Source organism: Hesperophylax consimilis, chromosome 17, assembly GCF_061612785.1.
Source record: "Hesperophylax consimilis isolate HC1 chromosome 17, BYU_Hcon_1.0, whole genome shotgun sequence".
Classification (NCBI taxonomy): domain Eukaryota; kingdom Metazoa; phylum Arthropoda; class Insecta; order Trichoptera; family Limnephilidae; genus Hesperophylax; species Hesperophylax consimilis.
Window position 1 is genome coordinate 20,008,045 of NC_142852.1, and position 60,948 is coordinate 20,068,992.

The 60,948-nt window shown below is 35.6% G+C and overlaps 2 protein-coding genes across 2 annotated transcripts; one reads left to right on the forward strand and one right to left on the reverse strand.

Annotated features, from left to right (window-relative positions):
* Positions 1-27,198: 27,198 nt before the first annotated feature.
* LOC149416171 (uncharacterized) lies at positions 27,199-36,099 on the reverse strand. The gene is made up of 5 exons (XM_089642066.1): positions 35,878-36,099; positions 32,240-32,373; positions 30,819-30,930; positions 28,665-29,220; positions 27,199-27,650 (listed from the first exon to the last, which is right to left on the reverse strand). The coding sequence occupies exons 4-5, from the start codon at positions 29,188-29,190 to the stop codon at positions 27,640-27,642; spliced, it is 537 nt and encodes a 178-aa protein (XP_089498192.1). The 5' UTR covers positions 29,191-29,220; positions 30,819-30,930; positions 32,240-32,373; positions 35,878-36,099; the 3' UTR covers positions 27,199-27,639.
* Positions 36,100-49,659: 13,560 nt separating this feature from the next.
* Positions 49,660-59,536, forward strand: LOC149416172 (uncharacterized). The gene is made up of 4 exons (XM_089642069.1): positions 49,660-50,056; positions 50,843-51,023; positions 52,980-53,210; positions 58,205-59,536. The coding sequence occupies exons 2-4, from the start codon at positions 50,875-50,877 to the stop codon at positions 58,386-58,388; spliced, it is 564 nt and encodes a 187-aa protein (XP_089498195.1). The 5' UTR covers positions 49,660-50,056; positions 50,843-50,874; the 3' UTR covers positions 58,389-59,536.
* Positions 59,537-60,948: the final 1,412 nt, after the last annotated feature.

Sequence of the window (60,948 nt, forward strand, 5' to 3'; positions counted from 1 at the left end):
ATATCAGCAACCAAAGGAGATATCGGAGACCCCATCGCTAGTCCCGTATTTTGTTGATAGATAGTGTCGTTGAATTTAAAATAATTTTGGTTTAGACATACATTAAACAGACGAGAGAGATCATTAGTAAAATCTCGTGGCAATTTGGAATTATTAAGTAAATTACTAATTAGAGATTTGCTTTCAGTTATTGGGATATTCGGGAACAAGTTGACCACATCAAAAGAAACTAATTTACTGTTACTCGGTATTACTAGGTCTTTTAACTCATTAATTAGCTCTAATGAGTTTTTAATAGTGTATTTGGGGGAAAACACTTTGGAATTATTAAACACATTAGTGATAAAAGAAGCTAATTTAAAATTTGGTGACTCACAACATGCAACAATTGGTCTAATGGGGGTGTCCGTTTTATGTATTTTTAGAACTCCATATAACTTAGGGACTTGAGGGTTTTTTGTCAAAAATTTTACTTTATTATATGAGTCATCTATAAAAATTGGGGTTTTACATAAATTTAAGGCATTTTTAACACTCTCGAGGTATTTAATTGTTGGATCTTGTGGTAAGATCTTAAAATTATCACTATTGATGAAATCATTCATTTTTGAAAGATAATCACATTTATGCATTATAATAACGGTATTGCCAAACACTTTAAGTTAATCTCTGGTACAATACACAATCCGCCTATGCTGAAAGAGGTTTACTTTTATGTCCCTAACAATTATACTCGAGGGAGATCCCATGCACTCTTATATGCTCTGAAAGCGAGGACTTCTGCCTATCAGAACGCGCCAATAAACAGAGCGACTCAACTGCTTAACGATTCTGCATTAGCCATCGACATTTTCAATGTCACCTAAAGACAATTCAGTAACTATCTTTATACACATGTCACAAAATAGTAAAACTGCCTCTGTAAACTTTTTACTTTGTAATCTTCTCCATGATATATTGGTGTATAACCGTTTTATGGAGAACACGAAAAAATAAATAAATATGCATATTTCAATCAAGTAGTTTAAATGTGAATATACGAGGCTATAATATAGACATTTTTTGAATTTTATTTGGTAACAGATATTATATACGGCTAAATACGCTAATTAAAGGGTTTATTTTATCATTAATATCTTGAATATGCTGTTTAAAAGTTAGGTGTTTATCAATGCACAGCCCAAGATATTTCTCCCGTATCTGGATTTGCAGGTTGTTATATTCAATTTTTAAGGGTACGTAAGGAGGAATGATTTAACTAGTTAAACTAAAAATCATGCATCCTGTTTTAATTTAACTTGTAAATTTTATCATTTTATTTTATTTTAACAATGTTCTGTTTCAGATATATTTTTTGGGGTTAAACCAATAACCAAACTTTACCAAAGCTGAACATGGATCTACTGAAGCCAGATACTACATCCATCAAGACGGAACCAGGGCTCCAGGAAGAAGATGGAGGTGAAATTGCATTTTCTGATTTAGATTTCGACCACCCAGCTGTAAAAAAAGAATGCTCGCAATATGCGGAGAGTACTCAGACAGCCAGTTTGTTGTATTGCACACGTGTAAAATATAGAACTTTAAATTCCGATGTCCGGAATCAATGTCTCTTTTGAAATGTCGTGCAAACAGGACAAACACTTGTGCACAACATCCTCTTTTATACAACATGAGGTGTATTGGGTATTTACCTTAATATGCGTCCTTGCCGGTTCCTCGATTTTCACCTAATTTTATTTGAGATATGATGTGAATTACACGTATTATACGTTAAAAAAAACAAATATTGATTGGAGAAATAATATCCCATTGACTGAAAACAACCAAACTCTCTTCTACAGGTGCTCTAGAGAAATGTTTTTCCTTCTTGAAGAATCGGTCCCTGAAGCGAACATCTGAGGTCATTTTTTTATCTTAATTTGACCTTGTTGATAAATGATATTTATTTGTAAAAGAATATTTTATTGTTTTTCCACTAAAAAAATTCTCGTTAATTTCAATTTGACGAAGATACAGGGCTGGCCCTATGCGGGCGCAATTGGTGCAGTTCGCTCCGGGCGTCGAATACTTAACCTAACACATCGCCCTTGATATTATTTTTGATAAATATCGCTCTACAAATAACACAAATCATCATTTTAATGATTACAGTGATATCCTGCCTCGGCGTGTACTAATTTAGACTGTTATGGCAGCCCAAATTAAACTCGCGCCTGGCGCCGTTTGGTTCGGGGCTGGCCATGCAAAGATTCATTCTATTAACTGTTATTTTTTATTCCAGAAAACATTAAAGTAAAGACAGTCACCATAAACGCGGATCTTGGACCCCGAAAAGAAGGTGAAGTGGCGCTTACTTATATGAAAATTGACATAGACCTGCCGGATGTAAAAGAGGAATGCTTAGAACGCTTTGGAAGAATTACCAAGGAAGCAGGTAAAACCAATTTTTCACTGTAAACTTGAACGATTCGGACTCTCCTATTTTTTTTAACCTTTCTACGAACTTACTTCGCTTATTAACAGGAAATAAGTTTAACTGAGTCTTTTTCACCCATGTTATTTTTCAAATTTGTCGACAGATCTTCAGACGCATTTTGTGGAAAACGGATTGACTCCTCCCCATCACAACTACTCCTCCTGTCCTAAGTCAAATTTTGCAATAAACGTACGCAACCATGTAAGAGAAAAAACTTTTTCTTGTTCCAAGTGCAACTATTCAAATGCTCAAGAAAGAAAGTTAAAGAGGCATATACTAACCCACGGTGGAAAAAAACCCTTTTCATGTTCCTTGTGCAACTATGCATGTAATCATAAGGGTCATTTAAAGAGCCACATGCTGACTCACAGTGGAAAAAAACTGTTTCCATGTTCCGTGTGCAACTATGCGTGTTGTCGAAAGGATCAGCTGAAGGGGCACATGCTGATTCACAGTGGAGAAAAACCTTTTTCATGTTCGGAGTGCAACTATGCAACTTATCGACAGGGTAACCTGAAGACACACTTGCTGACTCACAGTGGAGAAAAACCTTTTTCATGTTCCATGTGCAACTATACGTGTTGTCGAAAGGGCGACCTAACGAGCCACATGCCGACTCACAGTGGAAAAAAACCTTTTTCATGTTCGGAGTGCAACTATGCAAGTTATCAACAGGGTAACCTGAAGACACACTTGCTGACTCACAGTGGAGAAAAACCTTTTTCATGTTCCGTGTGCAACTATGTGTGTCGTCGAAAGGGTCAGCTGAAGAGGCACATGCTGTTTCACAGTGAAGAAAAACCTTTTTCATGTTATGTGTGCAACTATGCATGTAATCATAAGAGTTATTTAAAGAGCCACATGCTGACTCACAGTGGAAAAAAACTGTTTTCATGTTCCGTGTGCAACTATGCGTGTTGTCGAAAGAGTCAGCTGAAGGCGCACATGCTGATTCACAGTGGAGAAAAACCTTTAACATGTTCTGTGTGCAACTATGCATGTAATCATAAGAGTTATTTAAAGAGCCACATGCAGACTCACAGTGGAAAAAAACTGTTTTCATGTTCCGTGTGCAACTATGCGTGTTTTCGAAAGAGTCAGCTGAAGGCGCACATGCTGACTCACAGTGGAGAAAAACCTTTTTCATGTTCCATGTGCAACTATACGTTTTGTCGAAAGGGTCAGCTGAAGAGGCACATTCTGATTCACAGTGGAAAAAAACTGTTTTCATGTTCCGTGTGCAACTATGCGTGTTGTCGAAAGGGTCAACTGAAGGGGCACATGCTGATTCACAGTGGAGAAAAACCTTTTTCATGTTCCGTGTGCAACTATGTGTGTTGTCGAAAGGGTCAGCTGAAGAGGCACATGCTGATTCACAGTGGAGAAAAAACTTTTTCATGTTCTGTGTGCAACTATGCATGTAATCATAAGAGTTATTTAAAGAGCCACATGCTGACTCACAGTGGAAAAAAACCTTTTTCATGTTCCATGTGCAACTATGCGTGTTGTCGAAAGGGTCAGCTGAAAACTCACATGCTGATTCACAGTGGACAAAACCTTTTTCATGTTTGGAGTGCAACTATGCATGTTATCAAAAAAGCGAACTAAACGGACGCATGCGGATTAACAGTAAAGAAAAACCCTTTTTTATGTTCCGTGTGCACCTATGCATGTTATCGAAAAAAGCGACCTAACGAGCCACATGCTGACTCACAGTGGAGAAAAACCTTTTTCATGTCACCTGTACAACTATGCATGTAATCGAAGGGGTCAACTGATTAGCCACATGCTGATTCACACTGGAGAAAAACCTTTTCATCTTCCGAGTGTAACTATTTATGTAGTCAAAAAAGCCGTTTCACTACCCACATGCTGATTCACATTGGAGAAAAACTTTTTTCAAGTTCTGAGTGCAATTATTCATTTTCTCAAAAGAGCAATTTAAAGAGCCACATGCTGACTCACAGTGAAAAAAAACATTTTTCTTGTACCTCTCAGTGCAATTATTCATGTTCTCAAAAGTGCTATTTAAAGAGCCACATGCTGACTCACACTGGAGAAAAACCTTTTTCATGTTCTGAGTGCAATTATTCATTTTCTCAAAAAAGCAATTTAAAGAACCACATGCTGACTCACACAGGAAAAAACCCTTTACATGTATATAGAAGAAAAATTATGTCAATCCATAAAAGATTTCAATTTATCCTGCCCTGAAAAAGGATTAAGCCTATTTCATGTAAACATTAGAAGCATAGAAAAAAACATAGATGAATTCATAATATCATTAAAAGATTTAAATTATTTTCCGAGATGCATAGTCTTAACAGAAACGCATTCAGCCGGGGAATTGAATTATACTATTCCGGGGTATTCATATTATACAACTATAACAAAATTAAACAAAAACTCTGGTGTCGGAATATTCATATCCAACCAGTACAGTGTACTCAATATTAGAGAGGTTAGATTAGATTAGATTACAGTGTTAGATTTGTTAACATTTTGAATATTGAATTTAAGGACATAAATAAACATTATTGCTATTTATCGTACGCATATGTCGATAATATCACAATTTATAAACGAATTAAAAAATATTTTATTCAATTTTAGAAACAAAAATAATGTTATTGTTGGGGATATCAATTTAGATATCGCAAACGACTACAGGTAGCAAAACAGGTAGCCTTCGGAGGAAGCAAGACACCAAATCTCGTAGCCAACTTTGATTGGCTTTTTCCTAATGTACATCTTGCAATAATGCCGACCGAAATATGGCACCATTTGCTCGTCGATGGAAATTTTGTGTACAAAAACACCAAATTGAAGATATTTCACGTTTAGCATGTTAAACAATGGACGAACCTATAAATAAAGATGGAACGTTAGTCGAAGAATACTAAATTTAAAAAGGTTATGTTATGGCTATTATACCTTAGCCATTCTGTCGGTTATATCTAGATTGTTGTTATCGCAAAAATGTATCTAGCGCTTTATAAGCTCGAAATGTGGACGTTGGTTCCTTTTTTGTTGAGGCTTACACCCAAGGTCGGGTCAGACGAATAATAATCTGTGGTAGATGGCAATGTGTTGTAGCCGGTCAACAGAGAAACCAAGAAAACGCTTCAATTCGTATATATCTTACTGGAATTTGGTATTGGTTTTAAATCGAGCGTATTTGATCATACTATGGCAGCAATGTGTGGAGTCACCAGTGTGGCGGTGATGTGTGTATTTATGTAATTTACGGTGGCTGCCTGTACCGTAAATCAGTGTTCAAGGAGTTTGGATGATTGAAAAATAAAGGTCTGCGGTACTAGTTGAATTTATTCGGAGAATGAATTTACAATTTATACGAACGCGGAGACAGTGGTAGTGGAGAGTGGTGGTCTGGTCGAAAGTTGGAACTAGAATGAACGAAGACTTCTTCTCTCTTCCCGCTCCCGCCTAGCTCATCCGGGGCGTCAGGCGACGGATTAATTTTAAAAGTGTTACCACATGTGGGATAGGATAAAATAGTCCCACAATACTTTCAAGAATAAAATGAATCACTTCGTCATCAAAGAATAATGAAAACACTTGGAAAGCATTATAAGACTTCAGCTTTTCGTACATATCTTTATGCACCACATTCAGCGGTTCAGGAATGCAACAGTTTACTGTAGTTTTGATATTTGGCTGGTGGTGCATTTGAAATAGATATTCGCAAGGTATTACGACTCGCACCAGAGGATGTCGAAGGCTGATTCCAGTCAAGTCGTGATATGCCATCAAATTATCGTCAATCAGCTCTTCGTCCGTCTGTTCATCAACATTATCTGTTTAAAAATATCCGAAAACTGTAGACTAACTATTATTTTTTATAAAAATCACCCATAAAAACACGTATTATTTGAAGGCAAGCTAACCAAAAACATATGAAAACACTGTCACAGCTAACCTCCAAAGTTTGCGCACAGGTATCACCTGATTTCAGTGACATCCAGCGGTCATCTTATGCATATAATACTTTGTTGAAACAGTGTTGTCGACTATTTCATCTTTTGATAACAAAATGTGATTCACACATGTTTTATTTTTTTCCGTTTAAATTTTTTTTTTAAATGGGTCTATTTGCAGGGCTTTAGTAAAAAAATTAATAAAAATAGAATAATCAATAAAATTTATTAAATTATGTTAATTATAGAAAGCTAACATACCAATCTGTAAATGCTGCATAACAATTTGGTGGGATTTAGCTTTATTCACAGTGAAAAAAAATAATACTTTTCATCTATTTTTTTGATGCCTATAGACATCGTCATGGAGGTAATGGGTGGTATCTGTACGACATAAGCAAGCTCTATACAAATTAACTACTCAACAACCAATTAATAAAAATTTACTCAATCATTTTAAAGCATATAAAAACAAACTTTCTTATATTATAAAAGATACAAAAGAAAGTTATTATACACATAAGTTGAATCAGGCTGAAAATGATAGTAAAAGAGTATGAACGGTGATAAATGAAATAATTAACAAAAAAAATACAGGAATAATGAAATCAGTGCTATTAATCATGATAACTCAAAAACATGTTGTAAAGAAAACCCATCAAAAGCTGCAAATATATTTAACACCTATTTTGCAAACGTAGGGAAAAATCTAGCCAATCTTATACATATTGACCCAAATATAACATCTCCAGACTGTAATATTGATGCTGATAAAAAATGGCAACATTTGAAATCACCACAGAGGACGAAATAGTTTCTATTATAACTGGTATGAAAGCAGTGGCGGATCCAGGGGGGGGGTCACGGTGGTCATGACTACCTATACTCGGTCCAACATTAGAACAACCCGTGGACGCGCATGTCTCCGCTCCTTCGCCCCACTCCTAAAAGGACGAGCGTTAACACATTTAGACCCACTTTATTAACAAATTAATTATTTAATTTATTTTCCTACCGATAAATAAAATAAAAAATTAAAACATTTTAATACATTCAAATAATGATGATGATAGTATTACAATACATATTGTACTTTATTAGGCCTCAGATTTATCAAATCGGCTAAGAAATCAATCCAAAGTTGAAAATAAAAAAATGCCATTAAAAAAAAAAATATTCATCAGATGATTTATTTGAAATTTCAAAAGCTAACGAATTATCATTATTGTCCTCGAGTTCATCAACAATGTGATCGATATTCCAAATTTTTTTTTGATAAAACAATATGTCGAACAAAGTAACTTCAATGTTCCGGTGTAACTTTTTCCATACCTTCTTGAATGAGTCGTCTTACGTCACTTATTTTGAAGGAGGTATTGTTAACTTTGACCGGTTCTTGTATACCGCAATAACGTATATTTGATGGTGTGTAGCCCAATACCCGTTTGCTCAGAAATTAAGTGAATGGCACATGTTTGTGAGATATCAGGGTCACCAGATAAAATATTTTCATACATATTTATTATCATTGTCCGTTGAGGTTTGTGCACCACCTATAAACATAAAAAAACCGATCAACACCAGCATTCACAAATTTTATACATATATTACCTATCTATATCCTTGAATTATAAAAATGCATTGTTGTAAATCGAATAGTCATACAAATAACACATAAATAATCTTTACCTGTCCTTTTTTGTTTTTCGTAATTGGTGATAATGAATTCGGACATATCGGCTGAACATCCATTTTATAGCAGGGTCTGAATGGGTTAATTTCTCTAAGCGCGGGCACTAACGACTAACGAATTGTCAGCGAAGATTGCCGGAGATAGCCGAGCGATGGTGAAGGAAAGGAGCGGGGGGGTGGTATGCGCATATATATACATATTATATTTCACTTAATCAAGTTTCTTTTTATTAATATATGTAGCTGGGAGCAGTTCCTTGATAATGTCTAATACTGATATTTGTTTGCCGGGTTTGAACCCGCGATCTCCGGATCGCTAGCTGGCAGCCTTTCCCCTCTACCATGGAGGCCGTCGAAATTTTACTTTTTGTTTTAAAATAATATATATTGTATTCGTTTTAATTATGCTCTTTTTGGAATAAATTCAGCATAGGTAGATGCAAGTTATTTATTTTCACCGTTTTTTTTTAAGTCTATGTATCCATAAATTGATGTATCTAATGTAGAATATTTTCATTTGAGAAATTTTAGGTTGACGAATATAATGCTTAAATTCAGTATTGGTAGATCAGAGTTAATATTTTATAAGAATAATTTTTAAATATATGTAGCTGTGAGCTGTTCCTTGAAAATGTCTAATGCTGAGATTTGTTTACCGGGGTTCGAACCCGCGATATCTATTGTATTTGTTTTAATTATGCTCTTTTAGGATAAATTCAGAATAGCTAGATGCAAGTTATTTATTTTAACCTTTTTTTTAAGTGTATGTATCCATAAATTGATGCATCTATTGTAGAATATATTTAAACCTAGCTGTGAGTTGTTCCATCATCATTTCTAATATTGAGATTGGTTTGTTGATTTGTTTCCAAAAAAATTATTTGTAAATAAATTTTACAAAAATTTTAGATGTGGAAATTTGATAAAGTGTATGTAAATTTGATAAAAGTACATATACCTAGTTTTGTAAAAGAACGTATTAGTTACATTTTGTTAATATATATAAATATTATGTTTAACTTATTCATGTTTCTTTTTATTAATATTTATATGTACCTATTAATAATTCACTTTCAGAATATTTTTGTTTGGATTGTAAATAAATAAAATCAATTCAAATTTTATAAATATTTACTTTTATTAGCGTTCCCCATAGTTTGAGGATTGTCGATAATATTGACTACGCTGCCGGCTCGGCCGCTGCTGGCAAAATAGAATGGACGGTATTCATCCACCAGGTAACAAGGTATTAACAAGCGTATGGAAGCATCGGCGAACGGAGATCTCGCTGGGCGCTTCTTACGTATTGCAAGCACCGCGTCATGGCAACAATATTTATTTCAAATTACTTGCCTCGTGCAAATCAGGCCAAAATATGACGGTGCAAGGCGCTCGGTTTTAAAATTTATAAAGCACAAGAATCGAAATATTTCCAGCGTTTATATTCCTCTTAAATATGGAAGTACAGTACTTACATTTATTAATAACATTTGCTGCACACGATTGGTCCTAAAGGAGTTCAAATTTTTAATTCATTCGGCCTCACTATTGAGAAGAGCACGCTGGAAGGCATTATTCTACTCTTCGATAGACTGGATAGACACTTCATACCTACAGTGAATATTACAGTGGAACGATTCAAATTTTTTACCAGGAAGCAAAGAAATAACGGTCAACAAGCTGTTATTATTTGTCTATTTTGTCGTGACAAGCAAAGTGTTACAATAATAATGTCGAGTCAAATTCTGCAAATGCAGAATGCTACGGATATGGTTGGCGAGTGGAAACGTTTTAAGCAATCATTTCGTTTATATATGATGGCGAATAACTACAACGAGGAAAAGGAAATTCAAAAAGTTGCAAGATTCCTACACACAATACTATGTTGAAGACACACCTGACACCATGTTATATTGTGGTGAAATAAGAACACGATTAATAATTGTAATCTGTACTGTATTGGTTGACAATTGACATTACACGAGCCTACGCCGCCCGGGCTTGCGGAGCAAAAGACAATCTTAATGATATACCTAGTGTTACCATATCCAACAATACCTACTTTTTACTTGTATATATTATTATCAAAATTAAATTATAACTTCTTGTAACTGTAACTGACCGGACCTAAGTCCTCCATCACAACACAAGCAAGCATTTTCGGCTTTCTGTGGTGGTGGTAGGAGTTATTGTTGGGTTATTCGTAACCCGGGAATGTTTGTCTTTCTTTAAAAAAAAAAAAAAAAAACTTGACCACGACTACGTGACCCCCCCCCCTGGCGCCAAAGCTGGATCCGCCCTTGTCCCGTCTGGAGCCAGTGAGACTATGACATCCCCAGTTGGGGGATGTTGTGAGGCTGAAGGTAAGTGGGGAAGGGAAAGAGGAAGGTGGGGAGGTACCTGGCTATTCAGATCTAGTCACTAAACACGGCTAAAGCCATTTGGAGCAACGTTTCAATTCTGAATGGTGGTCTTACACCAGGGCGATACTGGTAGTATCTTCCACTCAGTGTTTGTCTTTAATAGTTATAGTCTGTTTTGGAGCATGCGTGTCATATAAGTTCAAAACATATGCATTGAAATGTGTAACCATACTATCAACGTCATCCGAAGCGTTTATGAGTTGCCATGGCCCATTAGCCAGATCTGAGTTTAACTCATTCATGTCTATATCTTTAATATTTTTATATGTTATTGTTTTGGGGATATATTTTGGTTTGGGAAATTTTAAGACGCATACAACCAAACCATGGTCGCTGATAGATTTATAATGGTAAATTTGAGTATGTTCAACTACTTCAGGTTTATTAGTGAATACCACATCTATAAGTGTCGAGGAAGTAACTGTTACTCTTGTTGGTTCGTTTACAGTTGGCGACATATTAAATACTTGCAGTGCGTCTATTAACTTCTTGGCGTCTGGTTCTTCTTTATTATTTATGTTTATATTGAAATCACCAAGCAAAAAAACCGTTTCACACTTATATATGAGGTCAGATAAGTTATCACTTATACAATCTATTGTATCATTTACGCTGTTTTTACTAGTTCTGTACGCTGTACCTAAACAAATATTAATATTCGGGGCCTTAATTTTAAGCCACATTGTTCTAAGTATTTGTTTTCGTGTGGCAGTATAGTGCTAGACAGTTCACGACGTACGTAGAAGCCTACACCACCACCTCGTTTGGGGCGAGGGGAAAGATGTAAGGTATAGCCCGGAATTGCTCTATCTGTAGTACCTCTGCTCGCATCAATCCAAGTTTCGTTTAAGGCTAATACATCAATTTCATGTTTTCTAATATAGATGCATAAATCATCAAACCCTGTACCAAGTGACTGTGCATTTAAAAAACCAACAGTCAGTCTACGTTTTTTATTATTATGTGGAGACATTGTGGAAGTTATTACAAGCCATAATCAGTCATGCTAACTTGCATATCAATTGCGGCTTTTTGTGAAGGGCAGACTCTATCTCCCGTGGCATGGTTTGCTGGTTTCTTGAAGCGAGTGCAGGTCGCGCATGTGGCAGCTTGTGTTTTCTTGGGGCAATCCATAAAATCATGTCCGGTCAGAGCGCAATGGCGACAAGTTTGTAATTCCTGTGTGCAGAATTTTCTGGTGTGGCCGTACTGGTGGCACTTGAAACAACGTGTGGCTCCTATGTAATCGCGGGCGCGGCAGGCATTCCACCCAAGGAAGCATAAGCCGCTATCTATTATTACCTTCCTTGCTTCTGGATGACACGTAATTATCATATTCATCGAGCCGGAGTCTTTTTTGCCGAATAGGGATACTCTCCTCATTGTATGTATGTGATCTTCTTTGGATAGGTCGCATTTCCCATTTATATTATTGTCGAAAATTTCTTCAAATAGTGCAGAATCACTCGAGGGTTCGCCTTTCGGTACATCATATAGTACTATTTTAGGGAGTTTTCCCATTGGGTTTATCATTTTGATCCCTTTGGCGTTCAATTTTTCTTTCACCTTTTTGATATTTTCCACCCCTCCGGAATTAGTTGTTTGAATTGCAATTCCTGCGCCCTTTATTTTTCGGGTCCTTACCACCTGAAATCCATCTGCTTTTGGGTTCAGAATTGAGGTTAGGTTCCTCTGGACTTCCTCAGATGTGTTCCCTTCTGGTGTATTTGGGTAAAAAAGAATGGTTGGTCTTAAGGAAGGGAGTTCTTTCTCATAACCATTCATTGAGATCGATTTTGAAGCAGAAACTACTGACTTAAATGCAGGTGCACCAGCAGTTGCTCCAGAAGTTGCTCCAGCATAAGTATTTCTATTAGGTTTTTGCTCAAATGTAGGAATGTTTGATAGATTGGCTGTTTTTTCTATGAGCTTGTCCAATTTTTCTTCAATTCCCTTTTGGACCTCCGAGAAAGTTTGGGCTCTAGCGCTCGCCGCAGTATTATCCATCGCATTTATTATAACCATTTTCCTTATGTTTTCTAGAGCACTGTTGATGGCAGATCGATCCTCTTTGTTAATTTTGTTTTTTCCCTCATTAATTATTAGCTTGACGTTGTCTATCTGAAGCAGTATAGGATCCAGAACATTCATAGCATTAGAATGGTTTGTCTCCATTTCAGTTTCAATCCTAACATTGGTAGGGTTTAAACTAACTTCAGATTGGTTTGTGGGACTCGGTGCAGGCCTGACACTTGAAAGGTTTTCCATCTCCTGCGCATTGGTGACACTTATTAGCATGTGGTTAACGAGGACACTTATTAGCACGTGGTTAACGAGGATCTCATTCAGCCCAACAGTTAATTTTGTAGGCTTAAGTTCTGATATTTGCCGTTCCACGTAAGCGAATTCTTCTCTCGTGGTCTCTGTAGTTTCATGAGTAAATCGGAATCTTACAGGCCGGCAAAATTTTGTGGAGGATGATCGTGGGTTTTGCCACAGCACAGTTTTATTTCCAGTGGAAATTTCTTCGATATGTAATTGAAGAGGAACCACGGGTGTCATCAAAATATCGGCGTCAGAGCACTTGTCCGCCCCATCTTCGTAAAATTTTTGTTTATATAAACTATGACCACCACTTCCATCACTCCCCCACTTATAAGTAATTTTTAAACCGTGAAAATTCATGTCGAATTTCTCTGATAACTCTTGCCTTAAAACTTCGTTAGCTTGAGCGAGACGCTTTGTCGTGTGATCAAGAACTTCTGTCGATGTTTCTGTAACCACAACTTTATTGGGATAGCATATTTTTTCAATGATTATTTTATAGTACGGAGGATACAACGTATTATTTCTACCTTTAGCACCCTTCTGAAGTTGAACATACTGGTGCATGGTTAGGTTTAGATCCGCTATAAGTGCAAGTGCTTCCTCCGGTGTGTACGATTTAATTGTTTTTGTGATTTTAAATTGAAAGCACTTCTCAGTCGCTTTATTGTCTTTGGTGTGCTCGTTATCGCTTGTTTAACCACTTGAGCCAGAGTCCGTCTTCCTGACGAATTCAAACTCATTGATGCTGCATAAGACAGCTGCTGTGCACCAAACTTACGCACTAATGGTTTCACTCTTCTTTGTTTATGTCTTGTCGTGATGGAGGCGAACGGCTTAGGTGATGGGGTTCTTAATGATTCTTCTGATTCATTAGAATCTGGAGTGTGGAAATCCGCGTCAAGCCAATCGGAAAATTTGATTAATAAGAGTTTCGCAACATAATGACTCAATTTCCACCGCGTCGATAAATCATGGCAAAGACATTAATTATTTTAAAGAAAACTTCACGTACCTACATCACATTCACAGAAAATTCCCACTTTTTCACAAACGTACTTATTTAATAGTGTAATCATTGCTTGAGATGGTCTTGCAATAGAGAACCCCTCCTCCCGGATGATGTCAAACAGTTCCCTTCGTGAGATAGCGCGGCTCTCTGAAAACATAAATAAATCTAATTGAGGTTGATCGTCTTTGATATTGTTTTCAATAATTAACATTTTTTTCCATTATATATTCGGTCAAAACTATTTTTATTATGACTTCTAAAACCGATGAAACAGTTAAAAAGTCTTAAAGGTTTACCGAATGAAATATAAACTGCATTAAAAATATGACTTTATAACTTTGAGCAAGTATTTAAATATTAAAAATAATATACATTGTAAATAACTTACCTTGAAGAACATTATCGGAAAAAATTCGGTTTATGGGTGAAATTCCTAAAAATTAAAACTAGTTATTTTTATACTAACTTTGGGCCGGGGAATCCGAATCTGGAAGAATTAGGTGGCGGCAAGCAATATTAACTGAATTACACGACTTTAAAATTTCGACGCACAAACAATTTAACCGGCCATTTTGAACGCTTTCTGACAATAAAACTAGTTATCTTTATACATCTTTATACTAACTTTGGGCCGGGGAATCCGAATCCGAAAGAATTAGGTTGGGGCAAGCAATATAAACTGAAATACACGACTTAAAAATTTTAGATGCAAACAATATACAACTTCATTGTCGATGCGTTTTTTTGACAATAAATCCATAGAAAAATAACCAAAGATATTACATACAGTGTTATCAACTCTCAAAAATATTTATCATACATAACAGCAGAAAAACATACCTTATAAATCGAACAAGTCTTCTTCGTCCGTTGTATCCTTGTCAGACTCACACGTCTCCAAGGGTTCCTGATGAATACGCGGGTCATATAAGAGCCCAGCTAAACGGTAGAACTCCAGAGTAGGATCATTCAGGCGTTCTTTGCAACTTTTCAGAAACATGTATCGAGCAAGGTTGCCGGGTATGTGCGCTTTAACTCTACCAGATGACGACATGGAAGACTTGGCTGCCCGCCAAGAGGACTCGATGGAATTTGTATGAGCTCCAGAATCAGGGTCCTTGAAATGTAGTGAATGATTCACCGTCTGGTGTACATACCCTAAGTCTGACAGGCAGTCATATGCCTTCCAACAGTCACTGATAATAGTTGTGCCCTTTTCGATCCATTTTTCGATTATGGGCATTAAAGTTTCGGAACTCCGAGACTCGACGGCTACCATAAACACACGGCCGGAACCACGTTCGTAGCCGCCGAAAACCCATTGTCCTTCAACATAATGCCCACGATGATATTTTCTTTTACCAAACTTGGATTCGTCAATTTCAACGATTTTACCAGGGCCGCCGATTTTTTCTAAGCGACACAAGTAAGAATCGAGTATAACTTCCCGACAAAAAGAGGACCAGTCTACTAATGCTTCCATCGCCAACTCTAACTGTAAGCCAATAAGCCGTAACGACGCACCTTGCACCCAAAAATTGACGAATCCAAGAATTTTCCAAATTGGCAAATGAGACCTTGCAAAAAACGTCCCTGTTCGAAATGCCACTCTGTTGTCGCACCGCTTAGCCTTCTTCTTGGCCCGCGTTAATTTGCCATAGCAATTCCATCGAAACCCATCGGTACTAAAAAAAACCTTTCTTTAACACACTTTATACAATAGAATATTCTCAGGTAAAAAAATGCATAACAATAAAAAAATAACCTCACCGATTTTCTTCCGACCTTAATTCCAGCGCTCGCCCACAATCCGGACAATTATACGTCCCACTTTGAGGAATGAGGCCCCATTCTACTAACTTGGCCAACATTTCTTTTTTTTCAGCACAAATCTGCAGTATCTTCATCAAATTCAACATTTTGAGATGGAGAATAATTCAAATTGGATAAACGTATTATTCCGGAAACGAATGTGCCTAAAAACGTGCTGGCAGTGTTACAAACTCTCAAAAATATTTATCCCTAAAACTAAATTTAAAAACTAAAGAAAAGAAAGTGCCCCCTTCGTAGCGCCTACTCGCGTCAAGGCAGGAAAACATCCCAGTTTTCAAGTAGTTTAGCGGCTACGCTAGGTTTGTGTAACATGGTTTGTGATAGAAAAGAAAGTGCCCCCTTCGTAGCGCCTACTCGCGTCAAGGCAGGAAAACATCCCAGTTTTCAAGTAGTTTAGCGGCTACGCTAGGTTTGTGTAACATGATTTGTGATAGAAAAGAAAGTGCCCCCTTCGTAGCGCCTACTCGCGTCAAGGCAAGAAAACATCCCAGTTTTCAAGTAGTTTAGCGGCTACGCTAGGTTTGTGTAACATGGTTTGTGATACAAAAGTGAATAAAATGTATCTGAATACTTTACGTAAATGAAATAATGTTAGCAAAATTAAAATATAAAATGCATATTTTTTCGTCTCCCCCGACATAAAAACTCACCTTTCGTGATAATAAACCTAAATCTAACTGTTTGAATATGAAATATTACTGAAATTATAAACATGTTATTTTACGTTATTGATATTATTGCTTACTAGCAACACTTAATTTTATATATCTTTGGTTATTTTTCTATGGATTTATTGTCAAAAAAACGCATCGACAATAGCGTTGTATATTGTTTGCATCTAAAATTTTTAAGTCGTGTATTTCAGTTTATATTGCTTGCCCCAACCTAATTCTTTCGGATTCGGATTCCCCAGCCCAAAGTTAGTATAAAGATGTATAAAGATAACTAGTTTTATTGTCAGAAAGCGTTCAAAATGGCCGGTTAAATTGTTTGTGCGTCGAAATTTTAAAGTCGTGTAATTCAGTTAATATTGCTTGCCGCCACCTAATTCTTCCAGATTCGGATTCCCCGGCCCAAAGTTAGTATAAAAATAACTAGTTTTAATTTTTAGGAATTTCACCCATAAACCGAAGCTTACCCTAATAAACCAATGTAATTACGTTCTGGATGTAACATTCACAGCAATATTTTTAGTGGTTAATTACTTTCAATTTTATTTTTGATGGTACGCAGAACAAAATATTACATTAAGTTGTTCTTTTTTTCACATATACCTAGGTTTTAAAGATTGGATTCTGAAATATAATTGACGAAAATTAAGTACAATCATTTCTTAAAAATGCAATTACTGGAGTGGCTGGCTTAAGTTGGTGGTGATTTTTTTCCGTGTACAAAAAGACACGCAATAATATCCCATTAAAATTAGCGTGAAGACTCGTGAAGATTTTTATTCCTACTCCAGGCAAAAAATTGGAAAAAAGGTAAACTTTGAACCAAGGCAACAGTTATAATTTATGAAAAAAATAAACTTTTCAGTTATACAAATAAAGCACGTATCTTAAAAAATATCTCAAGTGATTTGTAAAAATACTTTTTTGTAAAATAAGTACACAAACAACCAGATTTCGCACGCCTTCAAACTCGCCTAGATACAGCAGCATAGTTGCGCGCCCGAACATCTCAGTTCTGTAAGCTTCGGATGTTATTTTCAATGGTTTTTTTAATGTCAGTGATTAATTGAGAACACAATGGTAAAAAAAAAAATTCTTTTCGGGAACATGCCGATCTGGAGTCAATGCGCCAGCGCTCAAATTTAAGCCACTGTGCCGCGTGGCTAAACCTTCGATTTAGTACCTAGTCAGGTGAAAACTTTCTACTTCGGAATCTGAATCCCAGTAAAGGTTGCCTTTCTGGTATATAATTTTTGTTTTAATGTTTTTTTTTATTTAAAAATGGTTTAAGTATTAGTAATATATATTATGTACATCACGATTTTATTATTAACTTGTTAAATTACTTTTTATTTTTGTTCGTAAATAACATATTTATTAAAAAGTTTGTACCATGTTTATTTTGTGGTACGACATATTTTTTTACTAAAGTTACTCCAAAGCTCTCCTCGCTTTAAGAACTGTGTGCTATAAAGTGTAAAGTTTACAAATACAGGTTTCTAAGTAAAGTTATAAATTTACTTCTGCAATGTACAAAATAAATCCCAATATTTGAATTTTTGTGTGTTTATTTAAAATGTTTTTTTTTTTCAAAACGAACACATTCATTTGAATGCGAAAAAATCCTATATTATTTCTTTGTTTGAGATTCCTAAATGTGAGGTCACTCCGTGTGGCAAGTGGCAAGCTACTGCCGGTGTCTTTAGGGTTCCCCGGGGCATGGGGTGAGGTTTGAGGTTGGGTTTGCCCCCCCCCCTGCTGCGTACACACCCATCGCAGTAGAAGGATGGATTCATTCAGACATCCGTCACTTATGGACACATTGGCCCCCAGATTCCTACCCACCCCTCGTACCTTTTTCCTTCACAGAACTTAATCCTCCTTCCTTTCTCTAAAATTACCCTCCACACAGCATCCCCAAAGATGACAGGCTTAATGTTTTATTTGTGTTTGGCCGTTCGTCTATCAATGCATTACCCAATAAACTAAAACTTCCAGCAACGAAAAAAATAATATATTGGCATAAAGCTTTTAAAAGCTATTTCCTCAACAGTTTTATTACACATTTTTTCTTTGGAACTCCAAAATAACTTATGTGTTTATGTCTTTTAATGTATTTATTAAATATTTTCCATTTAACTGTTTAGTATGTTTTAAAATCTATGTCTACTGTTCATTGAACTCCCTTTTAAATTCCTTTTCTTGTGTAAAAATAAGTTTCTTTTATTTTATGATTGTTAATTTGAATTACTTTCCCGACATTAGTTTTGTTATAAACTCTAAACTAAACTCAAGAATGTAGCACCTACGAACAAAATAGAAATTAAAGTGGGATTATTACCGATTTGAATGAAAACGGTACCTATATAAAATTTCTCAATATTAATTAGTGAAAATGAGTTATGAAATAGACAAGAAAGCCAATTGCAGTTCTTCTTAAAAATAAGGAATTGTCCTCGACAGCGAATTAACAGCTTTCGAATGCGAAAAAAATTGTTTAAGTACAATTCCTTATATACATAAGTGGCGAATTAAGGAATTTAAACGGCGAAAAGAAAAATAAATCACAATAAACAAGGTAAAGGATAATTCTTTATCCCTAAGCACCGAATTGACGACTTTTTTGACTGCAAAATGATATCGACATTTTTAACATAGAAAATTCGATGTTAACCACAGCCAAACAATTTTCGCATGTCAAAATATCATTTCTAACCATTTCCGATTTTTTTTTTCACTGTAAACTGATACCAGTATGAAAATTGTAACCATTATATTAGAGACCGTAGGAATATAAATTAGCAAAACAAATAAATAGTTTCGAAAAAAGAATGTTAACTTAAATAACAAAGTGATAAGCAAGAAAGTGAGAATGGTTTTTCTTTAGTATGCACACGATTTTGTTTGGTTAAGTTAGAGTGAATATTAGAGTGAACAGAAATTGCTTAACCAGAAGACTTTTTTTTAATTTTAGTGCAAATTGTCTAGATAAAGTTGACTTGAATACAAATGAATACCTACACTTTGGGCATGATAATGGACTTTTATTGAGATGAGTACGGATATGTCTAGTTGTGTGGTTTATATGAAAATGACTAAAACAGAACATCAGAGTGGTTTTTTCTTGGCATTGGTTTGAATGTGTTACTAGGCTTGACTTCTGTGAATGTAATAAAGGTTTGCAATAAGAACATGATAAAGGTTTTTCTTTAGTATGAGTAAGAATGTGTTTAATTAGTCTGACTTCTATGAACATAAATAATTACAATAAGATAATGATTTTACATTGGTATGAGAGCTAATGTGTCTTACTAAAGTTGACTTCAGTGAACATGAGAATGTTTTTTTTCCTCAGTTTGAGTGTGAGCGTATGCCTTGAACATAAGAAAATGATAATGTATTTTCTTTTTAATTAGCACGAATGTGTCGTATTAAGTTTGACTTCCGTGAGCACGAATAATTGCAGTAAGATCATGAAAATGGTTTGTCCTTAGTATGAGCGCAAATTATAATCATTGTTATTTTTAATTTTGTTTTTTTTTTATTTATTATAGTTAAAGAAATATGAATATATCGCTTTATAACTAACTATATGATTCAAAGCTATAAACTATTAATAAAAAAATACATAATATCTTATCTTAAAAAATTCTTCTACATTGAAATATTTACATTATAATTTTGTTCACTTATCTTAAGATAAACTTGAAACTATGTACATGAATAAATACAGTAATAACACGAGAATGGTTTTTTCTTATAATGATTGCGAATGTTACTAAGTTACTAATTGTCACCAAGCCTGACTTCTGTGAAAAATAATTATTTTTTTAGCTTAAATATCAAATAGTATTATTTTTTTAAACATTATTTTGTAATTACAGTTAGAGATTGTTTGTTTTTCCTCAGTTGTATGGGTGTTGATGTGTGCTATTAAGCGTGACTTCAGTAAACATGAATAATTGCAGTAAAAACATGCGAATGGTTTTTCTTTTGTATGAGAGCGAATGTGTGTCATTAAGCTTGACTTATGTGAACACGAAAAATTACAGTGAAAACATGAAAATGGGGTTTTCCTAGAATGAGAGCGAATGTGTGACATTAATACTGACTCCCCTGAACATGAATAATCACAGTAAGAACATGAAAATGGTTTTTTAATGGCATGAGCACGAATGTGTCTTATTGAGTGTGATTTTGAAGTAGGTTTTATTACACATTCAGTGCGTGAATAAGATTTTGTATTTAGCCATTCTTTTTCGTAACGTTTTTGTAGAACTGAATTAATGTTATTAACTCTCGATGCTGCACCTAGAAGAGAAAATTTTATTTTTTAAAGTTGTGCACAATTTTTTTTTAATACGATGGAAATTGCTTTCGCTAAGCTACTGCAATAACTTGTTGGTAGGAGTTATATTAGACAATAGTTTAATATCTTACAACAGTAATTAAAACGATAAATAAAAATAGTATCACAATAAAATATATGCATGTTGTGTTAAACACAAACTAGGCTACTATTTAACTGTTCAATAAAGACTGGTTATTTGATTTTTTTTTTTATGTGACACCTCACAAGAGTGTCCCTGCCTGTGCAGTGCACAGACAGGGGAACTATGTCACCACCCGGTTGGGCGGCGTTGTGAGGCGGAGAAAGGTAGGGGCTGTAGGTAGGGATTTGTTAATGCGGGCCTTGAAGAGGCTCGGATTATAGGAGGGAGGAAAAACAGATGCCGGTAGCTCGTTCCACATACGAGCCGACTTACACAAAAACGAGTCGTAAAAACGGCCCGTTCTCATGAAGCCAACGTCAACCGTGAACGGGTGTTCAGTTCGTGTCCGTGTTCGTGCACCGGTGCATCAGGAATCAATGCTGCTAGCTCCTTGGAGCAGGCTCCATTGAAATACCTGTAGAACAGACACAGCATGCCTACATTGCGTCTATGCATTAGAGAAGGCAATCGGTCTGTTAACAACGGATTGTCAATCAGACGGATCGCTCTCCTTTGCACAGATTCAAGCAGGTTTATCAAGTATTTTGGGGCACCAGCCCAAAGGTGGCTCCCAAATTCAATAGTTGGGCGGACTTGAGACTTGTACAGGGTCAGCAGCTGGTCACTGTGGAAGAATCTCCTAGCCCTGTACAAGGCCTGATTTACTCGGGCTTCTATGGATCCCCGATACTTGAGCCAGTCTGATATAGTAACTCCAAGCATTTCAATGGAGTCTTTATTGGGGAGAGTGCTCCCATCAATTTTTGGTCCCATCAATTTATGATTTAAAAATAACATTAATCAAAGATATTTGTGTTTACCCGGGGTTTGTTGAATTCTTTCAGATTGCTCCGTGCATTCTTTTTTAACATCGGTGAGATCAATATCTATTTCTCCATGTGACATTCCATCACCGTTTTCTTCTTGAATTCCTGGTTCCGCCTTAACGGTAACGTTTTCTCGAATAGAATGCTCCATCGTTCACCTGAAAACCGAGAATATTTATCAAGTATTTATAAAGTTAAAGAAATTGTTTTCTCAACTGTAGCCATTAAATTAATAAATGAGTATTAACAGTATTCGAATGCAGGTAAAAAATATTAATAATCAATTTGCAAAACCAATGAAAAATAAATTAGGAGTACCACAGGGATCAGTCCTTGGACCTCTATTGTTCATACTCTATATTAATGACATGGTGAAAATATTTTCAAAATGCAAAGTACGAGTATTTGCCGATGATACACTAATAAATATAATTGGAGATAACTATGAAGAACTAATACATATTTTAAATAATGAACTAGATAATATATCAAGATGGCTAAAAATAAATAAGCTTAAATAAAATTTAAAAAAAACAACAAGATGTATGGTAATTGGATATAAGAAGACATCTAGTGAAAGCAAAATTAAAATTAATGGTGAAATTATTGAAAATGTTACCGATATAAAATACTTAGGAGTTATAATAGATCCAAACTAAACTTTAATAAACATACTGAATATACCCAAAAGAAAATTGGAAAAAATGTTTCTTTTTTGGGAAGAATTCGTAAAAAAAAATCCGTAAAAACTGCAATTATTTATTTATTTATTTAACGCCTATTGAGGCTTTTACATATACATATATAAAAATATTTAGGAAAATATACATGTAAATAGTGGAACACACTAAGAAACACTTGCACAAAAATAAATATAAATTTAAAATATTATTGAATTTGATCCACACAGAATGTAGGTACAAAAAATAAGAAATATAAGAAATCCAAATTTTTTTTCTCTCAGCCTACAAATACTGTCAATTTGTTAGTCAAATTAAGTATCTTTATTAAAATACTCCCCCACTTGATGAAAAAACTTCAATAAGGTATGCTTATATATTAAAATTGATGAACTAAATATATCAACAACGTCGTAGTATTTGTTTCCTAATTGTTGAATCCGTCGCATTAGTGCGATATTGGGACATTGATGTAGAATTTCTACAATAATACGGTAGGTACTGTCTTGTAACCGACCTGCTTGGAGTATGGAAAGAGATTACATAAAATAAATCAGGGGTATCAAACATTGAATTAATGATTTTATACAAAGAGGTTAAATCCGAAATAATTGTACGATCAGATAATTTTATTAAATTTAATGAACAAAGTACGTTATCGTAATTTAGGCATTCTCTAGGAATGCCCATTTTAAAATTTACATATCTTAAAAATTTATTTTGGATTCGTTCAATCTCATGTGAATGAACCTCGTAGTTTGGGGACAAAACCGTGGAATTGTATTCTATATGACTTACATTTTTGAAATCACTAGATACCCTTAAAATAAATCCCAACATTTTCAAAGCTTTATTGGTTATTATTTCTATATGTTTGATAAAGTTGAGTTTCGTGTCAAACCAAATATCTAAGTCATTAATTTCCGAGACTAACGAAATATTGTAAATGGAATAATAAAAAAATATTGGATTCTTAATTCGATATTATTATTAATTATCATTTGTAACTCTATTATTGCTCTACATTTTAACTACTGCTAACTATCCTTTTCCTGTGTAACGACCAAGAACAAAATAAATTTAAAATTCTCTAAAATAGGGTAGTGAAAACAATACTTAGACGAAATAGATATTCAAAAGAAAATAAAATGTTAAAAGGAACTAAATTGGCTAAAGGTGAATCAGATGCAGACCTTGAACACGATGATATTTGTACGTAAAATAGTAAACAACCTGTTACCCAAATATGTCTTAAATAAAATTGTATAGAACAAGGGCATACACAAACATAAAACAAGGACGTGCAATGAAATCAGGCTACCAAAAAAGGACAAGGCGAATACTCAGAATAATATTCTATATAAAGGGATGAAGTACTACAATGAGCTGCCGAAAAACTTAATGTCTGCACCAATTGGAAGGTTCAAGATGTTGTGTAGGAACCACATCAAGCAGGAGAAAATATAACATATTTGCATGTAATAATTAATTAGTAATATGTAAACTTAAATGTACAAATTACTAAAATAAAATTAATAAATAAGTCTTTATTTGGAATGAGTTTAGTATCGGGGAGTGAGGCTGACTACGATAACAAGAAACTGAACAATTTTCGTATATGTATTTCATTAAATAGAAAAGTCAAGCCCGTGTAGATCGTGTTCAATTTCTCCGTGGTGATGTATATGTGGCGGGGGAGAAACTCTCTACTTTCGGCTTGGAATCTTTCCCTTACTGTGCTAAAAACATCCACGCGTTCCAGTGCTGTGTAGTCAATACACATCTCAAAATAAGCGATTTAATATCGGAAAAATATGAATATTCATAGCTAACTAGATATGTTTATTATATTTTTTATCAAAAGTGATAATAATTGCAATTTAATTGCTGACAAGGTGAAAAAAACCATCGGCAGATGCAAAAAACGTGCAAGAGGTCCACATCTAACGACGGTCCGCGACCTACTGGCTAGCTATGCGGTTGTAGGTATCGATGGTCTAAATCAAAATACAACTTCGGACGTGTGGATTTCTCATGTTCCAGCATAGCGAACTAAAGCGGGACATCAATAGCGTGTCATTTCCTCGCACACTCTTCTCGTAGCAATGTCACACGGTTGATTCTTTGGTGAATTTGTTTCCGATTTTCAACAAAAATCTCTGATTTTTAATTGAATTTGAAAATATGCTAAATTTTATTTTTTTAATTCAGTGCATAAATGTATAACGGAGAATACATAAAATCTGAACCTAGAAGTTATTATATTTATAGAGTTATTAAAGTTATTAGAAGCAATGTGTAGTAAATACACACGACAGATAAGGAAAGGTTAAATTGATTGATTTAATCTTAAAAATAGCAAGATAATTTTATAGAAATATCCATGCATAATCACGTTGTGATCTATGTACACAAGATTAAAAATAATCATAAACACCAAAAGAGTACTAGCAGTGTACAATATTTTTTAAATATCTGCAGATACGTATCATACAATGGAAAAGCAAGTATTTGTTTAAAAGACAACATAAGAAAATTCAAATAACATATTGATACATAACATTACTTTGGCTGGACAGGATTATAACTTAGTATTATAGTTGAACATATTTGAAAGAAAAATGTTAAAATAGGACGTATATTTACCACTTTAGAACATACTTAAACGTGCAGATAGAACCATATGATACCAGCTGGGCATTATAATTCATTGTACAGGGTTTTCCAATAAGAGGTGTTATTTTCAATGTGCGAAATATTTTGCCCTTACCTCATGTCAGATCTGAAAACCTTTCTATTCTATCAATTTAATGTTATTATACCTTATTTCTTTTTAGAAACTGGCCAATTTTACCGTGCAATCAGTTGCTGATAGCATTACGCGTCTATGCGACGGGAAGTTTCCTCATCACAAATGGAGACTTCTTCAAAATAAGTCCATCTGCCACCAGCAAGATGGTAAAAAAAGTGTCTTATGCCTTGGCAAGCTTGAGACCACTTTACATTAAAGTGCCAGTAGGACAGGAGGTCGAAATTGTCAAGAGGGAGTTTTACGAAGTTGCAGGATTCCCTAATGTGATAGGTGCGATTGGTTGCACTCATATCAAAATCCGATCCGTTGGTAAGTGCCAAACCAAATAAACCAATACATGTGTTGGTTGTGCCTGCATTGTTTTCTGTACAGTAACAAATAAGTATAATTATTATTATTATTATTTATTGGATAATTTGTATAGCGCCGCTTTTGTGAGATATCACCTCAGGGGCGCTTTACAGTTGATGCAGGTATTACAAAAAATATAAATATTACAAAAATAGAGTGAAGTTAAGTTAAGTAAAATGAAGTATAGTAACAGGTGACACGAAGATAGAAGATGGAGACTCTGCAGCAAGAATCCTAGGTGGTGAAGAAACTGGTCCAGCTGCTGCAGCGAAAGAGTCTACCGCGTCCACCAACAGTGCCAGCACGAGGTTCGTCATCCGTTCAGGCATGTGTCTGCTGCTAATAAAGCGATGACACACTATCCTCACACAGATACCAGACCTTGGCAGCACCGCTGTGACGTTCTACGAAGATAAAAGATGGAGACTCTGCAGCAAGAATCCTAGGTGGTGAAGGAAGTGGACCAGCTGCTGCAGCAAGATAGTCCACCGCGTCTAACAACAGCGTCCAGGTATGTATCTGCTGCTAATAATAAAGCGCTGACACCTCACATGGATAAGAGACCCTGGCAGCACCGCTGTGACGTTCGGCAAGTCCATCATTTATCTCCATGTAATCCTGTTCCTGGTAATTGTTGAAGTGGTGCATTCTGCCCGCAATAAAAATCGACAGTTAATAAATTACCCTGGGCTTAGAAAAAAAACTTGCCACGGTCCAAACTTCCCCAGTTTCCGAGAATTACGTTGAAAACTTCTGGAGTGCATTTACCGATCGCCGTTCGTTTCGAATGTCCAATATTTTTGAGCAAATGTCCGATTATTCACTTTTAAAACACTGCACTCAAATCACATATTATAAAGTTCTAATAATTATAAAGTTTATTTTTATTTAAGTTCAAATGTTGATTGATTGATTTTACTATTATATAAGTATGTATTGTGTTAACCATCTACTTTCTAAAACAGGCGGGTCAGAAGCGGAAACTTTCCGAAATCAGAAGGGATACTTTTCGTTAAATGTCCAAACAATATCAGACGCGAAGATGAGGATAAGAGACATAGTAGCCAGGTGGCCAGGAGCAATGCATGACTCGCTCATCTTCCAAGGTTGCCGCGCCAAAGCGGTCTTTGAGACCGGCCAATACCCAAATGGAGTACTCGTAGGAGACAGCGGATATCCATTAAAGGTATTAAATACACAACTTTAATGTTTTAATCAACTAAGATATTTGTATAACGTCAGTAAATTGTTCCGTTCCTTCTCACATTTTTAAAATTCACGTCCTCGACCACCCAGATTGTAAATTCTGTGCTTTATACGTGGGAACTTTAGATCACTTATTTTTTGGTTGTCGCTCTCTAAATAAATATACTCTAATCTACCAAGCGTTATCTAAAATTGCCCCCCCCCCCCATTCAACATCTCGAATCCAATCTTCCATACGATTCTGAATTATGCACATATAAATAAAATTAATATATTTAAATTCATCTTTCCTTTCTCTGTAATTTTAAATGATAGCCTATAACAATCCTTGAAAGGCGAAGCCAGAAATATTTGAAAAAAAAATAATTAAAAATACTTGGTTCAGTGTTTATATAGTTTTAATGACTTTTAAGCAAAACATTTGCATAAAATAACATTAAAAATACTCTATTCGGTGTCTACATAGTTTTTGACTTTCAAACAGGACATTTTCATAACATAACTTGAAAAATCAGCAAGGAACGTACGTTATAATCTCTTTTCATAATTTAACTATTGCAAAAAGTTATTTGGCAATGTGGTATGTAAGAAAAATTTAATTAATGACTTTTAAACAAGACATTTGCATAACATAACTTTTAAAATATTGTGTTCAGTGTTTACATAGTATGTAATGACTTTCAAACAAGATCTTCCTAAAAACTTGAAAAATCAGTAAGGAACGTACATAATCTCTGCGTTCACAGATGGCGCTAATTTAATTATTATTACAAAAATGTTATTGGGTAATGTTAAATGTAAGAATAAGTTTAAAAACATACAAAGTTATATAAAATTATTAAATGAAGAATGCACATTTCAAAGCGCACCGTTCGCAGATGCTCCAGTTGTTCGATTTTAAGGACATTCTGAAAAAGAAAACAGTATAATATTATTACAAAAATATTGATGTTTTATTTCAGACATATCTCATGACACCATACAGGAATTCTGAAACACCTGTCCAACAAAACTATAATGAAAGACACATTAAAACCAGAAACGTTGTGGAAAGACAATACGGATTATGGAAAAGGAGGTTTCCTGTCTTATCAAACGGCCTGCGATTAAACCTCTACACCACAATGGCAGTGATAGTCACATGTGGAGTTCTTCATAACATATTTTTTTTATTTTTTTTTTTATATTTACTCCACACAGGAGGCCCTGAAGAAAATAATTTCCCTCAGGGCCTATGTCATCTTTGAGGATGCTGTGTGGAGGGTCTTTTTGTGGAGAGGAAGGAGTGAACATGGGTCTTGAACAGTCCCATGTTGTAGGAGGGAGGAAACACAGAGGCCGGCAGTTCGTTCCACAGCCGAGCTGTTGAACTTAAGAACTAATCGTAGAAGCGACCCGTTCTCATGTGACAAATGTCAACCGTGTATAAATGTTGGGCGCGCGTTTGGCGTGTATCCCGACTACGCACCGGTGCCGAAGGGATCAATGACGCTAGTTCCTCAGAGCATCTTCCATTGTAATACCGATAGAACAAGGACAGCATACCTACCTGACGCCTGTGCTCTAAAGATTGCAGTCCGTTTGTTAATATTGGGGAATCTATCAAACGGACCGCCCGTTTTTGCACAGAGTCAAGGGTTTTTTTCAGGTATTTAGGGGCTCCGGACCAGAGATGGCTGCCAAATTCGACAGTAGGGCGCACTTGCGATTTGTACAGGGTCAGCAGTTGTGTACTATTAAGTATCTGCGGGCCCTGTACAGTACGCCCAGCTAAGTCTTATCAGCTAAGTGTTATTTGCTATTTCTTGTTTTTTCTATTTATGAAAATAAATAAGTATTTCTTTAGAGTAGAATGGTTTATGGACATGATAATAAGTTTGATGAATATTTAAATAAAAATAATAAGTAAACAAAACAATTACCACTTGTTAATTTCTTTAGGGTGATCTCTTTGGCCTCCCTCTCCAACCTTACAACGGCAAGTTGCTCTTTTAATATTTCTTGGCGAATTGCCCATTCCGCTGCCTTAGCGAGTCTCTCCTCTTCTATCATCTCCAAAACAAGTTTTTCTTGGGCGGCTTTTGTAGAAATTATCTCTGTTGTCATTTCTGACTGGACCTTTGCCTTCGCCTCCATGTCTTGCATGTCCTTAATCCTCGTTCCTTCCGCTTCAAGAGAGTCCTTCGCTGATTTCTTCAAACACAGCCGCCTCTTGAACGCCTTCCTACTAACAGAAGGGGGGACGGTTAGTGAGGACGTAACTGGAGTGGGGGGAATTTCAGATGGCAGTGGGGGGACAGCTGGTGCCGACATCACGGGACTCTGAATGGCGTGACTCTGAACGGTTAATGGGGGGACAGCTTGAACCGACATCTCGGGACTCTGAATGGCGTGACTCTGAATGGCGTGACTCTGAACGGTTAATGGGGGGACAGCTTGAACCGACATCTCGGGAAATGTGAAAATCGGATTTTCTTCCTAAACAAAAGATAAGAAGAATATCAACAAAATTCAAATACAGGGTGTATCGGCACGTACCCGACAAACTTTAACCAGCTATTCCTTAGCATATTTTGAGTAAAAAATCTTAGGTGCACTTTGCTGTCCGGTAACGTTTTTTTTTAATAAAAAATGTATTATTCATATTTTCACCACATGTCACCACTGTTTTATCTTTTGTCAAAGTTTGAAAACCCATCTGGCAAATATTTTATTCGAATTCCGTTGAATAATGCACGTGTGTACCTATATTGGCGCACTTCTACGATTACAACGAAATGGCACGGCACCATTCGTCTCATTTTTAACTATTATTATTTAGTGTGTGCGAAAGAGCGAAGACGCTTTTTGACATACTTGCTTATAACAGCTGTTGAACACGAAACGCAATGCCAATGACAGTGATGTAGTGTGGAAATTTTGATTTTTTTTGTTTTTAATTGAAAAAAAAATGCTACCGGACAGCAAAGTGCCCATAACATTTTTTACTCCAAATGTGCTAAGGAATAGCTGGTTAAAGTTTGTCGGGTTAGTGCCGATACACCCTGTATAACTGACATATTTATTATTTATTTATAAAGAAACAAACAGTACATTGATCACAGTGGTGAGAAAATTTACAGATATTAATAATATTTCATGGTTGGTACCTATGATATGTTTCTCTGTAGTGTCTTATTTATGGTATGTATATTTATTAATTATTGGGTGATGTGCGTAATGGGTAGGTGTGTGTGTTGTATGTGTGAGTATGTTTGTAGATGTGAGAAGTGGTGATGTATGCACACTGTTTATATTATTGACATTATGTTCTTTTTAAATTTGGGCAGTGAATCGGAGAAAATGTCGATGTTAGAGTTTAGGCAAATATTATTTAACGTTTTGTAATTCAGCGTATAGAATCCAATAATATAGACCTAAAACTAAGAATACTCCTCATCAAGACCTATGTATGGAGTATCTTGATGTACGGCTGCGAAACATGGTGCCTATCCGAAAGAGATAAACGGAGACTAGAGGCTTTTGAGATGTGGTCCTATAGAAGACTATTAGGAATTTCCTGGAGAGACCATGTTACAAATGAGGAGGTTCTCCAAAGAATCGAAGGAGGAAGGCACCTGCTCAGGACCTTGTCCGAAAGGCGTGCAAGATGGATCGGCCATGTTATACGACAAGAAGGCCTCTTGCATGTCATAATGGAGGGTATGACCGAGGGGACCAACTCTAGGGGACGCCCACGCCGAGAGTACCTGGAGGACCTGCTGGTGGACGTGTGCTGCTCATCATATGCAGAAGTCAAAAGAGCCGCACAAGACAGGGAAGAATGGAAGAGGAGAGTAGATAAAATTGCTGCAAACCAATCCCAGGATTGAAACCAGAGAGAGAATTTAGCGTGTGGAATAGTTCTGTGTGGCGCGTATGTCTTAAGGGTATGTCAAAATGAATTAGGGAAAGAAGTTCAGTACAGTCGATGTTATTATTTTTTAAATATTTTCTGTGTTTTCTATGTATATATAGTATTATATATCTCATCCTTCAATGTGATTGAGAAGACAGTAAAAATTAAATAAAATTACCAATATCCAGTCCTCAATCTCTACTGATTCCGATTGTTGATGCTGTCCTACGAGTACCGTGTTAGAGTTGGCTGCGTTGTTAGTTGGCTCGATCACATCATTTGAATCAAACCTTTCAAAATACAATAGAAGGACTTGAGAGTAAAATCATATAATATTTACCAAGCAAGAAGTAACCAGAGATGTTCAAAATGGGTACCCAAAACCATTTGAAATGCAAAATGGAAATGGGTCAAAATTTTTCCATTTGAAAATGCAAAATGCAAAATGGTTTTTAGAAAAGCATTTCAAATGCAAAATGCAAAATACCTATTTTCAAAATGCATTGAAAATGCAAAATGGTTTCTCAGGTTAAACAATTAAAATAATTATAGAATTTTTAAACAATTTTGTCATTTAATAATGGACATCAATGTAAAACAAACATATTACATGATGGTAAACCCATAAACACCACGACTAAAGATTATGAAACCACAAAAAATTTGCGCGGGACTAATGTTCCCAACGTAAAAACTAAAAACATAGAAACTGCTATCTAACATTATTACAGCGTCATGGCCCCATGTTCAGTATTTGAATCAGTATTTTTTGTAATGGTATCACTCAATTGCCAGGGCTCCTACCAGGGAGCAACTTGACAAATATAAATTATCTCTCATAGCGACGAGGTTGAGGACCGACTGATATTTGGGGCTTATGAAAAAAAGATGAGTTGAGATAGTAGGAAGAATGTTGCAAAAAAGCATTTAAAATGGAAAATGCATTGAGAAAAGCATTTAAAATGCAAAATGGTTTTTAGAAAAGCATTTAAAATGCAAAATGGAAAATACCTATTTTGCATTTTGCATTTCCATTTGAAATGGATTTATTTGAAATAAAGCACATCTCTGGAAGTAACATACACAATCCAACTACAATGTACAATGCGTGATAAGCTTTCAGATTCCACTACGTAATACTACAAAACTAACTAACTATTAACTAACCATCACGCCGTTTCTCCGCAATGGTAGGTAGTTGACACTGGACAGACTGCCAAACAACTCGGTCTCGGCAAACACTCTTTGTCTCATTCATACATCATCTTCTATTATTCTGACTCTTGACATAGCCCGTCTCAAGTAACTGATTCACTTGATCGTGCCATGTCTTCCTCGGGCGTCCCCGACTTCTTCTACTATTTACATTTGCGTCAAATATTCTTCTAACACTACTTTCTTCATTCTTCTCTCGACATGCCCAAACCATCTTTATACTACAAGTTGGGATTTATTTCTGTGCAGAAATTCTGGTACTAACCACCACATCTGATTATTACTGAGGCAGTTCATTTATGTATAATACTATATAAGTAATTTTTAATATTCTTATGTAACGGCCAATAAAAGAGCGTTAAAAAGAAAAAAATTTAAACTTACCGGTTTTCCAGGCCGGAAGAACTTATGCCAATTGCTGCTTCGACCTTTAATAGTATAGGGTCCTCAACATCTTGGCTGGGCCCTTCCCCAGTACCAAATATGTGGCAACAGCCTTTTTGAGAGCAACGAGCGATCTGCAATGATTTAAAAGATTAGAAGAAATAATTTGGCCTCGTTCCCTTCAAGCATCGTCTCATACAAAGTTTGGTTATTCTGACTTTTGACATGGGCCGTCTCAAGTATCTGGTTCACTTGATCGTGCCATGTCTTCTTCGGGCATCCCCGACTTCTATCATTCACATTTGCGTCATAATATATGTCTCATTCGCTCTAATACGAAACAGAATTGAGCTAGGAAAACCCGAGATACGAAACAGAATTGAGGGACGCTTGTTAATTTCATCTGAATTTGAAGAAGACACAATATTATATAAGATAAATCACATACCGTTGAGATTAGCTCCCGCTGTTAAACTGGACTAAAACGTTGTTCCAAGCGGCATCCTTTACTCTTGTGTTCAACAAATAACTCGGACCGCCCGTTGATTTAGATAAAAGTGCCGGCGACGATGTAATGAGCTCTACCAGCCTCATCTTATCATTTTGTGTGAAGTTCTTCGCGTGCATTGCTTTGATCTCCATTTTAAGGTTTGTTTAGGTTTCTTTTGATGTCGCACAGAGAAAAAACTTAAGTCGATCTGCCAAATCAAATGGGAAGTCCCAATTGGTCCCGATTGTGGCATCACGTTCAAGATGTCACTTTATATAATATAATATATTCGTTAGTTTAAAAAATATGAAATACCAGTTTATGAATAACGGTATTTAAAAGAAGTAATGTGTATTAACCTTTCCTCATCTGTGGTGTGTATTTACTACACATTGCTTCTAATAACTTTAATAACTCTATAAATATAATAAATTCTGGGTTCAGATGTTAGGTATTCCTCCGCTATACATTTATGCACTGAATCAAAAAATAATATATTACATAGTTTTCAAATTCAATTAAAAATCAGAGTTTTTTGTTAAAAATCGGGAACAAATACACCAATGCAATCAACCGTGTGATACTAAATACGCGAAGAGTGTGCGAGGAAATGACACGCTATTGATGTCCCGCTTTAATTCGCTATGCGGGAACATGAGACATCCACACTTCTGCAGTTGTAGTTTATGATTTAGACCATCGATACCTACGACCGCATAGCTGTATTTGTGCCAGCCGCTAGCCAGTTGGCCGCGAACCGTCGTTAGATGTGGACCCCTCGCACGTTTCTTTAGCATCTGCCGATGGTTTTTTCATGTTTTCAGCAATTAAATTACAATTATTATCACTTTTGATATAAAATATAATAAACATAATCGATTAGCTATAAATATTCATATTTTTCCGATATTAAATCGCTTATTTTGAGATGTGTATTGACTACACAGCACCGTAACGCGTGTATTTTTTTAGCACAGTAAGGGAAAGGTTAATAAGAGCTACAATAATTAACTCTTTAATATTAATTTAACAAAGTTTTTAATTTAATGTCATTTTATTGTCTATAGTAATGTGCGGTAGTGTGTGGGGCTACTTAAGATTTTCAAAGATAAAATGATTGGGAACAACGCAAATCGAACGTTCCCTACAAAATGCTTAAAAATCGCTTGGCTGAGCAAAAACAAAGATTTGAACTTAGATAACGATTAAAAAGTTGGGAACAGCGGCCGTAACTCTTGGGTTTTCCGAGCCCCAGATGCGACAATTTTGCTTGTTGACGAAGCCACCGAGGTGGAAATGGGCCTCATCACTCAAGATGATTTGCATTTGATTCACTCAAATGAATTTCAATAATTTCAATGCGTTATTGAAGCGTGTATCGTTCCATTTTTATTAATGGCGTAGTTTCTACTTGTCAAATGTCAAAAAATTACAGCTTCAAAAGTAACATCTACCGAAATAGCGGGCTATTCAAAATAACACCTCTTATTGGAAAACCCTGTACTAGGTTCTAACTACATTTCCGGAACACCATTACAAGATAAGCCACGTTCTAATTAAATATTTCCCTTTAAAATATCTGTAAATAGTATAAAATAAAGTCGCTATCCGCGTCTGTCTGTTTGTGCGCTGAGTTCTTCTAAACTACGTAATAGATTTTGATAGGGTTTTCACTATCATTTAGAGAAATTCTTCCGGAAGGTTTTTACATATATAAAATGAGTAATATATTTACAGAAAGTAGAAAAAGTGGATGTTTTGTAATCAAGTAGTAAAAAAATATTTTCGGGCGCTTACACTGCTAAAGCTGTCTAAACTATATGAGATACATCAAAATAATGTACTACGGAATTGTATAGCTTAAAAAGGCCTACAAAAAAGTCTGGAATGTAAATATTCTATACACCAATATCAAAAGCACTAGGTTTCAAATTAATTTCTACAAGAAATTACTAATAATGTGTTGGGATTTGGTAAATGATGCATAAAAATTTCATTTTTTCTCAATCGCAGTAAGTTTGAAGGTAAGGAAATACGCACAAATTATTATAAATAACCCAAACTAACAAGCTAAAAACACATCTTGTGTGTGTGCCTTAAATAGTCGTTTCCATTAGATAGAGAAGATAAAATCAAGTGTTGTCGTTTTTTTAAAGGGCCTTTGCATGCAGCGGAAATCGACAAGTTTACCAAAATCAGTTATGATACGTAGAACCTAACGTTTCCATAACATAAATTTATTTATTTATTTATTTAACGCCCAGAGGGCTTTTACATGGTTGGTAGTATAATTTTAATTTGACAGATATTTTGAAACATAAAATATAAGAATAAAATTACATATGATAAAAGCTATGCAACAAGTCATACAAACACAAGAAACAAAAACAGAAAATTACAGCTATTTGTAGGTTTACATGATGTGTTTAGGAGTATTGTTGAAATAAATGTTTTAAATGATCCACAAAACTTGCCAAGTTGGTATTCAATATGTCAACATCACCCAAGTAATGATTTCCCATGGTGTGAAGTCGTTGTATCGGAGAGTGGGCAATGTAGTTACGCTTATGTGTGCTGCTGGAGAATATTGTATTTTGTCGTGTTGTTACTGTGGGTGTATGTATGTTTACAAGTTGCAGGAGTTCACAACAGTCGAATTTAGAGTTAAGTATTTTGAATAAGAACGTTAATCAATGACAGAATAGTGTTTAATTTGTATTTTTTGTGTCTTATTTTATTATTTATCTAATACTAGCTGTTCCCCGCCACTGTGCTGTAGCTGTGGATCAGTCTGTCAGTGCAGATAAAGAAATAATAGCGTGTGTTGGTTTTTGCGTATAACAGTTGGCGATATTATACATGTTTGTCCATCAGATTACGCTGTTTAGAAAACATAACATGTTTTACTTGTCACATGTGACATCTATGTGATATATGTATACAAAAACACACGCGTATTCGAATGCAACGTTGTGTCAAAATGTCGAAGCAATCGATGAAGGACTTTCGGAGATTTAAGATATTTAACAAACGGACATTGACATTTTTATTTATACAGACAGATAGATAGAATGTTTACAATTTAAAATTTTACTCGTACCTTAATTTTTAGTGATAATTTGACGTTTATGTAAAAGTTAATACTTACGGCCGTTTTCCACTGCGTTGGTGCCACCAAGAATTTGCGTTTATGTCAAATTTCAACTTATCTCTATCGCTCAGTTTGTTTGGAGAAATCACAATATGGGTAATTATGTGTGTCTCTTGGTGATTAACTACGACTTTCACTATTGTTTTGCTAAAATTGATTGTCAACTTCAAAAATTACGTACGCATCCACTGACGCAGTTCTCGGGAATTCTTTAGGCTAAAAAACGCACGGAAGTGTTGCCAATGTATCTGTTCGAATTCCCCACTAGTTCTTTTACCTCCAAAATGAAAAACAAACATATTGAAATTAGTATTTATTTTTTCGTATTGAGTCATTTCTGGTTTTTCTCTTTTGTTCAGACGTACAAAATTCAATTATGTTTTGAAAGTTTGCCGCGAAAGACAACGAAATTATAGATCGCGCTCAGTTGTAACTGTAAATATTAAATTTTAATTTGGTTGGATAGTTTGAAAATTATTGCTCCTTAAATCGGTATTAGTAACTTCAGTTCTAATATTGTAGAATTTCCGCATTACCCAACGTCAAGGTTCTCCCTATAAGGTACACAATCGGTTTATATTCTTAGAAATTCCCCGCGATTTAGGGAATTCTCCACAAGTTGGCAACCTTGGTTGTGACACTAGTTTGCTTGAAATTGGTGTTCTTTACTAGCGGTGTTGCCAGCGTATAAAACATGACCGCTCCTCAAAATAATTATTATCACGTCATTTTAGTACCTACCTACGATAAGTAGTTACTATCAAAACTAGTAATGCAGTGCTAAAATTATAACATTTTAGACGGAATTTACAAGATAAAAATCAGTGTTTACAAATTACGAAACGACAAGCTAGAATAATATTATGATTCATTATTTCCAAGCAAAGTGAAAAAATTGAGTATGCTTTCAGCATTTTGCAAAATTCAAAGTATCATAAAATCAAAGCAATTTTATTTATTTATTTATTGGATGATTTTTATAGCGCCGCTTTTGTGAGATATAACCTCAGCGGCGATTTACAGTTAATGCAGGTATTACAAAAAATATAAATATTACAAAAATAAATTGAAATTAAGTTAAATAAAATGATGTACAGAAACAGGTGACACGAAGATGGAGAATCTGCAGCAAGAATCCTAGGTGGTGAGGAAACTGGACCAGCTGCTGCAGCGAAAGAGTGCACCGCGTCCACCAACAGTGCCAGCACGAGGTTCATCACCCGTCCAGATATGTGTCTTCTGCTAATAGAGCGCTGACACAATATCCTCTCATAGATACCAGACCTTGGCAGCATCGCTGTGACGTTCGACATGTCCATCTTCATGTAATCTTTTTCCTGGTAATTATGTTATTGGTACAATGTGCCCGCAATAAAAGGCGACGGTCAGGATAATAAATTACCCTGGGCACTTGTTAGGACTTTCAGAGTTTCCGAGAATTCCGTTGAAAACATCTGGCGTACCTACAGTTACCGATTCTCGTCCCAAGTTCAACTTCAGCGAATTTAGAATATTTTTTAGCACAATTTTCGACTATTCATTTTTAACACACTGTACTCTAATCAAATTACTACAAAGTTCTGATTACTAAATGGTAAGTTAATTTAAAATGTTGATTTACTTATTTTTTAAATAATTTCAAAAGGATGTAGCCTCATTTCCCTTGAAAATACTAAAAAAAAACACAAAGCGGTTGGAAGACGGCTTGGCGCGTCCAGCTGCCACGAAGGGCACTATTGCGTTCACCGACACAATATTGCATTCATGAAAGAATTGAGATTGATGATGGACAAAATAATTTTATTCATATTCATATTGCGTATGTACGGACGCAAACAAATAATTCTTCTTAATATTTTAAAGCTAACTTGCAATAGGTATATTTTCATAAAGTAATTAAATTTACACCATCTTTGAACCCGTAGATAATAACGTATGTTACGATTACCCTTGATCATTATTGACATGAAGAAAGATGCTAACTTCAAAATCATATATTGCCAAAAGAACCAAGTTATATTTTCACTAAAAAGATTTTTTTTAAAACTTTTAGATATCATTCATTTAAAGTTTTACAAAGCTATTAACTAAATATTATTTTCATACTATTCAAGCACTAAACTTGATAAGAAATATAAGAATAGTGTACATCAATACAATTTTTAATGATATTGTTTTAATCAATGTTTTTTTTTACAATAAATATAAAAAAAAATATTCTTACATGTTGGGATGGCGCTGGGGTTGTAATTTTTGAGGCGTTTTTGGGTACCGCTGCCCCATTTATTGCCACCCCAAGTGGTTCGGTAAGTTTTTTTAATTATTAGCAGGGGTTTTCGGGTTCATCGGGTGAGGTGTGTTCAGGATGCGCCTGCCCCCAAGCTACGTGATGCGCCAGATCTGGAGAGGCTAGTTTGGGGAGACCCTTTGACCTCTCCAACTGATCTCTAGACCCATCGCCTTGACCCACCCCTCATACCCTTTTCCTTCACAGAACGACCTCTCCTTCCTTTCCTAAAAAAGACCCCACACACAGCATTTCCAAAGATGACACAGGCCCTAAGAGAAATTATTTTCTTCGAGGCTTTCTCTGTGGAGTTAGTGTAAAAAAAATGTTAAGAAAAATTATATATAAATTATATTAAAGTTTGTTGAGGAAATTCGTATTTAAATAAAAAGTCATGTAAGTAACAATTTTTTAAAATTAATAATGATAAAATAATTAACATAAACGCAACATTTATAGATAAAAGAAAGAAGATTTTTTTAATTACAACAATAATTATGGAACCTTGTAGAAGTTTTAAATAATTTTGTAATTTAGCCGGATTTAAAAAATGAAATTAATAGTTCGTATTGATAATTGAAACAACTGCTACAAGTATGAATAAATACCAGTTCCCTAGTATTTTGCACTTGTACTTACTTTTTCAAGTAATTGTATGCCGAAAAGAATTATCGTGTGGGGTATTGCTCACTCGGTGCTCGATTCCCAAAATATTTTTTCGAATCCATGAGGAAGGGAGGAGTTGTTAAGGTTAATGCATGATTTCTCGCAATAATTTAGTAATTCCCCACAAAAGTTTCTAAGTGCATTCACGATTAATGATTCCCCACAATGATTTTTCAAAGCTATCTAGAAAATTCCCTGTCGAAAAATACCCCGCATTTTTTTCGTGTCCTCTGGTGCATTTGCTTTGCGGATAATCCGTATTTCGGATAAAGGAACACTCTTCTCAGCTTCTTGCGCAAAACTCGCAGTACTCGCAAGACGCGCAATACTGATAGTTAAATCAATGTACTGAGATTCTTCCATATACGAAATATATTTTTTATTCTCTTCGATCAATCCTTGATATAAAAACACTCAAAAGTGTTTATTTTGCAATATTCCAATCTATAGCTACGTACGGCATTATAGGATGGGGAGGTTGTGCTGCATCCATTCTCTACCCTCTAGTAACTGTTCAAAAACTTTTGTTAAGGATCATCTTCAAATGTTCCCGTTCTTACCCATCTGAGCCACTCTTTAAGAAACTAGCAGTCCTGGACATTCGCCAACTATATATTAAGATAGTTCTCATCCATATCTGGAAAAATGGTTTGATAAATTCTACTCAAAAAGATATACATACACGCTACTCAACGCATGGAAAATGCACAATCCCCATAACAAAAACCACTTTCTCACAAAGTCAATACACATAGATCGCACCAAAAATATACAATGCACTAAATAACGACATCAAAAGATCCAGTACACATACTCACTTTGCAGCCGGTGTCCAAAAATGGATATCCGGAAAGGGTCGAATTTTCGTTTCTTTTAAGAATTTCTTTGAGGTATTTCTTTAAAGAACGTAGGTTATACCACCAATAAAGGTTTTTGTTTGTAAAGAACTATATATAATTACTATAATATTAATAGCCGAAAGTTTAAAAACTTTTTACATAAATTAATTAAAACTGTTTGGCACCACTGTACGGCATACAAGTTTCATGTACCTACTGTGCTACCTTTAATAATAACAATGATGATTGGATTATTTATATAGCGCCGTTTTTGTGAGAAAATCACTTCAAGGGCGCAATATTATGTTAATGTATAGAAAATCGACCACCATACAACGGGCATATGCCTAGTATGGTGGTCGAAAAATCCTCAATGCATGTAACAAAAAATAATTTCAATGAATAAAGAAACTTTAAAAAAAAAAGAAATTTTTTGTGGTTTTATGTACCTTAAAAGAAAAAAATGTGTGCATTTGCTCCACGGGACACAAGTAGAAAGATCGCCTTTAAAAATGCGGTTAAGTATGTCAGGGTCTTAATCCTCGTGGTTCCCGCCGGAGTCTAGTCGATGCGGGATACTTCAGTCAATGAGGGAGAAGGGCCAGTAAAATTCTCAGAACTCAGCAGAAAGGGGCTGCGGCAGGTAGCTGGTAGATGCGAAGATATATCCGAGGCGATGGCGACCCAATGGAGAAGGAGACTTTAAAATTTAAAATTGCTGCTTTTTGTCAAAATTGCGACTCTACAACGGCACATAAAAAAAGGTCCGGCGGCCCATTTATGGCTTCTCATTGGTCGGATTTCTATAGCCGTTGGAGCGTACGAGCCAGCCTCGGACTACTCACACTTTCTACCCGCTGCCCGCCAGCCAATTGTTTATTGTTTGTTTTTTACAAGTTACATTTTAAGGAATTTGTCAATCTTATAGCTAGGTACATAATGCAGGGTTCCGTGAATGTGGATAATTTCAAATAGTTTATTAATGTCACATCCACGGATTAACATTATACACAAAACAATATTTATTCATTTCTTCAAATATAACATAGTGGCGACAGATATAAACAAAAACAATATAAAACTCATTCTTAAAATATAAAGCACAAGCGTGCGATATACCATGATTTAAAGAAAGGTTGCTAAAATAAGTTATTTCCAAATAGGTGGGTATTCTGAAGATGATTGGTGATACATTTTGGAATTTTAATGTTATTTTTATATCAAGTTATTCTGTAAGTAGATTCCCTCAAATATTTGAATTATTCAATATTTTGTAAACATTTTGTCCATAGTTGAATATTGTAAAAAAGGTTTCAAATGTTTTTTTTTTCAGATTTCCTTTATTATCAATCTTTTAATTATTTTAAGTGTATTTAAAATAGAACCAATTATTATAAGCAATAATAAGTCGCCTGAAATATTAATAAAAATTGAATATATCTCCCGAGTAAAAATAAATGCCGCCGATGGGAATTGAAACCGCACCTTCTAATGTCCGGTCAGTTGCTTTGGACCACTGAGCTTATTTTGTTTTATTTTACTCAGGAGATATAATTTCATTGGTCCAGAGCACCTGACCGGACATCAGAAGGTGCGGCTTCAATTCCCGTCGGTGGCATTTACTTTAATCCTGTTAATAATGCTGGTGAGCAACTGGGCCTACGACTAGATCACTCTGAATCAGTGATACAGTTAAATGGTTGCAATGTCGAAAAGGTCGAAAGATTTAGATACCTCGGCAGGATTCGCACGGAGACTCTTGACCCAGATGTAGAGGTTAGGTGCAGAATTGAAGCAGCAAGAACTGCGTTCATTAAACTGAAATCCCTCTTCTGCAATGATAATATCAGCTTGAAACTAAGGCAGAGAATGCTAAAATTTTATGTGTGGTCGGTCTTGTTGTATGGATGGGAAACATGGACCTTGAAAGTAAATACCATGAACAGGTTAGAGGCTTTTGAAATGTGGCTTCACCGGAGAATACTCAAAGTCCCATGGACCGACATGATCACCAACACAGATATTCTCAGGCGGGCTAGAGCAGAGAGAGAACTGCTTAGATTAATAAAAATCAGGAAAATTTCATATATGGGTCATGTACTTCGAGGGGAGAAGTATCACTTGCTTCAGTTAATATTGAAAGGCAAGATAGAGGGTCGCAGAGGGCCTGGTAGGAGACAAATGTCTTGGCTGCGAAATATACGAGAGTGGACCGGCATTAGTAGTGTGGAGGAGCTATTCCAGGCAGCGCGAGACAAAGAGGCATTTTCTAGAGTGATCGCCAACGTCGGGGGGACCTGATACGGCACATAAAGAAGAAGAAGGCATTTACTTTTACTCGGGAGATATTTTCAATTTGTATTGATATTTCAGGCGACTAATTATTGCTTAGAATAATTTGTTATCCTTGTGCAATGCATAAAAAACCTTATCTTATAAACATTAGTTTATCATAAAAAAATAATAGTACCAATCATAATATATACATTCTTCCCCAGCCAAAATAACCATATTGTAAATTGTAACATCGATTGAACAATTACACTGACCACATTTTTATGTTTTCTAGCCCAAGAATATTTACAAGTGTTGTGAATACACAAATGCATTTTCTTATTGGTTTAACAAATTTACAAATATGTGATATTAATTTAAAATGTTGTTTTAACAGTGTTTAAGGAGACGAGATACATATCGAACAAGTTTTCCACTATTCGCTAAGTTGTTAACAGTTTTCCAGTCAGTGCTTTAAATTATTATTATTTGAAATGAAATAAAATACTTTTGGTTTTAAAACCACGAGTTTTTTATAATTTTTTGAACCGACTGGTTTAACTTTACTCAAGCATCTTTAGGGTACAAATTATGACTGTAATAATTTAAACCCTGAAGATGCTTGAGTAAAGTTAAACCGGTCGGTTCAAAAAATTATAAAAAACTCGTGGTTGTAAAACCAAAAGTATTTTATTTCATTTTAAATATGTCAAACCACAAAGTGATTGCTTTCTACAATAATATTATTATGTGTATCGTCAGTATAAGATATTATGTTTTCGCTTAGCTTTTGTATGAATATTTCATTTACTTAGATGATAAAGACACAGATAAGGACACAGAACTGTACCTTGAGATACACCGAAATTACCAATTTTGGGACGAATAAGCACATCATTCATTTTTATCACTTAAGGACGTTTGAAAATGTTACTTTTTTCATTCTATAGCTGTACCATTTAACCCAATATTACTACATTTATGAAAGTTTCAAGGTAAATAAAACATAATATTTTAAGTCCATAACTACATAAATAATTATCAAAAAAACTGGAAACATGCAAAATGCTTCTGATAACTCAATATTTTTAATATTCTGTAACTATTATCATAAGATGTGCTATTCACGATAGCAAAAATTAAGGTTTTTTTCTAGATTATTTCCGCATCTGACCTGACGACATGTCACTCGTTAAACTTGACTTATATTGACTAAAATAGTAATTTTTGGAATATGTGAAAGGATGACTATTTGAGTGTGTAAAAATATGAGATTTTAAATTTGATTTACGACGGCATGAATACCCACATTCAGAACACGTAAACGGTTTAACACTAAAGTGTCTCCTCATATGAGACCTCAAATTTGATTTATCGCAAGAAGCGTAGTTACATTTTGAACACGAGAATGGTTTAAAATTAGAGTGTCTCAGAACGTGAGCCTTTAAATTAGATTTGTAAATGCTTACAAAGTTACACGCGGAACATGCGAATTGTTTAGCATTAGAATGAGTCAGAAGGTGAAAATTAAATTTTTTTTGAGAAGAACTTTTATGAAGACATTCGGCACATGCGAATGATTTAATATTAGAGTGTTTCAGAGAATGTCTTATAAAATTAAATTTATAATAACTTGTAAAATGACATTCCAAACATGAGAATGGTTTAACATTTGAGTGGGTCAGAATGTGTGACTTTAAACTTGATTTATAAAAGCATGAATAGTTACATTCAGAACAAGCGAATACCAACCGTTTAGCATTGGAGTGTGTTAGAGTATGCCTTATTAAACTTGATTTATGTAAACTTGTAAAACGACATTCCGAACATGCGAAAGGTTGAATGTTTGAGTGTGTCACAAAGTGAGACTTAACATCTGATTTACGACGAGATGAATATCCACATTCAGAACATGTGAATGGTTTAAGACTAGAGTGTGTCATCATATGAGACCTCAAATATGATTTATCGTAGGAAGCGTAATTACATTCGGAACAAGAGAATGGTTTGAAATTAGAGTGTCTCAGAACGTGAGCCTTTAATCTAGATTTGCAAATGCTTCCAAAGTTACACGCGGAACATGAAAATGTTGCGAAATGTTTTCCTTTTTTCGCTGAATCTTTCTGCTTAATTCTTCCCGGTTCGTCAAGTATATATTCGTCTTTCTCAGTAGGAACTGTGGAAGAAAACGATATGATGTATTATAACTACATTGTTTACCATATAATTATTATCAAAATATAGATTTATATTGGTTGAACGTATTTTAAACTGCAAATCGCTAATCCTCAAAGGATGAAGAAACCGCAGCTTGTGCGCCGCCTACATCATTTGGTGTGGCCTGTTGAAAGCACCCCAGACAAACACAGAATAACATTCAAAATATGAGGACGGTTTTCTTTCACTGTGAGTGGGAAACATTTTTAAGTCAGTTATTTACCTGAATAAATCGTGTTCCATTGGTAATTATAAAATTCTAGATGCAGACCGTAATATACTGCAAATTACAGATAAACGAATATATTATTCTGATCACAATGAAGATTTAAGCTGATGAACTGATGGAATCATATGCAAATTTATTCTTATTTTAAAGCCAGTTTTGTGTTCAGTATGCACCGATGAATCTGCAGTTGCGGATTCATGTGCGAAGAAAACCGTTCCCGTGTTCCAAGCGCAAAATTCTAGCTGCAGACTTTATGCTGCGAAAATCAGAGGAAACCCATTTTCTATTCTGGGTGTTTTTTTAAGCTGGGGACTCGCACATTCTTGTCAGTTGTAATTAAAAAAAATGGAGTATATTAAAATGAGGTTAATATGAGATATCGAGAATGCCGATATCCCCCCTCTCCCTCCCTACAAACATGGTTCCCCATTCCTACCTTACAAAGTCACTCGGATCCTAAGACGAAAAGTTATATATTACAGTCCAGGTAGTGCAGTGGATGCAGAAGGGTGCGGGAGGGGCACCCCCCCTCTCTGGGAGTGTTTCAGAATCAATAACGCGGAGGAAATAATTACCAGTTGTTATAAAATTAGTTGCGAACGATACGTTACATAATTTGGAGCAAAGCCAATCGTATGTTCGAGTGCAACGATAATGCTGATGGGCTCGCAAGCGCTCTTAAGATAAAACCTTGTGTTTTGAATGAAATGATAAAAAATTGCGGACTCAACTATCGACAACAACATTTAGTATTGACTGCTGACTGAGCCACTTTGTGAGTCGTTTTTTTTAAAGATTGTTTGTGGAATCACCAGTTTCCTGCTTGTTCCGTTTATTTATGTATGTATATATTTAAGCTGCTTCCCACCCACTAAGCTTGGAATCTGGCTACGCCACGGATTACGATTATAATTCAAAAACAGATATTTTATCTCAAATTACACGAATGCTCAAGCAATGTCAGATACTTTCGGAATAGCCCTCGTTAAAGATCGACATTCCGGGACGAAAAATTGCATGAAATGGCTTTAACCATATCTGATGACCAGGTACTCCCACACCTTCCATTTCTCATCTCCTTTCCCTCCCCGATACATCCAGCTGATTCAATTGAATTGGGGATGTCAGTCTCACTGGCTCAAGACAGTTGGGAGCACTAAGGACTCCTGTAAGTACCGCATTACATAAAAAAACGCAACGCTTTTTTCGTGATTTATTATATAAATATCTGATTAATAAGGATACCAAAAGATGGCACTGATTGCTACATTATTTGTGATTTGTAACGAAAGTCACGGCCTTTTTTGACACTAACACAAACGAGTCGTTCCTTGAATAGGAGTAGCTCACACATGTAGACTTTTTTGTGTCAAATGCAAATGAAAAAAATGAAAATTATTTATTTCCTGCCTTTGATATCTCATAGTAAAGTGAAACATTTTGAAAGTGTGATTTGAGATTTGAGTGATTTGAGATTTTTAACAAAGGAGCATTTACATTTTTTTATATAGATAGATAGATATATTTAATATCCACACAGTAATTACACGTCACAGAAAACAAGAATAATCGAACACTAGGAATAATTTAAACAAAAAAAAAACAATTAACTGTTCATTAATAATTATTTAAAAGATATGATAGTAAAGTATTTTTGTACCTAGATTCTGTGCAGTTAAATAGATCCAGTACATCTGCGTACGTATTACTAACTTCATGTAATCTGGGTAAAAGCGAGTGTTTTAAAAGCTCAGTCCTGGAATTTCTCTTAGTAATTAAGTTGAAATCAAGTGTTATTTATAAAAATTTTATAAGTTTATCATACGGGGATTCGTAAAATATTGGGTGTTGGCTATTTCGTTTATGTTAAGGCAAGTATCAAGAAATAAAATCCAAATAATAACAGAATATCCTTTATACCTGCCAACCGCTCGGAGTACTCCAAGCATTCTTTCTTTACATCCTGGTGATCTATATCAATCTCCGTGTAAGACATTTCCTCTCCAACTGTTCCTCCGGGATCTCGTTCTGTCTTGATGGTCACACTGTCCATTTCAGCGAGATCCATAGTCACTATTGGAGCAAACAAGTCGGACGGTGTCAATTAATACTAAGTACACAGTGCCAAGCGCTAAGGTACCTAAGCCGTCATAGAACATACTGAAAATTTCGGCAGTTGCTCAGCGTTACGGGTGGCAATGTTTGTAGCCATAGCAACTAGAATGTTAGGGAACGTTTTTATTTCATTCGCGCCGCGATTACTTAAATAACCCTGGGTGTAATAAATTTAATACAAAATATTACATGGTTTACTTTCAACGCCAGACACATCTTCAACCTTTCCAACACATTTATTTATAAATATTTGGTAAATATTTACCTACGACTACCGTTTGCGAAAATATTCCGTACGAGACACTATTTTGACATACCGATTTCTCGCATACTTCGAGTTTATTATTACGTAGTGTAGGGCACTGCCAACATAACAATTAAAAAACACAATCGGATAGTAAAGTTGTTAAAATTTATATAGCAAAACGGTTTTTTATATCATAGACAATGAAAAACATTTTTTTTAAATGATGTGTTAATTTATTTGTACAAAAAAATATTGTAAATAAAAAATTATTTATTAAAATTAACGTATTAAGGAAAGGTTTTTTTGGTAAAGGTTACGAATTCCGCTTCACGGTAAATATGGAATGATTACTTTGAATTAATACTTGAATTTAGTTATATTATTAAATTATTACTAAAAGTTACTATAAATGTTGGGGAACCTTTAGTAACGCCTGCTCGCGTCCCCTTTAGAGTTATATCCCAGTTTTCAAGTAGTTTGTGGGCTACGCTAGGTTTGTATAGACTGGTTTATGATTTAATTCCAATACCTATTTTCCATGTTATTTTCTGTAACAAAAAATTGCCCCTTTAATAATGCCTGCTCGCGTCACCTTTAGAGTTATATCCCAGTTTTCAAGTAGTTTGTGGGCTACGCTAGGTTTGTATAGACTGGTTTGTGATTTAATTCTACCTAATCCAACCTAACCTAACCTAACCTATCCTATAATAATCCAACCTAAACTATCCTATAATAACGCAACCTAACCTAACCTATCCTAATCTAACACATATATTAATCCAACCTCACCTAACCTAACCTATCCTAATCTAACATATAATAATCCAACCTAACCTAACCTATCCTAATCTAACATATAATAATCCAACCTAACCTAACCTAACCTATCCTATTCTAACCTATAATAATCCAACCTAACCTAACCTAATCTAACATATAATAATCCAACCTAACCTATCATAATCTAACACATAATAATCCAACATAACCTAATCTAACCTGTAATAACCTATAATAACCCAACCTTACCTAAAATGAAAACGTTTTATTTTAAAAAAATCGTAGTAAACCTTTAAATATTAAGAAACTAAATTCATCTGATGTTTGGTATCAAAGTTGATCGCCTAACAATTAACGGGTGCGTGTCTAGCGATCTCGAAAAATTGTCTATTATGCCGATTATGCCTTTCATGTTTCCTACACTGCCACTACACAAACGAACGCGAAGTATGCGAGAAATCGGTGTGTCAAAATAGTGTCTCGTACAGAATATTTTCTCAAACGGTAGTCGTAGGTAAATAATTACCAAAAAAGCAGTTAGGTCGTGTGAAGGTTACCTATTTTTTCGATTTCTATAAATTAAACGTAAAATTAATAATATATTTCAAATAAAATCCATTTAAATGCATGAACGAAAACCAAGGCGCACAACTCATGCCGCTAGGACGCGCTAGTGTAGCATGTTGTCATCAGAATGTATGGTAAATGCCAGAAGCTGGAGGTATTATAAATATTATAGAGTATTTGATGATACTTTATAATGAGATCTAAAGAAAAAAGGAATAAACACGTTGACAAATTCAAGGGAACTTACCCGAATAATGGAAGCTTAAGTCGGTGCACAGATAGCAACGGCTATCGCAAGATTAAAAAAGTGATTCAATGAAGAATTATATATAGAACAGTTTGATGTTATCTTTCGGTAACTGTGAAGTTTGGGTGTAAAATAATAATTACTTTACAAGATATTTATTTGTTACCTTACAAGCTTCTGTCAGTTTGAAACCGGTGTTGCAAGTATATAAATAAAAGTTAAAATTGTTTCCATTTTTTATGATAAAATAATGTTTATAATACAAGGTTTTTATGCATAGCACAAAGGAAAACAAATTTTTATTTGCCTTTCCTACAAAAATAAATTTGGTTGTTTACAGGTGAAAAAATAAAATAAGCAGTAATTGTCGATTGAAGTACTTGTACATATTGAATTATTTGACGGGTTGGGAATAAGCCGACGTAGTTCAGTGGTCCAGAGCATCTGACCGGACATAAGAAGTTGCGGGTTCAATTCCCGTCGGCCGCATTTATTTTTACTCGGGAGATATTTTCAATTTTTACGAACATTTCAGGCGAGTAATTGATGCTTATAATAATTTGTTTCCATTTTACTAATTAGTTCCTTGACTTTATTACGTTTCTTACTTAAAAAGCCCTGGACTATTGACTAATTGCAACCATCAATGCACTGAACAGATCATTTAATTAGTGCGTTTTTGGTAAAGGTAAGAGAGAGAGAGACAAACAGCTTATACATAAAATATAAATATATACATGTTAAATACAGTCAAGCCAAAAAAGAGTTTTTGTAGGATTGGCAGTGAAGCTAAATCTAGGGTAAAAAGAAACTGCCTAGCAGCCATCTTTTATGACAAACTTTTAAATGATTTGTAAGCAAAGTGTTGCATAATGAACTATTATAATTCATTTGCTTTGTATTTTTAAAGTAACTATTAATGGAGTTCTACGAATTTAACACAGTTAAACAAAGTTTTTGTAACATTTTTGACAAATGAATAATGGAACCGGTTCCAAAAATAACCGGTTTTTCTGAATACTATTGTTGCAAGTATTAACCTAAAAGGTCTCGGACTGAGCTATTTGAGAGCAATTTGAAGCCGCGAGTAAGAGGGTATGAAAAATGACTTAACCTACTTCATATATGTCCCATTCCTTGCCTAATCAAATGTTTATCCTAAAAAATCACCGTTATAATTCATCAATACAAAATAAAATAGTTCTTTTATATCAGTTCGCTTACAAACCTTCTAAGAATTTATCGCACAAGATGGTTGCTAGATAATTTGCCCTCACCCTAGAGTTGGCTTTAGTGTCATTCATACAAAATCGCACTAACGTTCTGTCCTACGCTCCAGCGCCTCTGCGGTGCAAGAGTTTTGAGTGACATTAAAGTCACCGGGACAAGACACGGCAGACTCTAATCATGCCATCTCTATCGGCATTGAACATTGAACGTCAATTTGACATTTCTCGTTCCGTTCTTTCTCCGTAAATTTGTTTATTACAACAAATTTACGCATTTAACAAGTGTTTTCTAGTATATTTGTTATAAAAAGTGAACTATAACATTAAATTATACGTTCTGAAATCAAAACAACTTTGAGAAGCTCTGTTATAATTGTGTTTTAGTGACTTTTAAAAAAACTGTTGATATTTTAAATAGAACATTTTGTGCGTCACATCCAAGAGAACTACTCAATTTGCAACGGAAAACGATACAGAAGGTGTGGCTTAATTTTTTTAATACTGTTTAACCTTGCTTATTTATATATTTACGTCGTTTCTCCTCCAAGTTTAGACAGAGAGGATGACCCACCATCCTTATCTATCTTGGCAAGCACTCTTGCTTTATTCACGATTAAAATGACAATGGAGTCTTCTTCGACGGAAGAAATCTTCCCAACAAGCCTGCCATTGATATGCTTTGTGTAATGCTAAGTGACCAGCTCAGGCACAGAGGATCCATCCAAGCCAGAGTCCACTTAGCCTCCAGAAGCTGGGCGTACTATACAATACCCGCAGATAGTACACAACTAAATTCTCGCTCTGAATTGGAACCCCAAAATACCCATGTCTCTGTGCAGAAACGGTCAGTACGTTTGGATGATTCCTCTGTCTTAACAAACGTATTGCAATCTTTAGAGCACAGGCTACAGGTGGAAATACTGTCCTTGTTCTACCAGTATTTAAATGGAAGATGTTCTGATGAACTAGCATCATTGATACCTTAAAAAAAACACCCCAAACATGCGCCCAAAATTTGTACATTTGTCTCATGAGAACGGGTCATTTCTGCAACTTGTCCTTGATTTCATCAGCTGAGTAAAGATTTGCCGGCTTCTGTGTTTCATCCCACTCTTTAAAGAGGCATTGTGTGGAGTTAATGTGAAAAAAAAACCTGTTTTTATGTACTATAATGAAAATAATCGCTTTTGCAAACATCCATAGGCATAAATAAGCCAGTCTCTCTCATGTAGACCTAACGTGAAGTAATATGTTTGATGTTGCAGTCACACTGTCGTCCCACGATCACGAGCCCTCCATGGAGCAGGAGACGCGCCTGACGGAGCGGCAGCAGTTGGTCTGCGAGGACGAGGACCTGGTCGGGGGCACCTCCGTTTCCCCCGCCCTGTCTTCCTCCATCAACTCCGCCCGCGCCGTGCAGCCCACACCCCCGCAACAGAGCACCAGGTACTAGCTATGTGCTCCATACGGGGTGTTCTGTGTCTTACCATCCACCAGCTACCTCACCTGTCCTCTGACTGTACAATTTCCCTGCGTTTGATCCATTGATGTAACCCTAAGTGACCACCTCCATCGAAGTCATGTTAGTCTCTCAGAAGTTGGGCTTACTGTACACGGCACGCAGATACTGCTAACCCTGTACAAATCGCCAGTCCACTCCACTGTTGAATTCGGCAGCCACCTCTGGTCTAGTACCCCAAAATACTTGATACCTTGTAGAAACGGGTGGTCCGTTTGATAGATTCCTCTATCTTAACAAATGGATTGCAAATCTTTAGAGCACAAGCATCAGGTGGGAACGTTGTCCTGGTTTTACCGGTATTTCAATTAAAGGTTCTCCAACGAACTAGTGTCATTGATCCCTTCATCACCGGTGCATATTCGGGAAAGACGCTAAACGCGTGTACAACATTTGTACACATCTGACACTAGTCACATGAGAATGTGAAGACAATTCAGCACACCTATAAAAAGTGCTATAAAATTATAAAAAGTGATGAAACAAAAACTCGGTTAAATAGGTTACATATTATGCAACTATTTATCCTTGTTTTGTGTTTCACTTTTCATAACTTTATAGCACTCTTTATAGGTGTGTTGAATTGTCATTTGGAGGAGTTATCATGGAATCGAGAACGGGTCGTTTCTAGAACTCATTTTTGAGTTTACATCTCTATTAGAGGATTGCACCGATTTGCAAAAAGACTTATCATCACTTCATGAATGGTGCACACTAAATGATTTATAAAATGTGCCGTAATTTCATTCACAAAGATCATTAATAAATTCTCAAACACATATCACATTAACAATATCCCTTTACTAAACACAACTTCAATCAAAGACTTAGGCGTGACATTTGACTCGTCACTTAGCTTCAATAAACATGTAGATACAATTTCAAAAAGTGCATCACAAGTATTAGGATTAACTCTAAGAATCACAAATTGTTTTAAAAGTACAGAATTAACTTTAACATTATATAAATCAATTGTGCGAAGTATTTTCGAATACGCATCAACAATTTGGTCTCCCAATTATGAGATTCATAATTATAGGATTGAATCCATACAAAGGAAACTAACCCGTGTAATCCTAATCGTGAAGGTTTATCTGGTCAATTTGGAACATATAATGACCGAATTTTGCACTACAAACTACACTCACTGACGGTCAGACGTAAACTTTCTGACGTACTGCTCCTACACAAAATTATACATGCATCAGTTGATACACCAAACATTTTATCCCAAATTAACATCAATAGTATTCCATCAAGAAAATCAACAAGGAAGATGAAAGACATTTTCCATATTAAAGCCTACCACACAAATACAGGATATTTTTCCCCTGTACCGCGAACATTAAGAAATTATAACATTATACATGGCTCTAATAATGAAATAGACATTTTTAATGACCAATTTAAACACTTCAAAAAAATGTATTACCTTTAATCATATTAAGCTGATATTGTGATGAAACCCTTATATATACCTTTTACCCATTCTTATTTGTTATTTACTTCTGCATATTTAGCTTATTCATTTTGTTACTATTTTTGTTATTATCATTTTGTTATTATTATGTATTTAAACATGTATGTAAATTCTTGGGCACCATGCCTGTTTTATGTACTTAAATAAAAATAAATAAATATTGTGGAAAGATTTTGCGGGCCCCTGTGTTTCTTCCCTCCTACAAACATGAATCTCTTATATATACTCATGTTTATTTCTACCTCGCCTCAAAAATAACCTCCACACGGCATCTCCAAAGATGGCCCAGGTCCTAAGAGAAATTATTTTCCTCAGAACCTCCTGTATGAAGTTAACATAAAAAAAAATCCTCGTTCTCTTCCGTTCATTACTAAACTTCTGTTAAATTTTTTTTTGCTTCCAGGATAGCCTTTGTGAGTGAGCGGCCGCGCGCGAGACCGCGTCGCGCGCCCGCCCCGCCTCCCGCTCCAGCTGCCACGTCGGGCGCGCGCGCTTCTCGGCAGGATGCGCGCCGCACGCAAGCCGACCTGCTGCGGCTTCTGCGCGCATTCGGCGCCCCCGAAGCGTCTCGCGCCACTGCTCACCTCGCCGACATCCGCCAACAGCAGGACGACCTGGCGCGCCTGCACTTCAAGTAATTCAACCTTCTTCTTTAGTCTTTATTTGTATCTTCAGGGTATCCCAAGCGTACATAAGCGATAATATATTACAAAATAATTACATTAATATTTATAAAACATTATTCCCAATGAGTTTAATAAAACTCATTTCTGGAAAGACAACATACAATTGAATGGAAATTATTTTTACATAAGAATTAGAATTTAAAAGGGACTTCAATGAATAGTGTACATATTGATTTTAAAACAGACATAATGGTAAACGTAACGTGCCTAATAATATTTATTTATTTAACGCCCAGAAGGCTTTTACATGGTTGGTAGTATAATTTTAATTTGACAGATACTTTGAAACATAAAAAATAAGAATAAAATTACATTTGATAAAAGCTATGCAACAAGTCATACAAACACAAGAAACAAAAACAGAAAATTACAGCTATTTGTAGGTTTACATGATGTGTTTAGGAGTATTGTTGAAATAAATGTTTTAAATGATCCACAAAACTTGCCAAGTTGGTATTGAATATGTCAACATCACCCAAGTAATGATTTCCCATGGTGTGAAGTCGTTGTATCGGAGAGTGGGCAATGTAGTTACGCTTATGTGTGCTGCTGTAGAATTTTGTATTTTGTCGTGTTGTTACTGTGGGTGTATGTATGTTTATAAGTTGCAGGAGTTCACAACAGTCGAATGTAGAGTTAAGTATTTTGAATAAGAACGTTAAATCGTTTATTTTACGTCTATCTTCTAATGTATGTATTTTTAGAGTATTTAATAAGAAATTGTATTTTAAGTCTTCGACAGGGATATTTAATTTAAAATTTATAAAACGTAGAAATGTATTCGCTCAATGTTGTTAATGTGAATTTTGTAAGATGGAGACCAAACTACTGAGTTATATTCAATTAGACTTCTTACTAGAGATACGTATAATAGTTTAATGGCTTGTAAAGAATTAAAGTTTTTAGTTGTTCTTAATACTAAGCCTAGTGTTTTCATACCTTTGTTCACAATTTGATGGATATGATTGGTGAAACTTAGTTTATATACGCGTTCATATATGGCTATAATTTGATTATTTTATCAAATTCACTTTTCGCAAGTTTAAAATATTAAAAATAACTGACAATGATAGACATATTTATTTACTTATAAAGCGGAGACAGTTTTCATGTAGTTCCCGTGAGCACTTAGGCCTTAGGCCATTGTGATATCTCCCATTTTACCTCATTCCTTCAACCTTTCCTTATCTGTGGTGTGTATTTACTACACATTGCTTCTAATAACTTTAATAACTCTATAAATATAATAAATTCTGGGTTCAGATTTTAGGTATCCCTCCGTTATACATTTATGCACTGAATTAAAAAATAATATTTTACATAGTTTTCAAATTCAATTAAAAATCAGAGATTTTTGTAAAAATCGGAAAAAAATACACCAATACAATCAACCGTGTGATACTGCTACGCGAAGAGTGTGCGAGGAAATGACACGCTATTGTTGTCCCGCTTTAGTTCGCTATGCGTGAACATGAGAAATCCACACGTACGCAGTTGTATTTTTATTTAGACCATCGATAGCTACGACCGCATAGCTGTGTGTGTGCACTGCTAGCCGCGCCAGCCAGTCTGACGCGGACCGTCGTTAGATGTGGACCCCTCACACGTTTGTTTAGCATCTGCCGATGGTTTTTTCATGTTTTCAGCAATTAAATTACAATTATTATCACTTTTGATATAAAATACAATAAACATAAGCGATTAGCTATGAATATTCATATTTTTCGGATATTAAATCGCTTATTTTGAGATGTGTATTGACTACACAGCACCGGAACGCGTGGAATTTTTTAGCACAGTAAGGGAAAGGTTAACAGTAACCCGGTCCCTTTTATAAAGTTCACCAGGGTTGTCATTGGATATGTGGCTATGTCTTCTGGTTCCACAATGTGTATTCCCAGCTCTCATTTCTCTTCTCCAATCCCCTTTAGCTCCCTAAAGGTCCCACGAGGGAAGAGGGTCTCAGATAGACTCAAGTAGAGTCACCCATCCATAGCTTTAATTTTTAAGAAATGTATCATTAATTATTGAAAAAATAGCTTTTATACATACAGGGTTTTCCAATAAGAGGTGTTATTTTGATATTGCATCGTAAAAGATCAATGGTTTCGTTGCTTGTGTGGCACGTAGCGCCGTCTTGTTGAAAGTTTTTTTTATTTTTTTTTTATAGTGAATACCTCACAAGAGTCCCAACTGCTCCCGTCTGGAGCCAGTGAGACTATGGCATCCCCAATTGGGGGATGTTGTGAGGCTGAAGGTAAGTGGGGAAGAGAAAGAGGAAGGTGGGGAAGTACCTGGCTATTCAGATCTAGTCACTAAACACGGCTAAAGCCATTTGGAGCAACGTTTCAATTCTGAATGGTGGTCTTACACCAGGGCGATACTGGTAGTATCTTCCACTCTGGAACGTGCCGCAAATATACTATATATTATTTTAATTAATTAATTGTGAAATAACACAAATTAATCAAATAAAATTTATTTGCGCACGCCGGGTTCGAACCCGCGACCTTCGGAATGGCAGTCCAATGCATTACCACTGGACTATGCCGGCCGTCGTAAACGTTGTCCAGATCAATACCATCCAATTCCGGCCATAAAAAATCATTAATCATCTCTCGATAGCGCAATCCATTCACCGTAACTGTTGCTCCAGCCTCATTTTCGAAAAAGTAAGGTCCAATGACTCCGCCGGACCATAAACCGCACCAAACAGTCACACGTTGAGGATATAGAGGCTTTTCAATAGTGACTCTTGGGTTTTCCGAGCCCCAGATGCGACAATTTCGCTTGTTGACGAAGCCACCGAGGTGGAAATGGGCCTCATCACTCAAGATGATTTGCATTTGATTCACTCAAGTGAATTTTAATAATTTCAATGCGTTGTTGAAGCGTGTATCGTTCCATTTTTATTAATGGCGTAGTTTTTACTTGTCAAATGTCAAAAAATGACAGCTTCAAAAGTACCATCTACCAAAATAGCGGGCTATTCAAAATAACACCTCTTATTGGAAAACCCTGTAGCTTTAATTTTGCGTTTTCATAGCATTTATAGCTAAATAGGATATCGTCTAGGAATGGGAGTGGGCAAGAGGAGAAAAATAATTAAATTAGCAAAATAACTTGGAACATGTTTATTGTATTATTGATTGAAACTCAACATGGCACATGTTTCTACAGTAGAGTGTGTCATGGCACATGTTTGTTGTACGATCTGTCAATACAAGATTATATCGACTAAAAAATCTTTCTGCGTCAACACTATTCACAGGAAAAACACCATTCGTCGCTTTGATTTGCGAAAATATCGTTAAGGCGATGCCATACGTAGATACTAATGCAAAATCATGTGTTTTTGGTTGGAAAACTTGGTCACCTAGAAATGTTTCAGATGCTTTAATTAAATACTGCGAGTAGAATACATCTTGGCCTTTGAAATAATCGAGTATTTTTTAGATAAGTCTTTTTATAAGCCCAGAAAAAAATAATGTAAAGGCCTATGAAAACTGCTTTAAAGTTCAAAATCTCCTACTTACGAACCCATTTTCGGTTATGATTTTATTGTATAATGTGGCAAATTAAGTTATCTATAAAATGATCGAAAAAAAATTAAATATTTATGCCTGAACATCCACAAAATAAAATAAAAGGCAGTTTTTGGCCATGTTTTTTTCTTGCATAAATCAAAACAGGCGGGTGGTGTTAAGCGGGAATTTAAACCTTATCGCCATCTACGTAAGGGTTGTTATTGATAGCGGCTCAATTTAAAATATTACACGACGTAGTGCATCGCATTAATGCTATGAACGGGTGTCTCTACTCATAAGGTTTAGCCAGCGTTAGCAATGTAAGTGCGTGAAAATATATATATTTTTTTTTACGACTTGATTACAAAACATCGACTTTTCTCTACTTTCTATAAATATAATATGCATTAATTATATATACAAACCTTCCGGAAGAAATTCTCTAAGTGATAGTGAAAACCTATAATAATAATAATAATAATTTATTCCAGGATGTGGGGAGGTTAGTGCAATCCCACACGTCCCATATATGTATACATATTTTTTGTACAGTAGGTATGTGAAATTGAAAAAAATATATGACAGAGAATAAATTAACAACAAAGTAATTGACAACTATGCAGGGCGTGGTCTTGAGTGAGCTTGGGCCCAGCGCTCACTCAGGAGTAGCGCTTGGTGCTGGTAGGCTGCGGTCACCAACGTGTTGGCGAAGGCCATTAGCCGCATCCTGGCTCCAGTGACCCGGTGTCTCATCAGGCCGGCAAATCCATTCAGTCCTAGTTCCGTGAACATTGTCGATGCGCTGCTGTATCTTCGGTATCCAAATATGATTCTACAGGCGGAGTCGTTCCATCGAGCAAGTTCGGTAGTGACACCATGTCTCACACGTATACAGGCCAGTACAGAATGCGTTGAACAGTATTTTTTTAGCGGTATTGCTGCATTTGAAAAATCTGCGGGCAATCATGTTAGACACTATGCTTAGGCTTCTCCTTTGTCGTTCGATATCGCCATCGTCCGGTAGGTCTTGATTAATAATGTGCCCCAAGTATTTCACGTTCGAACATGTATTTATTTTTGCCTCGATAAGGTATACGGGGAGCATCTTACTTGTATCTTGACTTTTTCCGTGGTGGAACGCAATCAATTCCGTCCCACTTGAAAATCAATCCCAAAATCCGTTGCGTAGTTTAGAAGAACTAAGCACACAAACAGACTATTTTATACTATTTATATCTTATTTATTTGCTCCCGTATATACACAATATGAATATGAATGTATATATGTATTCAAATAAAATTTACTTGTGCACGCCGGGATTTGAACACGCGACCTCCAGCTTGCTAGTCGAGAGCCTTTTACCCCTCGACGACGGAGGGCGTCATTGGATATTATTAATTGTTTGGTATTCCAGGTTGGGTTCGGACCCCGATGCCCCCGCCAAGCCGGCCAGCGCTCGCGAGTCCATGGGACGACTGGTGCGCAGTCTGGAGCAGCTCTCCACGGCCATCGAGCAGCTGCACCTGCTGGGGGACCTGCCAGCCCCCGCCCCCACACCTGTCCCAGTTTCCACCGTGACAGAGGCGGAGCTGGCATGACTTGTTTTAACCTAACCTAACCTAGCTAATATTAGCCTAACCTAACTTAGACGACTTGATCTATCTTCTTAATCTAGCATAACCCAACCTAGCCAATACTAACCTATTTTAAATTAACGTAATCTTGCTAATACTAACCTAACGTAACTAAGATGACTTGTAACGTAACCTAACCTCCCCTGACTTGACCTAACCTAACCTGACAGCACCTGACCAACTTCATAAAATGTAATTAACTCCTCTCAGGTCTCAGGTAACATTCTGTTAGAAGGTCAGAGCATTTCCGCTTTACAATCAAATCCAAATAAATTTAATATTTCTGAACGTATCCGCAAACTGAAAACTGTTTTTGAAAGATGATAAATCACACATTCAAATTTTATGATTTGAAATAAACTTTTTGTTTTTTGAAATATAAAAATTTTGAATGAAAACATAAAAAAAATTGTAACTAAAATTACTGATAATGAACAAATGTTAGCCACCTCACTTTTTTGTTGTTTCATATAAAAATAATTAATTGAAAATCCGCAAAGTGTCATAAGTTATTTTCAAATTGCGGTCGGAACCTTTGGTTCCATAAACAGGGTGGCCACAGACCTGGAAAACCGGGAAAACCGGGAATTATCAGGGAATTTTACCGAACCGGGAATTATCAGGGAAATGTCAGGGAATTTTAAAATATTCTTAAAATATCAGGGAATTCCAAAAATAAAACGAAATTCGTTATTTACGATTTGTGAAGTCCCAAAGTTGTGTTTTATTACTTTTACTTTCGGCGTGTGTAACAAAAGATATGCCGACAAAGACAAACTAGATAAGTAGGTATTTTTTATTATTATTTTCGTAAATAGCCCTTGCAACACAATCATGTCGTAAACCACCCGCCTTGGTTTTTCCCCTATACTATGTAGGTACGAAATCTGTAAAGAAAAAGCTAGAAAAGTTACAACAAAGTGTCAAAAGGGTCGGACACCCAGTACGGTCGTAATAAAATTTAAAGATCATCATTATCAACATTTTTACCAAGTGACAATACAGTAGAACCTCGTTAATTCGAAATCCACGGGACATCAAAAATCAAATTTCGAATTAACGAATTCCCACGTAATTCGATTTTTTATGAAAAAAAAAAAAAAAAAACGTCGAAAATCGATTTTCTCGGTCGCCTCTTCAAATACGGGTGGTATTTTAGTTGTAAATTCGTTTTAATACTAATTATTTCTTTATTTTCGCGGCCGATTACCGTAGCGGCGGGCCCTTTAAATTCAGATATTCGCAATAAATTCGTAAAAATGCTATATTTTTACGCGTAAATCGAGATTTCGCTGCCGATTTCGGTCGCGGCCTACCCTTTAAATTGAGATATTCGTAAAAATACGATATATTTCCGCGTAAATCGAGATTTCGCGGTAATTTTCCGTCGCAGCCGGCCCATTATTTCAAATACAGTGGTGCCTCACACAACGAACGCCTCGCACAGCGAATGCTGCACACAACGAACTTCCTTTTCGTTCATTTCACGATTCATACAACGAACTTCGCTTCACACAACGAACTTCGCTTCACACAACGAAGTCGCCCGATCTTCTACGATCACTGCCGATTAATTGCATCCTCCCGCGCAGGCAGTCGTTAGACTCGTTAGTCACTGCGTAGTACGCTTAACTTACGCACGTATCGCAGCAATCGTTCTTCATTACGAATTAAATCGCACACGTATCACGGCAGTCGTCCTTTTAAGATAAACTCAACATTTTTTTTATATGATGGGTTCTAAAAAAAGCAGGAAGGTGATTTCTCTTGAAATGAAACAGGAAATAATTAGAAGGAGTGAATGTGGGGTAAAACAGTGTGACCTCGTCAAAGAGTTTGGCCTCAACAAGACCACCATTTTCACCATTTTGACAAACAAGGATGCAATAAAATCAGCCAAAGTAGCCAAAGGAGTATCAAAACTATTTAATGAAAAACATAGATCTTCAATCCACGAGGAAATGGAGAGGCTATTAGCGATTTGGATTAAGGACAGGCAGGTGAAAGGTGACGTAACAACCCAAGATATTATCTGTTACAAGGCCAAGATAATTTATGAAGATCTAAAGAAAAACATCCCTGGAAGTAGCAGCAATCAAGATAATAAAGAAGATTTCAAAGCCAGCAGGGGGTGGTTTTTTAGATTTAAGAAAAGGTATGGAATCCACAGCGTTAATATGCATGGTGAGGCTGGCAGTGCTGATAAAAAAGAAGCAGAAAAGTTCTCTATTAATTTTCAAAAATTTATTATGGATGAAGGATACTGCCCACAACAAGTGTTCAATGCCGATGAAACGGGTCTTTTCTGGAAAAGAATGCCTTTTTTCTTTCGCTCTTCTTTCTTTTTTTTATGTCATCTTACCATATTTTATGCTACAGAACGAATTATTTTTTTTAACATGTATTGTTATGGGAAAACGCGTTTCACATAACGAACTTTTCGCATAACGAACTTGCTCCTGGAACGAATTAAGTTCGTTGTGTGAGGCACCACTGTATCTGAATTTAAATTCGTAAAAATACG

Excerpts from the sequence above, each read along its gene's own strand:
- LOC149416171 (XM_089642066.1), bottom strand. The coding sequence starts at position 29,190 with ATGTCGGTTCAAGCTGTCCCCCCATTAACCGTTCAGAGTCACGCCATT.
- LOC149416172 (XM_089642069.1), top strand. The coding sequence starts at position 50,875 with ATGGAGCAGGAGACGCGCCTGACGGAGCGGCAGCAGTTGGTCTGCGAG. Across the intron at positions 51,024-52,979 it reads CCCCCGCAACAGAGCACCAG|GATAGCCTTTGTGAGTGAGC; the intron begins GTACTAGCTATG and ends TTTTGCTTCCAG. Across the intron at positions 53,211-58,204 it reads CTGGCGCGCCTGCACTTCAA|GTTGGGTTCGGACCCCGATG; the intron begins GTAATTCAACCT and ends TTGGTATTCCAG.